Source organism: Coloeus monedula (genome assembly GCF_965178545.1).
Source record: "Coloeus monedula genome assembly, chromosome: 17".
NCBI classification, from domain to species: domain Eukaryota; kingdom Metazoa; phylum Chordata; class Aves; order Passeriformes; family Corvidae; genus Coloeus; species Coloeus monedula.
Window position 1 is genome coordinate 1,614,786 of NC_138797.1, and position 51,215 is coordinate 1,666,000.

General features: G+C 47.5%; 2 protein-coding genes across 2 annotated transcripts; one reads left to right on the plus strand and one right to left on the minus strand.

The window, feature by feature from the left end:
• The first annotated feature begins 7,681 nt into the window (after nt 1-7,681).
• Nucleotides 7,682-32,296, plus strand: AHCY (adenosylhomocysteinase). Its single transcript, XM_082292671.1, has 10 exons — nt 7,682-7,763; nt 9,412-9,602; nt 12,267-12,342; nt 14,112-14,264; nt 18,920-19,032; nt 21,702-21,909; nt 22,723-22,810; nt 23,718-23,835; nt 28,156-28,350; nt 31,307-32,296. The coding sequence occupies exons 1-10, from the start codon at nt 7,736-7,738 to the stop codon at nt 31,436-31,438; spliced, it is 1,302 nt and encodes a 433-aa protein (XP_082148797.1). The 5' UTR covers nt 7,682-7,735; the 3' UTR covers nt 31,439-32,296.
• Nucleotides 32,297-46,004: 13,708 nt separating this feature from the next.
• On the minus strand, nt 46,005-49,940 carry ASIP (agouti signaling protein; the record flags this gene model as incomplete). Its single annotated transcript, XM_082292756.1, has 3 exons — nt 46,005-46,181; nt 47,143-47,204; nt 49,766-49,940. 3 exons carry the CDS (start codon nt 49,938-49,940, stop codon nt 46,005-46,007), a joined length of 414 nt encoding a protein of 137 aa, XP_082148882.1.
• Nucleotides 49,941-51,215: the final 1,275 nt, after the last annotated feature.

Below are 51,215 nucleotides of genomic sequence, written 5' to 3' on the forward strand. Positions count from 1 at the left end.
CCTGTCAGTCTGTGGCAGGATAGACATCATCCCTTGCACGTCAAAGAGCAGTGCTAAAAATGCCCATTTATTTTCAGTGCCCAAACAAAAAACTTGGAGAGTTGATCTGGTAGAAAAAGTCATCGAAGTAAACAGGTTTCCTTCCAGTAGCCATGGAAGAGTGCAGAAGAGTCCAGCATTCATAATTTTTCTAGAATTTATAATTTTTTCCCAAATCCTCTGCCCTATATCTACAAATTCCCAAATTTTCCACACAGTCAGATCTGTGCCTTCAGCACCAGACATCCACAGTGTCCCACACAGGCTGCAAACAACGGCCCACCATGTCTCATTCATCACTTTCTCCAGGCTTTCTCCAAGTGAAGCCAAGGGCAAATGGGAGCACAAAACATGGAGGAGGACAAGAGTTCCCACAAACCATTGCATATCTTTAACTGAGGTATGGGCAGGGCAGGAGGAGTGATCCACTGTGTTCTCATTAGAACCATCCCCATTTTTCTGCTGGGTACTGCCTGAACAAGTAGAAGCTGTTCAGTGGAAAGAGGCTTTTGGGGAGCACCAAAGAAAAACAAGACAGGCAAAGATAACCCACAGTTCTGTGGGAATAAACCAGGAGCCTCTCACTGAAGACACCCCTGGCTGCTTCCCCTGTAGACAGCAATTTGGATTTTATTTTCTCTTTCAGATCCAGAGCTAGAACAAGACAGAGAAAAACCCCAGCAGAAATGGTGCTGAAATCCACAGCCCCAGAGAAGACTCTCTCAGGAAGAGCACAGTGACACCACCCCACCCATCCCCACACAGTAGGGTCAGCTGCATGCAGGATGACCCCATGCCGCATTTATCCAGAGCAGTACTGTATTCATTGGGCACAGCCTGGTTCTTTGGTAGCGGGGAAGTGCCACAGAAGTGGCTTCTGTGAGAAGCTGCTGGAAGCTTCCACCGTGTCTGACAGAGCCAATCCCTGATGGTTCCGAAAATGGACATGCTGCTGGCCCAATTAGCGCCTCTGTGATGACAATTTAAGAAGAAAATCAAAACAGCCCAAGGACAGTTTTTTCCAGGGGTGGCAAAGAGCCACTGCTGCCGTGGCCATCCTGGTGCAGCGCGCGGTGATGCACCGCAGCGGCCACCATGTCGGTGCGGCCCATGGCCAGCCTTGCCTGCCTGGCCACCCCTAGCCAGCTGCTCTGTGGGCAGAAGGACAGGGGTGGCAGTGGCTTCTCCTTCCTGGCGCCCTGCAGGAGGAGAGGCATTAAATAGCGCCAGCGCCGTGGTGGTCACCACTGCCCACAGAGTGGCAGCAAGGCTGCCTGGCTGGCAGCGGAAACAGGGTGAATGATTTCCTGATGCAGAACCTACATGAGATCAACCTCTCAGTGCTGTGGGGTGCTGCAAGAATCTTTGAATTGGTGGAACTTGTTGGCAATGGTACCTATGGGCAGCAGCTTTTCTTCTATATAGAGAAGAGGAGGAAGGGAGGACGTATGAGGGAGAACAACGTGGTGGCACCAAGGGCAGTGGAAAAAGAGGGAAGGAGGTGCTCCAGGTTCCAGAGCTGAGATTCCTCCACAGGCTGTGGTGAGGACCATGGTGAAGCAGGTTGTCCCCCTGCAGTCCATGGGGATCCACGGGGCGTGCAGAGATCCACTCGAAGCCCGTGGGAGAAGTGCTCACAGCAGAGTGAGTGGATACCAGAGAAAGCTGTGATCCAGTGGGAGACCCGAATGGAGAGAGAGGGCCCTGCTTCCAAACTAGAACAGCTTATCCTTAGAGGACTGCACCCCGTGGACAAGTGACCCACGTCGCAGCAGTTTTAGGAAGATTGTTTGCCTGTGGGAGGGACTCACATTGCAGCAGTTTTGGCAGGACTGCTGCTCATGAGAGTGGACCCATACTGGAGAAGTTAATGGAGAATTGTCTCCCATGGGAGGGACCCCACAGCATAGCAGAGGAAAGACTTCTCTCCCTGAGCAGACAGAAGAAGATCTCGAGTGCTAAACTGACCAAACCCCCCACGCCCTGTCTCCCTGTGCTGTTGGTGGGAAGGAGGGAGGGGCTGGGGGGAAAAAGGTGTTTTAAAGGCTTATTTTACTTCTCATTATCCTCCTCTGACTCTGTTAACCATAAATTTACTTTATACCCTTAAATTTGAACCTGTTTTGCCCTTAGAGTGTTTTCTCCCAGTCCTCATCTCAACTCATGAGCCCTTAGTTAATTTTTTTCCCTCTATTCTGCCCAGCTGAGAGCAAGAAAGGGTGAGTGAATGGCTTTTGTGGGTGCCTGGCGTTTGGCCAGTGTCAAATCACGACAAGTATCCAGCCTGCCAAGGCTTTATCCCTTCCCTTCCTTACCTTTGGTGAACAGTGTGGTGGCCCTGAAGAAGCTGTTTTTCACCTGTTTCCAGTGAGCTTCCTGCCTGAAGTGCCAGGCTGAGCAGGGAGGGCAGTGCTCCAGCTGTCTGGGGACTAGGACAGGCTGGGTCATGTCCCTCTGTGTGGTGGGGGAGCACCAGAACAGGCACCCCACCTGTTTTTATATTTGGCTGTTGATTATGGGAGGGCTAGACTCTACCAGAATCCCCAAAAGCTGCTGTAGGTGCTGCTCTGGGACAGGGAGGGCACCCACAGCCTGGCAGGTTCTGTGTCCTCCTAAGCACATCTGTAAGTCCCAACACAGCTGAATTCACAGTTGAAGTATCTGTTTTGTAGGTACAAACTCACGAAATAAAATAGCAGGAGCCCAAGTCTTAGCAAATGCCACAGGAACCTCTCCAAAACAAAAACTTCCCCAAGGGATGGATAAGGCTCTGTGCCACACTTGCCACCTACCTTCCGCTGTGACTTCTTTCAAGCAGTTTCTTATATCTGAAAGGTAAATCTTGGAAGCGATGCATACCCTGACACCTGACACTGGGGCAAGGCGGGGACCAGCCGCAGGCAGCACCCCGAGTCCCAGCCGGCTTCCCAGGCTCTGCCAGCTCCCAGCACGGAGCATCCTGCACCCCAAACACCCTCCGGTCCTGCCCTGCACCTCGGCTCTGCTGTCCAGTCCCACACGGGCGGGGCACCAGCTCCAGCCCCCTGCAAGCTGGGACTGCCTAGAGGACAGGAGCAATTCCTCTGTCACCCTCCCGTGTCTACCAGGACACCAGGCATCCGTCAGGAAGGGGATGCAGCCGGCTGGCTGAGCTGGGACCTTGTGCACTAGGAGGGGACAGCTCGGTGTTTGTCCGTGTGCCCTGTGCTGGGGAGGACACCTTGCCCAAACAGGGGAACCTGAGTACTCTGCTTACATCGTTTTCCTACCGCGTCTTTTGTCAGAACACCAGCGTGAGGGAGTTCATTAAACCGATTCGCTGTGGCAGAAAAAAAATCCCCAGATAATGAGAAAAGCTGGAGCCAACCCAGGCAACCTGCAGTGCTCTCTCCCGAGCTGAGGCAGAGGCAGAGGCAGCTCTGAAAGGTGACAGTTAAGACTGGCCCGTGTCTTCAGGCAAAAAAAGGCACGAGACCCCGGGAACAACCCTATGTCCGGCATCCGTATCCCCGCCCCGGCAACCGCAGCCCTGCCCCGGGCAGCATCGCATCCCGCCGGGACTCTGTGCCAGCCCCCAGCGCTCCCCACACCGACGCTGCAGCCACCTCCAGGCACCGGCACCCACAGGGCCCAAAGCCCCCGCCCCCTGCCCAGCACAGCCTGCGCTGCCCCCTCCCCTCCAGGCGTCACCCGAGCGGGGCACAGGGGCCAGTGGCCGCTGCCAGCAGCAGGAATCCGGGCAGGGCGAAGATCCTCTCGCTTGGCTTTTGTCTCTTGGACAATCCGGGCACAGAACAATGCAAAGCAGGGGGGAAGCAAAGCCCGGAGCCTTTGGAGGCTCCAAGCCTTAAACATCAGCTCCTGCAGCTGTAAAAGCTGTTCCCCAGGTCCGGGCTGCAGCAATTCCCAAGGCTGTCACGGCCTTCAGAGCATACCCGGAGATTTCGCATCCCTGTGGCCTGATGGCGGCTCTCGGCCCAGGAGTCCCGGTGACTCCAGCAGGAAGGGGGGCAGAAGGTTTCCTGCCTGCTTTGGTGGCATTGCTGCAGGGGCCGCTCCTGTCAGAGCCCCCTCTCTGCTGGTGACAGCTTTGCTCTTGGGGACACTGCTCTGCAGCAACCCAGGAGCACGAGCAATGCCCAGTGCCGGGAGTGGTGTCAGTGGGAACCCCCCGTGTATAGGGACCCCCAGCCCCGGGGCGGCCGTGCCAGCACCCCCAGGGACCTCCAGCCCTGGGAACCCGGAGCAAGTGGAAACCACAACTCTGCAAATGCTGCCTGCCCCCAAAGGAATTGCAAAGAGAGCTGGGGTGTGACAAACAAGGACAATTTATTTATAGAAAAGCAGAAAAAACAATGAACTACAGAATGTATTTCCAATACAAGAATCGTTATAACAACAACAATCTATAAAAAGTATTTACATATAAAGGACCTATCTATTTAGTAACCTGTTTTGTTAGGTTACTAAAAACAGTAACCTAACAAACGTATTTACAGAATAAAGCACCTATATAAAAAGACCAAACTTACAAATGTATTTACAATATAGGGGTTCTACAGAACAACTGGAATCTAACACACATATTTACAGAAGAACCCAACAATTTCAAAAACATATATGCAGACAGGTCAGTGTCTGTCTTCCCTATCAGTCCTGGAAGAGAAAGAAACAGCACGGCCACTCCAGCCCTGCCCTGAGAGCTGTTCCCTGTGTCCCCAGGCTGGCACATGCTGGCAGAGTGGGACTCTGCCACCAGCACTGAGCCCAACTGGGGCTGGGAGCCGGGCCCCAGCCGCTGGGATGGGGCTGATGTGGCCCAAAGCAAGCGCAGGGCAGGCTGGGGGTGCTGCTTGTGCCGCCAGAATCCAGGGCCCCCCTGGGGCACCGTGTCCCTGAGCGGGGCACCCAGCCCAGCCCTGGCCTGGCAGCAGGGGACCCACTCTGCCTGTGGGCAGGGCATGGGGAGCACCTGCCTGTCCTGCTGCTGGGGTCGGTCTTCATCCCAAAACCATATCTTCATTTTCCTTTTCCGCTTCCATATCCACCTCTATCTCTTCTCCCTCCAAATCCACCTCCATCTCTTTCACATACTATCCAAAATCCACCTCCATCTTCTGCACATAATCTTCTGAATCAACCTCCATCATCTCCTCTCCATCCATCTCCATATCCGCTTCCATCTCTTCTATGGTCTCTCTGGCAGCCTGCATGAGGGAGCACAACCTCACAGTGGGGTCCCTGTTCCACACCATCCCCACAAGGCTCCAGCCCACCCGGGCAGTCAGGGAGTGCCCACCTCCCTGAAATGGCACTGTACCTTCACTGGGACAGGAGTGTACATCCTGCTGGGATTGGTGCTGAGATCCAGGCAGCAGGAAAAATTCAGGACTAATGCCAATAGCCGGCAGCAGCTGAGGATAGTCTGGTGTGACCAGGGTGAAGGGTGGTCTCCGAGCAGACTGAAGGCTCTGCTGGCTACAGGGGAATGGTTGTGTTGTGCTTGAATAGATGAATCTGGGAGCTGTGATGTGGCAGGAGTTCCAGGGCCACTCTGCATTGGGGGCTGCTATCACAGAATGATCAAATCCTTGAATGATGTGGCTTGGATGAGTTCCTAAAGATCATCTCAATCCAATCTGAGCAACCTTCCTCTTGAGCGAGATGCTCAGGGCCCCATTCAGCCTGGCCTTCAACCAGGTTCCCATGGATGGGGCATTCATAGCATCTCTGCACAGCCTGTGCCAGGGCCTAACCACCCTCATTGGAAAAAACATCTTCCTCAGACCAAAGCCAAACTAAGCTCCTCCAGTTTCCAGCCATGCCCCCTTCTCCTCTCGCCACAGGCCCTGCTGAACACTCTGTCCCCATCTTTCCCCAGGGCGCCTCCCGGTCCTGCTCGGCCGCAGTGAGGCCTCCCCGGGGCCTTCTCTCCTCCCGGCTGAGCAACCCCAGCTGTCTCAGCCTTTCCTCAGAGCAGAGGGGCTCCAGCCCTCGCAGCATCTCCGGGGCCTCCTCTGCACTCCCTGCAGCAGCTCCAGGTGCTTCCTGTGCTCAGGACCCCAGAGCTGGGGACAGGGATGAGCCCTGGAGGGGCTGCAGCTTCATGGGCAACAGCGGGGAATTTTGTGTTATCCCCGGGGAGGAGCTAAACGCGCTCTGGTGCAGAGGGATAAAATCAAAGGAATGAAGCCTGCACTGGACACTTTTTGATTTACAGAACTCCTTGGTATGGTATCAGGTGTGCCAGTGCACCTGCAGCACTCTTGAGTATTATACAGAAATCCTGCCATTTCCACATGTACTGATTGTCTGTGCAGGTGTCTTACTGGGATTTCTGTCTTTCTGTGGTCTGTTCATTGTAGGACAGTCACTGAAGATCTGTTGCTGCTCACCTAACAAATAATTACCCTCTTTTACAGGGTGGACTGAGAACTGGGGTCTCAGGATAAACTCTGCATTGAAAAGTATTTCAAACTTTGCAAAACAATTAAATGAGAATTTCTGTGTAATTATGAGGAAATCCTCACTCTTATGTATTTCATGTATTAAAGGAGATGGATATATCAGTGTGGTTGAAAAGTTCATCCCAGTTCATGACTGAGGCTTATGAAAAACATATTGCAGATGTTAGAACAGAAGAAAATGTGTGTGTGACCTACAGGCAAGGCCGAAGCGGGGCTGTGCCTCCTGCGTGTGTGGCAGGCATTGGCTGTGCCCAGGGGCCAGCAGCCCTGCCCAGCACCTGGCAGAGGACTGCGGCCTGGGGAGGGGAACTTGGCTGCAGCCAAGTCCAAGGTCCAGGCTGATAGAGCTGCTCATGCCTTGGCCCCAGCTCTGCCTTGCAGCTCACCAGTTGTATCCTGCCCAGTACCCTGGGCCCCGCTGCAGTGAGGGGTCTGGGTGCCCCAGGGTAACACTTCACACTGAGCAACTGTTGGATCCTCTTGGGAAAGTGAGACAGGGAGTGCTGCCTGCTCAGTGCCCACATGGCCAGGCTGGGTATCGGGAATCAGGGCTGTTCCTGGCACTGCTCTGGGACCTGCTGCAGCTTCACGTGGCTCTGGGTTACAGAATCCCATAACGGGTGAGGCCGGAAGGGACCACAGTGTGGCTTCTGGTCCCACGTCCTGGGTCAAACAGAGTCATCCCAGAGCACCGATCTGGAGTATCTCCAGTGAAGGAGACTCCACAGCCTCTCTGGGCAATCTGTTCCAGTGAGTGGTCACTTGCAAGATAAAGCTCTTCCTCATGTTCAGGTGGAACTTCCTGTGCATCACTTTCTGCCCGTTGCCTCTTATCCCATTGCTGGGCCCCACGGAGCAGAGCCTGGTCCATGCTCTGAGCCCTCCCTGCAGATAGTTATACACCGGCTCCTGTGCTGGCACCGGTAGCGGTGGATGCAGCGGCCGCCAGAGCCTGCTCGGGCACGGGGCTGAAGCTGCGGCAGAAGCGGTAGTGGGGGGCAGGTTCTGGGGACAGGGCAGGTTCTGGGGACAGCCCAGCCCCGGGGACTCCATGGTCGCTGTCCGCAGAAAAGGCGGGCACGCGGCCGGCCCGGCCCGGAGGAAGCGCCGGCCAGGCCCAGCGCCTGAGCGCAGCCCGGCCCCGCCTCACGCTGGCGGTGCCGCCTCTACTTAAAGCGCGCCCGGCGCCGCTTCCACCTCCTCCTGTCCGCTGGCCCCGCAGCACCACCATGTCGGACCGGCTGCCCTACAAAGTGGGTGAGTGCGAGCTCTGGGCCGGCCCCACGGGGCTCGGCGCCTCCCCCGGGCTGGGGCGAGTGCGGTGCCGGGAGCGCGGCCTCGGCGGCCGCGGCGCCACGCTGGACGCGGCCGCGGGGAAAGGACGGCGGGTCCTGTCCACGGAGGAGCCGGGCCTGAGCCCCCGTGCGCTGGGGAAGCTGCCGCGGGGGACGGGGGCTCGGGGATGTTGCACCGCTGGGTTCCCACTCGCGGTTGTGCCGCTCTCCCGGCCCGGCCCGCCTGCCGCGTCCCTCCCCCGCCGCTCAGAGCCCTTGGCGGGAACAGGCTTCGCTCCGAAGGTGAAAGTATTTCCCATCCTGGGACCTTCGACTCATGTGCCCTGAAGGTTTTGGCGGGTATTTCTGTAGACCTGAAATTTCACAACCCCAGTTTTTATAAAGAGTTGGGTGTTCCTGGGAGGCTCCTTTCAAAGAAGCGAACATTAGTCTTTAAGGCTCAGATTCATAAATAATTTACCCTGGAGGCTCTGAACCTAAAATACTGCAGGATATTTTTAAAGCAGCCCTGGTAAAGGCTACCAGGCCCTTAAGAGGGGTAAGATTAAACCTCCTCCTCTTGATGTATTTGTTTCCATGGTCCTTTCCTTGCCTATTTTCAGGCAGTTTTCAGTCCCGGTGGTGTACAGACTGTGCTCCAGTCGGCTCTAGCATGTGCAATAGCATCAGTGGCCCCAGGCTTCATTCTGCAGCAAAATGCAATTAGCGTGTCTGTATTAAACCTCGCAGTCTAACTCCGAGTCCTGGTGTTCCTTAGTGCTTTAAACAGTCTGTGTTCACGAGGTAGGTGACAAAAAAGCATCCGACTGTGGCCTAAAGGGAATGGTGAACTTCTGAAATCTCTCAAAGAGCAAACCGAGTAAGAGGGACACTGTGTTGGCTGGTGCTGTAGAGTTGATGCACCTGGGCATTACCTGCTTGACCCTAGTGGTTTTAAGGCTGGGGTTGGACATCCATGGTGAGTGCAGTGAGTCTGTCAGAAGCCGCTCTTGCTCATTTTTTGCTGGACTTTTCTGCTATAGATCCTTTTTACAAAGGTAGAAGCAGACTGGTAACTAAGGTGATTATGGTCACTTAAAATAATTTGTGTGTGTCCAAGGACCTGCAGCTTTGCTGTGAGGAGGGGGAGCTGAGCTGGGCACTCAGCTCCTGGCGCACTCTTAGGGAGCATTCTGTGTATGGGGAGCCACTGCCCTACAGCCAACCCCTCCCCACGTGCAGGTCAATACTGTGGAAGTCAGTCCCTGTAGGAAGTGTTGGATGCTCGGGCAGTGTCTGTAAGAAGGGCTTAAGGCTGTGGCTTACTGAATTAATGAGCTTCAGGATATCTGTGCACTAGATCACAGTTGATTTATACCTTCTTGCAGTAGCATGCTTTTTGCTGAGGGGCTTTTAGGTTTGGTCTAAACTCATTTGAAAGCCTGTGAGGGAGGCTATTAAACCAGGGAGTAACTGGTTTAATAGGGTCTGGTTTTCTTGCAGCTCTGACTCCCAGCTGTTGCTGGGTGTTCAGTTCAGCTGTTGCAGCCAGTGCCTACCCACAAGTGTGTGAACAGATACCAAGGTCTCAGCTATTCAAACTCTTGACACCTGTCCTGCTTCTCTTGCAGCTGACATCAGCCTTGCAGACTGGGGTCGCAAGGCCATTGAGATTGCGGAGAATGAGATGCCAGGGCTGATGAAGATGAGGGAGATGTACTCTGCATCCAAGCCCCTGAAAGGTGCCCGCATTGCTGGCTGCCTCCATATGACTGTGCAGACAGCAGTGCTCATAGAGACCCTCATCGTGCTGGGGGCTGAGGTAACGTGGCTCTGAGTTTCTCTCTCAGCTCTTGGGTAACGCTCTGCCAGGTCACTGCTCCTGCTTATGTAACACCGTACGGAATCCTGGCAAATGTCTGTACTCTTTGGAAGAGGCTGCAATCTCCACGTGGATGGATTATGTCTTCTCTCCTTGAGCAAGAAGCTTGTTGCCTGCCCTGAGCAATTCTGGGGTGTGGGGTGTGTGTGTTCCCTGTGGACAAGCTGCAGCTTTGAGTGCCTGTTGTGCCCTGTGTGCAGTGCCCTGGGCAGTGCCCACAGCTGCTCCCACACAGCTGGGCTGTGCTTGGACTTGCAATGCTGTGGCTGCTCGTGCTGCAGCTCTAGGGACTGCCTCCAGCACAGATTAGCCTGTATTAAGAGCCCCACAATGCCCTGGTAAAGTCAGCAAAATCTAATGAAGCTTTCTGAGGGCTGTGCTGGCTTTTGAGCTGTGCAGGAAAACAACAGGGATGCAGTGTGGCTCAGGGAGCAAGGGCTGGCCAGTTACTCTCATCCATATTAAAGTCTGAGATACTTAGAAGCCAGTTACTGCCTTATGTCCCATGCCTGACTGGCTGAATGAAGTTCAAACATCACAGCTGAGTGTTCAGGGCATGAGGAGAGCCAGGTATCTGAGCACAATCTGCATTGCTTGTGTGCAGAGCAGGGAGCTGACTGGAACTTGGCTGGATTGTTAAGTATGTATATGATCTGAAGTTCCTTCTTCCTGCAGTTTAGCTGCCTGAATTCAGGCTGCCCAGAGGTGCCCTATATGGGAGCTCTCTCTGGGAACAGTTAAGAACTGAGCAGTGTCATGCTGATTGAAAGGCACTGGGAGAAGGGGAAGTTTTCCTCTGTAGCAGTGAAGGCATTTCCTCAAAAAGAGGAGGAGGTAGATGTGGACAGTGTGCTAGCTCAGCCTGGGAAGGTACATGCTGCTGTGCAGGTGCTCCCCAGCCTGTTCAGAGCTGTCCTGTGGCTGCAAATGGTGCAGTGCTGAAGGAGAGCTTTGATGTGGAGGTCCAGTCCTGGCTTTGTTCCAGCCACTCTATGTGGAACTCTTGTCCGTCCATAGGATTTAAAGGAAATCAGTAGCCATTGAAATTTGGGAAGCTCCTTGCTGCTCCTGTTGGTTGCTGTATCCCAGTGTGGCTGGCTTAGGAGGCAGCTGTGTGCTTATTTAACATTGCCAAGCTGCTTTAAGCTGAGCACAACCCCAGATCAGTGTTATATGGGACTCATCTGAGTCATTCAGGGAGGTACCTGCAGAGACTTGGTTCCTCTAAGAATGTTGTGGTTGTAGCTTTGAAGGCGTGTGCTGCTGTGTTAACTCCTTGTCTGATGCCTGTGGATTAGTTGAGGCTTTAATTTGAGTTTGGATTCAGCCCTGGTTCATCTGTTCTGTCAGAACTTTGGTGCCAAGGAGGGAAGAATGAAACTGATGAAATCATATCCCATGTAATGAGAATGTAGCTCACTGCAGCACAGTGATGTTAGTGTCCCTTTTTTGGCTGGGATAACAAGGATAGAGTAAATACTCTGTGCTTCAGAGTGTAAGTTCTAAATTTGTAACAAAAACCAATCCTTCCCATAACAAGTGATGTAAATACTAGGGTCTGAGCCCATCAGGTGTGCCAGTTAATCTAGGTTCTATGTCACTATGACAAATCTGTATCAAGTCTGAAGTGTAAACAATATATAGGTATTCTGTGTACTTTGAATGTCATGACACCTTTTGATGTCATCTGTACTGGTATGGGAGAAACGTGAAAAAACCCAGGTGAGGAGGTACAGCTTTAGGTTATGGATTCTGTTTTCCTGTGCTCTTTCCAGGTGTGTTTTCATGACAAGTGTTGGTTGTGTAGGCTGCTTCCAACTGCAGCCCTTACTTCAAAATGTCACTTATTGATCAAGTGGGATGAGTATCTGAAAGCAGGCTGGATGGTTGTGCCTTGTTGCCCTCTCTCCTCAAGCTCTTTAACCAGTGAATATGCAAATAGCTGCCAGTCAGCCCTGTGGGGAGCAGAGGGTGTGTGGCTGTGATGTGGTGCTGTGAGCTGCAGTAGGTGTGCAGATCCTTTTCAGTGCAACTCAGCAACATGCTGTTGCTTTTCTAGGTGCCTGAACCTAGTTATGAAATCTGAGGAAAACACTTAGCTCAGCTGGAAAAGCTTCCATGACTGGAGCACAGAGTGGGAGGTGGGTGAGCATTATCTTAGAGAATGCCTGGATTGAGTGTAATGGTTCAGCTGCATTTCTGACTCTTGTGAGTGCCAGCAGGTGTGTTGCTGCATGTCCATACCTTCAGTAGACACTTGCTATGGGGCTATTCTGAAAATCTGACCTTTATTTGACCAAAACTTCCCAAACCCATGCTGTTAGGCACCCCTGAAGATCTGGAGTATGCTCTGGCTGTCGGGGAGAAGTGCTTGTGACATGGCTGAATATATGGCACAGCTAAAGCTCATTCACCTTCTCTCCATGTGACATTATTTTCCCTTAGTCAGACACCCAGTTTTCAACTTATCTTTGCAGAGCTACTGAAAAATGCAGGAATCTGCACTCATTTCTTTCTGCTCTTGTTCCCTTTTTAACTCCCGTGTTTGGTAGAGAGTGTCTGATATCTCAGAACTTTGTTCAGCAAACAAAACTTGTTTTCCAGGTACAATGGTCAAGCTGCAACATTTTCTCCACGCAGGATCACGCTGCAGCTGCTATTGCAAAAGCTGGTATCCCTGGTAAGTTTTCCATGTTCTGGTTTGGCTCTGAGTTGGGCTGTACTGCCTGTTCCTGCTAAATCAAACTGTGTACACATTAAGCTCTTCTGAACAAGCTTGAGGATAGAAACAGCCCATCAGAAGCAGTGATTGTTACAAACCAGGACATTTGACTCAGACTGTATTGCATCAGCCTGTGCACAGGTCTCCCAGCAAAGGCTGCTGTTGGGCTCTGTGTTACCCAGCTCACCAGCGCTGGGTGATTAAATGGAGTGGTGTATAGGTGTGTGTAGCTGGAGGTGTTTGGTGCTTTCCAGCAAGCTCTGTGCTAAATAGGGGTTGGGAAAGGCAAGGGAACTGCCATGTGCCTGTCACGTGGCAGGATCAATACCCAAGATATTTTTAGGCTAGAACTAGCCCAGCTGTGTTCCTGCCTGATATCCCTTAAGTGCTGTATCAGGATTGCTGCTGTCTTGTTACTGTCACCTTCCAACAAGCAGCAATTCCTCACAGATCAGTAGAAATACCTGAAACTGTCTGCTGTGTAACTCAGCTTAAGGAAATGCAATCCTCAGTGCTGGAAACTGCATTACCTGAGCCCAGCTGCTGGCAGATGCTAAATCTGATTTCTGGCAGCCTGGTTCTTTGCTTTGGGAGGGGTCTCTCATTTCTATTACAGTTAACTATTGCCACAAGTCTTTCCTCAGCTGTGGCACATTCTAAGGCAGCAATGTGATCCCTTCATCAGCTCCTTTGGCACTACCAGCTTCAGGCATTGCCTCTGGTGTGGGATGTCAAAGAGCCATGTGCGATTCTTTAGATGTTGAGTTGTCTTCCTCGCTGCTTTCAACACCCAAAACTCAACTGAAGATCCGTTTACAGGTTGAGTGTTTGTCAAAGTGTTTGACCTTTGTCCTTGGTATCCTCATTTTTAGAACTTGCTCTTTTTGTTAATATTGTACTTCTCATACTAAATTTATGAGATCCCAGAGGAATGTTGGTCCTTTGGCTTCAATATGAGATCCTGACACACTTTCCTTCAGAATAGGTAATTGCATGATTGGCTCTTCATGGCTCAAGGTTAGTTTTCTGTATAAACAGTGAAAACATGACAATTTAGCCAAATGCTGGAGTGTGTAAATAATGTGCCCACTATGTGTTTGAGTGGCTGAGTACCTCTGAGGATTGAGTATATCATGAAGACAGTACAGATGCCTGGAAAGACACAAATCCTGGTGACTGCAACATGCCAGTGGTGGCAGCCTGTTGCTGGGGCTGTACTGACGTAGAAATACATCCTAATTAGAGCAGTTAAGGCACCTCAGCTTGGATTTTAGTGCTGGGCTAGAGATTAGAATTTAAACTCAGAGTTGCTGAAGAGTTTATATTCTGCTGCTTAGCTCATGCTGAAGTCTGGTCCCTCTTTTCTGCTGTGCTAGAAAACGCTGTAGTTGTGTTTTCATTTGTCTGTATGAATATGTCTAGTGGCTGTTTCTAATGAGTGGGGTGTTGCGGATGTGAGTCTGCTTTAGTTTGCTTTGTCTTCTCCTTTTTAACATGGAAGAAGAATGAGAGCAATGAAGTCTCAACATTTTGACCATGTTTGTGTCTTGGAACAGTGATTATTCTGAGGTCTGTTTTTCAGTGCAAATGTCTTTGCTTGCCTGCAGGCACAGATAATCATCTGTCTGTCAGCTGCTACTGGGAGCTGCTGATGAAATCTTCCTTTGGCTGCTTCACTACATGCTGAGTAAGAAACTGGCTAATGGTGTGTGTTTGTTCCCATGCAGTGTTTGCCTGGAAAGGGGAGACAGATGAGGAATACTTGTGGTGCATCGAGCAGACCCTGTACTTCAAGGATGGGCAGCCCCTCAACATGATTCTGGATGATGGTGGAGATCTTACCAACCTAGTTCATACCAAATACCCACAGCTGCTGAAAGGTGACTCATATTTTATTTTCACAGGCACAGTTCTGCTTAGGGGACTATTTGGGGAGATGTTTTCTGCAGGAATTCCCTGCTGGTGTAAAAAACAGTGGGGGATGAGGGACAGGCATGTGCAAACAGGCTGTGAGAATTCTTTACAGTTCAAGACCAGAATCTGTTACCTGGAGGAGCTGTTTCCACCTCTGCTCTGTAGCCCATAAGCTGCAGTGTCCTGTCATGGCCATCCTTTACTGTGCCCATTACCTGAGAATGACCACTGGTTCTGCTGTCATGCCAAAAGCTTCCTGGAAGTGGGCTGTGTTCTAGAACTGCTCAATGTCTGCTTGCAGTTAACGATTTTCCATTAATGCGTTTCTTACCCATCTTCTTAGTGCAGTTCTGAATGAAGTCATGACCACCTGTAGCCTTCCTTGGAAAAGGAACAGTTTTCTACCTTAAATACTCATTCTGTTTGTCAGTGAAGATGCTGATGGAGTGAGGGTTGGCACTCTTGCTTTGATTTGCCTTCAGTGCAAGTTTGTAAAACTGATCGGTGTGGTGTTGCTAGCCTGTGTTTATGTAAAAGATTTATGTGAAGGGAATTTGGCATGACCAGGCTGATCTGTGCCTGGTGAGTATGACAGACTCCTCTTAGCCCTGCCAGTGTCCATCAGCTCTGCTGCAGCAAGATGTGGGTGCCCAGGGTTGTTAAAGGGCACGTTTAGTTTGGGATGTGAAGGAAATTGGAAGGTAATACAGTGGGGTGTGGTGGCGCTTTCATAGAGGTGCGGTAGCTGTAGAAGCCTGCTGGATCAGCTCTCCTCTGACTCGTGCTCTGCTTTAGTAGGAAGATAGGAGGAAAAAATCTGAAGGTGGCAGGTGGTGAGTGGGGCTGTGTGAGGGGAGTCTGGGGCTCTGCTCCTCATCCATGTGTTGCTGCAGGTAGGAGCACCAGGAAGAGGGAAACGCTCTGTGACAGGCTTCACTTTGTCCTTCGTCCTCAGCCTGATGTCACTCATAATCCAACACTCAACATCTTTGTGTTATTTAAACTGTAATGAAAGGTTTTCATTGGTCTTTGCTCAGCCTCTCTTCCATCAAAGGTCTTGTGCTTCCTGGGTTGCTTCTGTGTGATATTCATGACCTCTTGCTTTTCCCATGTTTGATGCCAAGAAATACCTCAATTGGTCATCCCTCTTTGTCTTCCTTGTGTTTTCAGAGGCCAAAGAAAGTATTTTTCATGTTCATTCTCTGTTTTCCAGGGTTGTTTCCCTGCCGTGCACACCTTGGTTAGTGTCCTTGTTCCCAGGGTCTTTGAGCTGAGCCCCTTTCACTTCCAGCCCTCCTGTTGTCTTTATTTCTCCTCTCCAGCCCTTTCCACCCTCTTGCTTGTCTTGTGCTCCTGGTGTGGGAGGGACTGGCATAATACAGTGCAGTAGGACAATGGCTCTTGCACTGTCTCATGTCTTGGCATCCATCTGTAGTCTGCCTCTGAAAAACATCCCTACTGCCTGGATCTGCTTCCTAAATTCATAGGAATGGCTCTTCCTCTGGAGTTTTAAAGAGTCCAGGGAGGATGCAATACCTGTCAACTTTTCCCTTCCCAAAATGTGTGGCTGTCTGCACTGGCTGTAGTTGAAAACCTCCTTGCAGCAGTTCAGTAAATTAAGACCAATCTCTGTAGAGGGGAGCAAACTTGATTTGTTTTACTTTCCAGTCCCTTGCTCCTTGGAAACAGCAAAACTTCCAGAACGGACCCACAGAGTAGAGTCTTGATCTCATTTATCTGAGCTTTGTGCTTAACCCTTTGCTTATATGAAGCAGTGTAGTATCCAGTTTTGGTATCTTATAGCTAACAGAGGCTAATATATCCTAAGGGCTTGTGGGGGTATCTGACCTCTGTGGAGGTGGAACAAGAGTGACATTGGGAGAGCATGCACAGTGTGTGGATTGTGAGCACAGGAGACATTTTGGCATGAGGCAGCTGAAAGTGCCAAATTCAATTTGACAATTAAGGGCTGGAATAAGTTTTCTGGGCTAATTTTAGAGGGAATTGTCTTCCATGCTTCAGCTGCTTCTAAATTAAATAGTTCAGTCCTAGTGTGCAGCTAACAGTTGAAAGTAGGATTCCTTCAACTAGGAGATGGGTTAAATATGTGTATGGAACTGTTCAGTAAGCTTCCCCTCTCCTGAAGTATGCCTGCAGTTAGAGGGCAGAATGGCCTTTGTACTGTTGGCTTATTCCATTAAGCCAAATGCCCTTAATACCAAGATAAAGAAAAGTAGGAAGGGGGAAAATGAGAACTGACCAAAGGGGAAAGATATCTGTGCAAGGGAGCTCTCTGGCATCCATGCCAAAGACCTGTGTGGGGAAGATTGGCTTGTTTGTGATTTCATTCATCAGACTTGCTCATTGCTCAGGTCAGAAATACGGGGGAGCAAAGCAGGTCTGAGAGTTTAGCAGGGCTGTCTCAGTTTAATTCAACCTTGTCCTTGCTGCAGGCCCTTCTCTGCTCCCCCATCACTCAGGCATTGACCATAAGTGGTATAGGCAGCACTTGGGGCAGCTGCAGAGTGGTTTAGACCAGCTGTAGATGGCACCTGGAGCAGTGCTTGGGTGCCTCCAGGAAGGGGAAGTTGTTGGCATACAGGATGTGAGGTCTGCTTAGTGCCGTGGAAGGATAATCTGTTAACCTCAGGACTGTCATCTTTAGAGCCTTTGAAGGATGAGGACTGTCTCCTGCTTGACAGATACACCAGAAGAGAGAGAGGGCAGGTTTGAACTGGAGGTTCCTGCTGCAACCTCCAAAAGCTTTCCTTCACGAGGGGATGACTATCCTTGATCCAGGCAGTTGCTCTGGAAACTGATGCTTTTTGGAGACTGTCTACAGATCCTCCGTTTCGCTGTGCATGAGGCTGCACGGTGAACTTTAAACTGTCCTCTCCCCTCCTAGCAAGCCCTAAATATGCCAAAGCCTGAATGCATTCCCTCAGCAGGTGACCATCAGGGGAGTGGGGCTACGGAGGACTCTGTGGTGAGACACAAGTGATGGGGATCAGTCAGCCTAATCATAGAATCACAGAATGGTTTGCTTTGGGAGGGACCTTTTAAAGGCCATCTAGTCCAACCTGCCTGCAGTGGGCAGGACACCTTCAACTCGGGTTGCTCAGAGCCCCTTGAATGTTCCCAGCAATGGGACATGCAGCACTTGTCAGGGCAGCCTATGCCACCCTCATTGTAAAAAAAAAAAACAAACCTGCCTTACAGCTAGTCTGAGTCACCCTCTTTCAGTTTAAAACCATCCCCCCTTGTCCTGTTGGAACAGGCCATGCTAAAAACAATGTGTCCCCATCTTATAAGCCCCCTTCAAGTACAGAAAGGCTGCAGTGAACTCTCTCTGGAGCCCTCTGTTCTCCAGGTTAATCAAGTTCTTCTAATGCTGTTGGTCCAATTTCCTTTATGTGCCACAGAGTGGTCTGGGGAGCAACAGAAGGGTCTCATGGCTCATTCTCAGGCTTTACCTGGGCTTGGACTAGCTCACACTGGGTTTTTTGAGCAGTGAGGACAGGTTTGGACTGGACTTGGCATCTGTGGGTGAGCAGTGCCCTGAGAGCCAGGAGGGCCCACTGTGTCCTGGGGGCATTGGGAGCAGTGTTGCTGGCCAGGCCAGGGAGTGGATTGTTCTGCTCTGCTCTGGGCTGGGGCAGCTTCACCTTGCATATTGTGTGTGCTTTTGGTCACTGCAATATAAGAACGATATTAAACTGTTAGAGAGTGTCCAAAGGAGATCATGAGGATCATGAAGGGCCTTGAGGGGACGCCATATGAGGAGTGGCTTGAGGGCACTTGGTCTGTTCAGCTGGAGGAGACTGAGGGAAGAGCTCATTGAGTTACAATTTCCTCGTGAGGGGAAGAGAAGGGGAAGACACTGATCTCTGCTCTGTGACCAGTGACAGGACTCAGGGAACAGCTGGAGCTGTGCCAGGGGAGGGTCAGGCTGGATATCAGGGAAAGAAAGGTTCTTCCTCCACAGGGTGCTGGGCACTGCCCAGGCTCCCCAGGGAATGGGCACGGCCCCGAGGCTGCCAGAGCTCCAGGAGCGTTTGGACAGCGCTGCCAGGGATGCCCAGGGTGGGGTTGTTGGGGTGTCTGTGCAGGGCCCGGAGCTGGGCTGGGTGATCCTGTGGGTCCCTCCCGGCTCAGGACGTTCTGTGGGTCTGTGGGGGCCGGGCTGAGGGGCTGCCCCGGGGTGTCAGCAGAGGGCGCTGCGGCGCCGCGGAGCGCGGCCGGGGGCGGTGCCGCCGCTTGTGCCGGAGCTGCTCCGGCCCCGGGCACCGATCCTGGCACCGATCCTGGCACCGATCCTGTCCCGCCGGGCAAACCAACCCCGAGGGGCTGCGGCAAAGCACCTGCCTACCTTCCCCCAGGAGCTGGGCTGCTACAGCCTGCTAAGGAGTCCGGGTGTACAGCACCAGAGGGTGCAGAGGTGTGTGGCTCTGAAGCGCATCCTCTGGTGTTTCTGCAGTTGTTTGAGGGTTTTTATCTCTTCCTTGCTCTCTGCCAAGGGTTTGCTTGTCTTAAGCCTCTAGGAGTTGCTCCCAGCACCTGGACATCCTGGTTTGCACAGCATTGACTCCAGCTAAGGTGAATCCTTTTACTCTCCCCACAGGAATTAGAGGTATTTCAGAAGAGACAACCACTGGGGTTCACAACCTGTACAAGATGAAGGCCAACGGGACCCTGAAAGTTCCAGCTATCAATGTGAATGACTCTGTCACCAAGGTAATACAGAACGAGCCCTTCTGCATTTTTCTGCTCTCTGACCAGCTTGGTGTTGGGATGTTGTCATTCCCGTGAAAGTATTCCTTCTCTTGCTGAGCTTCTCCTGATCTGGGTTGGAACAGAGATTTCCACCATAGCCTTAAAGTGAGCCCTTGATGTCTCTAATGGGACGTGCCATTGTAAATACCCCGTTGTCAGGACCTCGAGAGCTTTTTGTATGTAAGAATGTACATTCTTCTGCTATTTAATAATAAAGGTGAAAACACCTTTGGAGGTCATGGCTCCAGGGGCACAGTCAGTACCTGTGGCAAGGAGCCTGTCCTCATTCTGAGCAGCTTAAAGCTCCCCAGTACGTGTCAGGTAGCAGCTGGAAAAGCGAGTGTGACTTGCATGAGCTTGTGCTGGTTAGGGTTGGTTGGTCAGCCTGTGGTTGATCTCTGTGAGCAGCAGTTGCAAAGGAGAGGGCAGGAGGGAGATATTTATCCCTTGCTTAGCTTTGGTACTGCTGCCGAGATACACCCTGGTGAATTGAGGATGAAGTGAAATGATGTTTAAAGGGTGCTTGTGCTTTTTGGCTGCAGATGAATTATAGTGGGAATTAAAGGTGTACTAAAGGTTTATGTATCTTGATGTTTTTAAAATCGAATTACTGAATCTATTTCAAGTTCCTATGCAAACATAATCCTGGTGGGTTGGCAGTTCTCCTGTTTGGCCTGCCTGTTCTGCAGTTTGCTGTCTCCTTTTTGCTCACTGAGATGGACCTGACACTTACTTCATAGGTAGTGGGCTGGAATCCAGTTCATGTTGGAAGAAGTTTATTCCGTTACATCCTTTTCACCCAGATTTGTGCCTCTTGCATAATAATTATTAATACTGTTTAGTAGATTTGGAAGTTCAGATGTTTCTAACAAAGCCTCTTGAAGGGATTTGGGATCCTAGTGCCAAACAAGTGCTTGTTTTCAAGTACTGTTTGGTATTTATACAGTACAAGATTTGCACTAACCACAGTTAGATATCTCTGGGAAAATGTGCAACTGAGCTGACAAATTCTGCTCTCCTAGTCTGATATTTCCACTTGGTGCCAGGTTCCTGTGCTGACATTTGGAGAGAGGAGGCAGGTACAGCAGCCAGTTCTGTTCTTCCCTTCTGCCACTTGAGTGTATTTTGGGTGGGACAGATGTCTGCATCCAGCACTCTGCTCTCTTGCCTGCATGGGAATACACAGACACCTGGAAGGCTTTGATTGCAGTTGGGGGATTTGGTGATGGGGAATCAAATCTGATGATGCTGCTTTCCTCCATGCTGCAAGGGAAATCTGCAGGACTAGGAAAGAAGGATACCAACTGGCACTAGCTTTAGAATTTGAAGGATTGGTAACACAATTTTCTGAAATATTAATGGCAGATATGCCTCTGATAATGTTTATAGGCACTGAGTCAGAATTTCTGGATCTGAGGTATAATTTGTTACACTTTGGCCAATTTCTGCCATGGGCAATTTATCCCATTTCTATTCATACTTAAAAGAACTGCAGGTGTTGTGGGTGCACCTTCCACTAGACCAGGTTGCTGCTTCTGGGAATTTAATCTTAAGATTACCAGTAGCAGACAGCGCTGTGTTAAGTGAAAGCAAGAAGAATTGCTGCCCTAAGGCTGTAGAAAGCCAGCACAGGCTTTGAGACCAGAATTTTGCTGTGAACGGTGAATTCTTCTCCTTGGAGAGCACAGCAGAACATTAGTAGCCAGACTTTAAAAAAATTCTTGGGCTCTGTAACTCCCCAAATAATCAAATCTGTTTGTCCCTCTTCCTGGTCAAAACAAAAGGTCCAAGGAGAAGAAGGCATATTAGAAAAACCAGTACAGCAAGGTGTGTTTCTGAGTTTAGGAAGGTATTCAAGGACTGAAGTAATATTTAATGTCTGACTTAGCTGGGCAGTTTTGATTTGAGAATCTGGCTGTTAATGTCATGTGATAATGTTACAGTAGGAGGATGTTGTGTGATGGGGCATTAGGAGATAAAAGCCAGGGGTTCCTGGTTGCAGTGACCACTATTGTGAGTGGCTGCTTGCTGGATTTTTCCAAATCTGAGCAATAATGAGGTCTTGACAGTGTTAGGGTAGCTCTTCATGGAGGAAGAAATTCCCATGGGGAAATTTTGATCTTCTGGGTCTGCTGGAACCAGTTTCTCGTGATTGATGTGGGCAGCTTGCTACTCTGCAGGCTGGACATGTCTTGCAAAGATAAGATGATGTGCTGCTGGTGTGTTTTGCCTTCCTGTGGCACTTGGTTCAGTTATTATCTGATAACCAGCAGCAGGGAACTCATGAACATCTAGTTTAGAAACTCAGACCTGCATTGGTGTGAAAGGCACTTGATAAATTTACGTTACTGCTAACAAGTTTTTAACAAGTCCAACCCCTGGTCAGTAGACACAATGAAATTTATGAAATGCTTCTCACCACGTTGAAGCCTGTGTCTGATATAACTCCCTAGACTAAAACTGGATAAATAAAAACCTCAAACCAAGTTCTCTAATTCCTGTCCCTCATGGTGACTATAGTATTTAGGTGACTCTCGTAGTACTTGCACATAAGTCCATTTTCTTTCTCTAAGGAAATTTCACTTGAGTGGCTTTCCTCTATTCTGAAACTGCTCCCTTTCCTTCCTCAGAGCAAGTTTGATAACCTTTATGGCTGCAGAGAGTCCCTCATCGATGGCATCAAGCGTGCCACAGATGTCATGATTGCTGGGAAGGTGGCAGTGGTGGCAGGATATGGGGACGTGGGCAAGGGCTGCGCCCAGGCCCTGCGGAGCTTTGGAGCCAGAGTCATCATCACCGAAATCGACCCCATCAACGCGCTCCAGGCAGCCATGGAAGGTGGGAGCTGAAGCAGAGCAGGAGTTCAGGCATCTGACAGGGTCTCTGCACATGCAGTGTAGAGCAATAAATGAGATCTGGCCAAGAAAGGTTCAGTGGGTTTCAGCCCTGTGCCTGCTGAGGTACAATTGAATCCAGTTTAACTGTAGGAATCCCTTCCTTGCAGTAAGGGAAGGAGTTGGTTACTAGAGGCTTTGAAGATGTATTTGGAGTCAAGGATTCAGAGACCAACCATAGTGTGGGGTAAAGGCTGAGGGAGTGTCCTCAAGTTGTGCGGTTCTAACCTCCAGCATGGGATAAGACTTTACTGGAATTAAAACAGTAAAAAATGCCAGGCCTTATGTTTAGTAGGTTTTTTTTTGGAGAGCCAATGCCATGCTCTCTTTTTCCAGCTGAGCTCAGGGCATGCTCTGGAGCTGTGCTCCTTCTCTTCTGTGGGTGCCTCATGTAACTGTGCTTCTTGGTACCAGTTTATTCCATTTCTGTTCATACCTGACAAGAATTGCAGGTGTGGTGGGGGCACTTTTGGCAAATTCAACCCCCTGAATCCAGTCTGAGTCCTGTGCCAGACTATACCTCTGGACATTGAATGCATAGATCTGCAGATTTGGAAAGGATGAGGGATGAATGGGTTTTGTGCCTTGTTGGTGTTCAGCAAGACCAGTATCCCACTACCTTGCATCATCCCTAGGCCAGGTGTCAGCAAAAATATTTGACTCATTCTTTCTCGGTACTTTTCTACTTCTAGTATTGTGTCCCACTTGTTAATAAATGTTGGTGGTTGTGTAGAAAAGTAACCTTTTCTCTTTTTAGGTTATGAAGTTACAACCATGGAGGAGGCCTGCAAAGAGGGCAACATCTTTGTCACCACCACTGGCTGCACTGACATTGTGCAGGGCAGGTATGGCTTTAGTGAAAAAGCAGCCAGTTGTTTTAGTGAAAGCATACCTGTACAACCAGGTTTCTTTTTTAAAATACAACCATAACCTGTCAGCAGTATGGTGAAGGTTAGCACACAGTGATCTCTGGACGTCAGAATTTAGCATGAATTTAGTGAGAAATTAAGCCTTTGGTCTTTCAGTTTTGTTGGATGTTGCCAGATTGCAGTTGTTCCTGGCTTATGGAATGTAATGATGGAGAAACAAAAGCTGCAGAGGGATAAATTGACTTTTGGAGAATGAGGGCTTCAGGGCTGAATTCTGTGTTAGGCCAAACAAATGTGAACAGAAGAGGCAGGTAAAGGTTGAAAGTGATTGCATCTGTGGATGCATATAGCAGCTGAAACCAGCCTGTTCTCAATGAGCTGCCCTGCAGTGTTTGGTTACTGCTGCTTAGATCTCAGTTTATAGCCCCAGCTGCACACAAATTCCTTCCTTTCTTTGCCATTGACTGTACATGTTGTAATAGAAGATCAGATTAGGTGGGAGGAGATCAGGCCATTAATGTCTAGAGATGTAAATCTGCTGGGAACTTCAAAGTCATGAAGAAAATGATTTCTTCTGTGTAAGAAGGAGAATAACTGCAGGTATTTGTTTTGACCAACTGAACAAAATTTTATTACTTTTTATATTGGGGAAAATACTTTCTCTCCAGTAAGCTCTTATATCCTTGGGGAAATGTCCTTCCCTGGAAGCTTGGAAGTCTTTTCCAGTAGACTTCTCATGCCTGGAGGGGTTACCAGCCCCTCACACCTTGTGAGAGTCAGTGCAGTTACTGAGCTGGGCACTTGTCAGGGCTGTGGATTGGAGCATCTGCTGAGGGAGAAAACTCTGGATTAACTTTTGGTACAACTTTTTTTTCTTTTGCAGGCACTTTGAGCAGATGAAGGATGATGCCATAGTGTGTAATATTGGCCATTTTGATGTGGAAGTTGATGCCAAGTGGCTGAATGACAATGCAGTGGAGGCAGTGAATGTCAAACCTCAGGTGAGGCAGCCTTTGCACAGGCTCTCCTGCTGGAAAAAAGCAGTAGCTACTCAGTGTCCATTTCTAGAAAGGAGATTTTCTCTTCAGGTTCTTTGGCGTTTCTAGCTTTGTTGGAAGCCACTGTTGCTCTGGTCAGAATGCAGATTCTGCTTACCTGGAACAAGTTGCACATGATATTCTTGGGTTGGCATCAAAGCAGTTGTTTCCAGCCAGTGCCCAAGTCCCTCAGGGTGACCTCTGGGGAGCGGTGCCTGGTATGGATACATTTTTCTCCATGTGTTCCCTCTTCCTTGAGAGATAGGAGCCTACCCTTAGTGCTGGTTGTGTAGACAATTAATTGCATCAAGTCCATTCCTTATGGCAAGTCAGCTTTGATGTTTGGGGCATGGGCAAGAGGGTATGCTAGTGTGCTTGCTTTGATAGCCCTGAGCTGAAAACAATGCCAGATTTCAGCTGCAGAAAGCAAGTTAGATGAGGAATACAGAGCAGACCATTAGAGACCCCGTAAAACTTAAGAGCAGAGCCCATAGATTGCCTGGTGCCTGGTCTGAATTTCCTCTTGTGAAGCTGTTTGCTCATGTACTGCTCAGCAGCAGAACAGTTGTGGTCCTGAGGGAATGTCAATGGAAAGTCTTTTGGGATTCTGCCAGGGTTTGAAAAAATTCATACCTCTTTGTTTTCAAAGTGTGGTGTGTTGTTTTAGTCTACTCTGAGATTGAAACCTCAGGAAAGCCTATCTGGAGCTCTGCCAAACTTGGGTTTCTCTTCCATACTTGGTGGCTTCATTTTAGAAACCTGTGTGGGCAGACCAGGCAGGGTGTTTTATCCTTGCTCAGATTGCATGTCCACCATGCATTTGCTTTAAGCTGTGCCTGTAGCTACACAAGGAAAATCAGAATCTGAAAACTGCAGCTTTTCAACTGTGTCTTAAAACAGAGGAACAAAACTGAACTAGATCAAAACCGTTTTGTGGCACCAGCATTGAAGGAGAACATCACATAAATCAAACCAGACTTTACCTGACTTGGTGTGGCACTTCTGGCTATCTTTGAAGAGGGAGTGTTCTTGCTGATAGCAGGATTCTGGGACAGGTTTTGTTTTAATAACACCACACCCAAACATAACTCTCAGAGCTCCATCTGTCCTTCCAGTTTTCATAACTCCCCTGTGGCTTATTGGTCACCCACATCAAAGTCTTACTAAGCAGTTGTGAGGGGTAAGTTGGGACACTTTGCATGGCCTTAACCAGGTCTGAAGTTATACCCTCAAGTTCTCACTATGTTCAGGTTCATTCTTGCCCATGGTCGTAGTGGAGCTGCCTGTGCTCAGCAGCTCTTGTCCTAGAGGAGCCCACAGGTACCTGCCTGCTTTCTGGTAGCTCAGGTTGTTTTAAAACTAAACCTTGAACTGCTTGAAGAGTAAACACTGTTGAATGTTCAATTGGGTGTTAATATGGCACCACACAAACTACCTGCACAGAGGCAGTAAATCCCTTTTTGTATGCTTTGCTTTGAGGAGCCAGTCTGGCATTGATGAGAGTGCAGTAAGGTGCAGTGTAGTCCCAGGTGTGAAAACTGTAACAAGTTCCTGGTATAAAAAAACCCATTAAATTACCTTTTGAAAAGAATGGAATTGGGGTCAGGGTTGTCCATATGGATTAATGCTGAAGAAATCTAATGTTCTGGATATTCCAATTTTTACTAAAACCTGGCAGCTGCTTTTCTGTGTACTGAACCAGAGAGGGGAATATAATATCAAGAGCAAAAATCCCTGACTTTCTATGAAGACATCTTTCTCTTGATGAGAGGATTAATGTCAGAGCTGAGGGTTGTTACCTTCAGCTGGAGGTACACAGTAATTGAGACCATGTCCAGCATGGAAGTTTCAGTACCAGTGCTGGGCAGATGTAAGAGATATTTAATACTTCAGTAAGAAAAACATCTTAGTGTGCCATTCTGGCTCATGTGATGCATTCAGAGGACAGTTAAGGAGGAAATAGCCTTATTACTGAAAAGCTGGCAGGTTGGTTTTGCTCTGGGTTTGCACCACAGCCCTGCTCAGCTGTGTTTGGGTATCAGAGACTGACCTGCAGCACAAACTCAACTCGAGAGGGGAAGGGAAGGTCAAGGTCAATGAACTTCAGCTCATAAATAAATTATTCCCATATAGTGTGCAGGGAAGTGCAAAGCAGGCAGAAAGTCCAGAGCCAGGTAAATTCCAATGGGAAAAAGGAGGAGGCATTTGTCTGTGTGTGGAAAGGAGCTTATTGCTTGGGTAACTTGAATTCTACTTCTGGAGCAATTTCCTGAGCTTATGAATGAGCCTGTTTATCTGTCTGTATATGAGATGTGTTTCCACAGTACTGACTTAAGCCTCTGCTGGTACCACTACTACTTTGTATTTATTTTTGTGCATTAATTTTACATTTTCTATGTTCCCTTGTGCATTGAATGACCCTGTTAGCACAGGTTGCTGAAGGTGTGGGGTTCTGTGCACAAGCCAGGAGCTGTCCAGGGGCAAGTTGTGTGGCTATTATATAAAGATATAAGATTTTGACACCTAAACTGCCCAATTCAGACTTCAAAACTGAAATGCTACTTTAACTGCTCAGCTATCTTTTAGTAGTTCAATCTGTAAATGTAATGTTTGTTGTAAGTAATATTGTAGCTGTTCTTGGGATTTTTCATGTTCTGCTTCCCATCTGGTTCCTTCTTTGTTTTGTTGCTTCCTCCCATAATCATGGTGTTTTTTGGGTGGATGGAGCATGTCACTGGTGGTCCACAATGGAAAATTTGCATCCAAAATGATAGCTGCAGCTGCTCAGTGGGGATTGTTCTCACCCCACCTGAGTGCTGAGTGCTTTTGGGCAGGAGAAAGCAAGACTGCTTTAGGGCTGCCCTTTGAGGTGGTTACTGCCTGCATGTGTTGTGCTGAAATCACAATCTGTCATGTGATCTCAAGAAGCAGAAAATGGTGCTGTGATTGAAGCATAGCTGAGGCAGGCAGGTGGAGGCACAGACCTGCTCTGAAGGCAAAATACCTGTTAAAGAAAAAATGGTTTGGATGGGTTTGCTCTTGACATCTCTGCTAAAGTCCTGCACAAGGATGTTTTTTCAGAAGATGGTATTGTTACACTTAAAGCCTCATCCCATGTGGCTTTTAACTTACAGGCCAAAACTTTAAGAACAAAATTGAAAATGATGCATTTTACGTAATATTAAGTAACTTCTGGCTTCTAAAGTTTAAATACAGCTGTGGAGAGGGACCCTTTTAGGTCTGTCACAGTTGCTGTTCTGTGCTAGCAGAAGATAAATGCTCTGAAGCATTAGGTTTTGTTAAAGTGTGTTGCTGATTATGTTTTAAGTATTTCCAAACTGCTCTGCTCCCAAATGCCTGGTATGACATGAGCAATAAATACCAGTTAATACTGAATATTCTTGTGACTTGTGGGCCATATTGGTGTTTCATTAATTGGTTTAATATTGTAACCTCCTCCAGGGTAAAGGCAGGGCAGAGAGGAGCTAGTGAGAGGTGGAAAGGAGAAGCAGGGTTGAGTTTTACATTGCAGGAGTCCAGTTTGGCCCAGGTAGTTGGGGCACATGCTAAGTGACATCATCTCCTGAGCTATGTGGGACAGTGACATTATCTATCTCCTGAGCTGTGTGGGACTCTCAGAGCTGAGGACCTGTCTCCTTAACCCATTTGAGCCTGGATTCTGTGTGCAAAGTCCTGCTCTCCCTGGGGTAGCTCAGGGAGGATCTTACGTGTGGTCCCCCAAGAGCAAAGGAGGGTACACCAGGAGCCAGGACAGCTTTTTATTGAATGTATTGGCCTGCAGAGGTGGGACCAATTCCAGGGGACCTTCAGCAGGCTGAGGGCTCTGGCTGTTATGCTGTGTTAGATGCCAAGGCTCTGGACTGCTGCATGCAGAGCTGTTCCCTCTTCCCTGTCTCCCCACACCAGTTGTGACCACTGGGCACAGATGAACTGGGGTTTACTGCAAGCAGCATGTTCCCACCACAGCTGGCTGGGACTGCACGCACGTGGAAAAGCCAGGAGAATTGGGGGGGCTGGTTAAATAAATTGGGGGGCTGGTTAAATAAATTGGGGGGCTGGTTAAATACGAAGCAGATGCCAAGATGGGTGTGCTGTGAAGCGCAGGGTTGCTGCAAGCTTTGCAAACACTGGCTGGGATTGAGGGAGGGGTCTCTGGTACAATTCAAGTGCTGCAGTGCTGGATTGCTGAGAGGGAGGGAGGCCCCCCAAGCCCCCCAGGTTCGCCCTGTGCCTGACGTGGCTGTGGCACCGCTGCTCCCACAGGTGGATCGCTACACCCTGCGCAATGGCCGCCACATCATCCTGCTGGCCGAGGGCCGCCTGGTCAACCTGGGCTGTGCCATGGGCCACCCCAGCTTCGTCATGAGCAACTCCTTCACCAACCAGGTGCTGGCACAGATCGAGCTCTGGACCCACAGTGACAAATACGCCGTGGGGGTCCACTTCCTGCCGAAGAAGGTGAGTGACAGGCACGCAAAGGTGCTGCTAAGGAGGCCAACTTCAGGTGTGGCTTTGTTTGGGCTTGAACTCATTTCCTGATGAAGGTTTTTGTTGCAAAGTGGTTCTGTCCTTCAGAGGATGTTTGGGTTTGGATGTGCTGGGTATGAATGAGCTGTTCTTTTGTGTGCAAAACTGGGACTTGCCTGTCCTGTGATAGAACATCCAGGCACTTTTTGACTTCTCTAAGGTGCTGGGAAGCCCTGTGCTGCCTCAGGGTAGTTGGAAAGCTTCTCCCCATCAGCTTGTTCCTTCCACAAGCTTGTCCAGCAGCAAAATGTAGTGGGCAGAGTTGAAGCTGGAGTGAAACTGAATCCCTTTTATTGTGGGTGGTAAGAGTCCTGATCCCATTTGCACCTGAGAGAGGGTTATCACAATCTGGTTCTAGTAACTTCACAAAGGATAAATGACAGATTTCCTTGGATTTCCCTTTAAATTTATCTCTGCATTCTTTGTTCTTGGAAAAGTCTGGATCGTGTCACAGCTTGCAAATTCCTTTTAGAAAACTAACCTGGTTTTAATTTTCCAAAACAAGACTGAGAATTTGAGATGGCTCATGGAAAAAGATGCTGGAGTTAAATCACACTGCCTTTGGAACACAACCAGGTGTGAGAGCAAATGTGAAAATACTTTCCATTTAGGAAGCAGAATGTGTATGTAATGCGGTGTTTTCTGAAGGACTTAAGTTTCCAAACTCATCAGTTAAGGATCAAGCAAAGCATACCAGAAATGCAGTGTAGGAGTTGATCAGGAAACTGCCACATAATTGTCTTCAAAGGAACAGTCTTGTTGACAGTTCTTGTGAAAATGATAGCCCAGTGTTGTTGATTAAATGTGGTTTCATCCTCTCACTGAATAACAATTTTTAGTAAGCATACTTGAACTGGAAATGAAAAGTAATGCCCAGAGCAGTTAAATGTGAAGTTGCCTGTTAGGGGAGCATATGGCAGTGATCTCAGGTTCATCCACTGTGACAAAACACTCTTGACTCTGTGCCTCCCAGCAGGCTTGATTCAAAGAATAAAGCAGTCTCCTTCTCAGAAAAACAAAGAACTTTCTCTGATAATGTTCTGGGCTAGTGCCTTTCCTTGTTCTGTGCAATTGCTTTGAGGTCCAAATGTAAAACTTAACAATTACCAAGTACCTTACACAGAACTTTCTTTGCAGGAATATTGCTTTGCTCAACCATTACAAACGAGCACACATTTCTGCAATGTGTATTCCTGGAAATCTAGGAAAACTCTTATCTCTGTGTTCTTGACACCAAATCTGTCCTGCCTGCTCAGCTTTGATTTTAAGATGAGAATGTCTGCTTACCTTCATCTAAATTTGTGTGTCTCTTATATCTAAGTCTTGAAGTTCCCAAGCTGTCCCAATCAGCTTTGAAACAACTGATCCCTGCTGCAGTCTGTAAACCTTGTCAGGGACTCAGTTCCTTTTTAAGTGGGTGAAATCTTGTCTTAAATTCACTGGTAATTACACATATGAGAGCTTTGTCTGTCAGTCTAATCAACAAGATATGAATCCAATTTCTGACCCTCTTTTGTTTCATGGCATCCAGACAGGATGTACTAGGCTTAAATACTTGTTTCCCTTCTAAACACAGGCGTTCCCGTAGGTTTTCTTTCTTTCATGGTTTACCTGACTCTTTGGTGGATTTCATTGTTCACTTCCACATTATTCAACCATTTCCTCTTAGGTTTCTAATTTTCTCTTGTCACCTTTGGGTCTGCTGGTTCCCAAGAGATGCTGGCAGTTCTGCAGTGGTTACTGTGAGCAGGCTGAGCTGCAGTGAGTTACACTCTGTGCACATGGAGCTTTTTAGCTGGTTCATGGGATTACTTCAGAGTAGTGGCTTTGTTACCACAGTCCCTTGGAGGGGGAGATCCAGGACTAGTTTTTGAATCATTTAGGCCCTGCTGGTTCCCACAAGCTGCAGGTTTGGCCCTTGATTGTTTAGTTGATTTACTGCCCTTCAGTTATATTGCAGCCTTTCATGTCTACTTAACTAATGTGAGGGAAATATTGCCAGTCTTTGCTATGTTGCTGGGATTTAGACTTACTTTGTATCTGTTTCTGTAGCAATGATTGCCTGTTTTTTGCAGGAATTACAAATGGTCAAACTTGTCCTTGATCCCTGCTTGTGGTGTCCTTTCTACCTCTGAATATCCCCTGTGCCTGTACATCCCCCTCTGACACAGCAGCTCATTCACCATCCTCCTGTTTCTTCTGTACCAAGCTCCTGGAGCTCCTTAACTGCCTTCTAACTTTATACATTCTCCAGTGTCTTGAGTTTATACACCTGCCTGACACCTCTGGGATAGAGACATTATATCAACCTTTCTGAGCTTGTGTCCTACAGCCCACCTAGGTTTTATTCTTCATAAAGACAGTGCCAGCAGATATAAGTAGTCTTGCTGAATTGGAGATTCTGGAATAAATTTCATTATTCATGTGCCCCTAACACGGGATATCTGGAAAGGACAGGAATTTTTTTGCAGTGTTAGGACTTGTAGGATGACAGTGCAATATGTCCAGGTGTCTTTGTAGTGGAAACTGGGGCTTAATCATCCTAGCAAACTGGATATTCTTATCTCTGAAGAGTTTGATCTCTGTTCTTTGCTTGCTGGATGGATGTGAATGTGTAAATGAGATGGAAATGGGTTTGATTGTATAAAATTTTGTCTCGCTTAAACTTAAACTTGTCTTCCTCAAAAGCACAAGGCTCTTCCATCTGAGTGCAGGTCTGTGCTCAGACAGGTGAGGGATGTTGGCAGGAGCAAAGCTGTGTCAGTGTAAGTCCCCTTTGGGGCTGCTGTTGGTTTCCACATACTCATTTCTCCCTCTGGACTGTGATGTCCTGAACTAATAGGGCTCTGTTCTCTTAATATTCTTGTCTCAATGTTTTGTTTTCTAGCTGGATGAAGCTGTGGCTGCTGCTCATCTGGACAAGCTGAGTGTGAAGCTGACGAAACTGAGTGACAAACAGGCCAAATACCTGGGTTTGTCCAGAGATGGGCCCTTCAAGCCAGACCACTACAGATACTGAGCAGGTGGCACTACCCAAAGACCAAAGTGCAGGGAAGCAACCTTCCAAAGCTCTTGTGTGTGCTGGGCTTCTGAGGACAAGCCTTTTGCCATTTTCCTCTCAGTGCTGCACAGCCCCTCCTCTTACCAGGGAACCTTCAGGGCCCTGTCAGTGGAAGAGGATCACTGACTCCTGGAATTAGAATTGGTTACTTAGCTATTGTCACAGTGAAAAGGATCCCATGCACCTTTTGTTGGTTTCTAATGCTCCAATAAGGGGAGCAGGACAGAAGGTGGCTAAATGAGAATGTGTAGTCTTGCCATACAAGTGGCTGACAGCTTTGAACAGGCTCACCAGTGAGGTGGGGAACGGTTTCTGCAGGGAGATGCTTTTGCCATGTCCTGCTCCAATCAGGTGAATCCCATTAGGAGACTGGCAGTGCCAGGCCCCTTTCCACAACAGTGCCCTGGTAAAAGTGCATATTGTGAAACTGGAGGAAATAGGGGGGATGTGGGTTGCTTGGTCTCTGTGCTGTAAAATCAACTTAGCCTCCTACTCAGAGATAAGAGCTGGAGTTTTTTCCTGGGTTAATTTACTCCATTGGTTTTGGTCAGAACAAAGACAGTTTTGTGCTTGTGCCATACCAGCTTGAGGAGGGGTGAGGCAAGAGAGACTTTTAGCAGCCTTACCAAGTGTGTTGTGAACAGCTGAGGAGCCACTGAGGGGATGGTTGGGTTTAGGGTCCTTGTTCAATCCTTTGCAGACACCAGCAGCACACTGCTACCCCCAACTTGATTTCTCCGAGTTGTCATGTCTGCTGTATCATGTTTGTCACTGATGACTTCAAGTGCTTTTATTAAAGATCTGACTGTGGCCTGATTTGTTTTGTGCAGTGAGATGTTTTGGGGTTTACCATGGGTTTGTTTACCTTTGTGTGATCCTTAAGCTACTGAAAATACTTAATGTACCCATGTGGGGTGTCCTCCAGGCAAAAGCCAGTGCTGGGGCAACTCTGCATCATGTGCTGGGGCTGGGAAAAGCTGCTCCTCAGGAAATACTTGAAGGGGCTGCATCTTACAAGAAAGTCACTCTGCCCATACAGAATTACCTCCATGTGTCATGGAAGGTCTCTCTTGCCACTGTCCTCTTCAGCCAGCATTGTACTGGAGACCACCTTTGTTTCTGGATGTAAGAAGATGAAAGGTTTGGAATGATGTTACAAAGTGCTTGAAGTTCTCAGATTTGTGCCCAAATCTCTGTGAGCGGTTGGAACAGATGGTGTGGAGTGTGAACTGTTGGAGGAGGAAACACAAGAGATGAGTAAAGAAGGTGTTGCTGAGTGTAACTTTTTTCATGGTTTTGTTTTGCATTGGCCTCTAAAAAGCACCAATTTGAATGGAATTTGGGTCCCACAGAGGCACCATAAATGATTCCATAATCAGTAATGGTGATTATCCTTTAAAGAGACATGCAGCAGCTGCAGTACACATCTAAATGTAGAGGATGGGCACCTTGTGCTTGTGGCATGGAGTAACCATGGTGGAAAATGGCACTGTGGTAGAACAAATGCAGTAGAAAAATAAGGACTACTTACTATTAAGTGTCCTTATTCCTTAGTTTCCACTACTTGGGCTTTGGCTTCTCAACCCATTTCACAGCTGAAATCTGCGGTGCTGAAGTGCAGGGCTGTAATTCTGCTCTTGGATCATGGGTGCCTGGAATTCAGTTAGGAGGGGCCACCTGGAGGTCTCTGGTTCATCCCTGTCCTCATACCAGGGCCCTGCTGAGATGACCTTGCCCAGGAGAGTTTCAGTTGTCTTGGGATAGATCACATCACCTTCTTAGGCTTCTCTCCCAGCATGTGACCACCCTTTGGTGAAAGTATTTTTCTGTACATTTAACTGGAATTTCCTGTGCTGGCTGCTTCCTTTTATATCTCTGCACCTCTGGAAGGGGCTAGTTCCATCTTCACTACATTCATGATTCCATAGACAAATCAGGGAAGTGTCCAGATGCCAGCAGCATGACCAGGTCTGAAACATCTCATCTGCTTTGCAAGGCCCTGGGCCAGGGCACTGAAGTACCAGTGTGAGAACAAGAACTGTCCAGTGACTTCCTAGCACAGCATTTGCATTAACTAAACTAATGAAAATCTGATTTGCTGCTGAAAATCCCCTAGTGTGAACAAGTGAGCAATGTGGGATTTTGATGGTTTGATTTGATAAAATGCAGAATTTATATCTGGAATATATTTATTAGGTCTTTATTTGCTGTTGTTGAAGAGGACTAGATCAAACTCAGGCCCTAATAAAACCACTGGAAGAATTTCTGTGCCTCCTTCCCAGTCCCTCCAGTGCAGTTGTGGTTTGGTCTGCAGCGGTGCTGTACCCAGTATCTGTCAGCAGAGTGGTTTGGGAACTGGAACTGCAACAGGAGCATGCTGAATCTTTTTGTTCAGCCTTTTTTTGTGCACTTCACATTCTCTAGGTACAGCTGTTCAGCCGCAGTGGGGTCATCTTAGACTCACTGTGTTCTCACTGTAGTATGAGCTCTTTCAACTCTTTCTCAAAGGCAATTTTGAATAGTCTTTACAGTAAAATACACAGACTTCCATTTCAGAAGCTTTCCAGGATGAATAGAAGACTTTGAAACCTGACCTTTGCTGTAGCAGCTGTTTTCCTTTAAAAAACACATGGTGCTGTTTCACGTTGTTACTCCCTGCCGCTTTCTTAACATGTATACAATCCACATCACAGCACAAGTGTGCCCAGGTGGGCAAGGAGGCCAAGGGCACCTGGGCTTGTCCCAGCACTGGTGTGTCCAGCAGGACCAGGGCAGTGACTGCCCCCTGTGCTGGGCACTGCTGAGGCCCCACCTCGAATCCTGGGGGCAGTGTTGGGCCCCTCACAAGAAAGACATTGAGGGGCTGGAGTGTGTCCAGGGAAGGGAATGGAGCTGGGAAGGGCCTGGAGCCCCAGGAGCAGCTGAGGGAGCTGGGAAAGGGGCTCAGCCTGGAGCAAAGGAGGCTCAGGGGGGACCTTGTGGCTCTGCCCAAGTCCCTGACAGGAGGGGGCAGCTGGGGGGGTCGGGCTCTGCTGCCAGGGAACAGGGACAGGAGGAGAGGGAACGGCCTCAAGTTGTACCAGGGGAGGGTCATGTTGGATATTGGGGAAAATTTCTTCATGGAAAGGGTGGCCAAGCATTGGCACAGCCTGACCAGGGCAATGGTGGAGTCCCCATCCCTGGAGGGATTCGAAAGCTGTGTGGATGTGGCTCCTGGGGACAGGGGTTAGTGTTAAATTTGGAGGTTCTGGGGAAATGGTGGGATTCTATGGTCTTAAAGGTCTTTTCCAACCTCAGTAAGACTGAAGTCACTCAGCCTTATTGCTTGCTTGCTCTTTATTGGCAAGAGCACTTCTGCTGTCACTCTGTTTCACTAAATCAGTCACAACTAATTTTTTGCTCTTTTCTCTTTGTTTTTAATCCATATGCAATTAATTCAGAGTTCACTCTAGCCTGAGGCTGAGCATGTAGATTGCCTAAACACAGATTGCCAGCCCCATTGTGGCTGCTTTACAATCACTTTAGCAGGAGCTAATTGTTGGAGTGAAAGATTCTCTGGACTCAGGCCCAGAGGAAAGCCAAAGCACAGGGGTTGAATTAAAGCTTTTGGATAAGCTGAAGTACATGAAGTCACACCAAAGTGAAATAGAAAGATAGATTTTTAAACTTTTAGTGGAAATATATGCTAAGTGCCTTAAACATTGAAAAGCTGCAGCAGAGACCTTAAACACAGTTCTTGCTGCAGCAGTGTTACCTTTTCACAGAATTCTTTACTTTAGACAAAATATAGATAGAATTATACTGTTCACTTTTTTTAGATGGAGTGTTCACATAAACAATAAGAGCTGATAGAAACTGTATATGCAGATCTGTGTAATACAGATGTAACACTTGTGTGAGGCTTACGACTGTTAGAATTAGACTAGGATGGGTTAAGGAAAGGAAAACTAGAATCATGTGTTAATCTTATTGGTCAATTAACAAGCATAATCCACACTAATGTAAGAAAAATATAGAGAAACTAGAACTAGAAGAAGAAGCTGTTTTCTGCCTGCTGTTTGCTGTTGCTGCTTGGCCTTATCATGTAACCCCCTTGAATTCTGCCTTCAAGAAAGCTATGAGACTATGAAATAAAGAACTTAGCAGAAAAGCAGCCTCCTCTGCTCTTCTCCCCTGGTCCGAGAAGGAAGGGTGTCCCATCAAAAGCCCAACAGCTAATGAATGAAGAATAGCACGGAGGAGAGCCTGGTGTCTGTAGGTACCCAGGCTGGGGAGTGTCCCCTCCCCAGCACCAAACCCCCCCAAATGGGCTCCTCTGCCATCCCACATCTGGCTGGTGAGTCAGAGGACAGTGACAGGCTTTTCCAGCTTTTCTCCCTTCTGGGCCTCTGCACAGAAGATGTCCCAGCACTGGGGCAAGATGTGAGCCACGGGCCCCCTGGATCTGGCACAAGGGATCCTGGAGAGGGGGAGGCTAGGTCACTGCGAGCACAGAGTGCACAGTGAGGGCTGGCAGGGGGAAGAAAGGTGAGATTTAGTCTCAGATTTGTGCTGCTCAGCAGGTCTGGTGTCCGGGAGAGCATGGGATGGATGCTCAGAACAATGCGTTTGTTCCCTGTGGAAGGTGAGGTCAGAGGCTCTCCCGGAGCAGCCTCAGGGCCCCGTCCCAACCAGGCTGAGCAAATGGACAAAGTCCTAAAGCAGCCTTGCCTCTCAGCAGCCTCTTCCCCCAGCCTTGTTTGCAGGCTCATTCTGAGGGGCAAAAATGCAAGAAGTGAGATGTCCATGTGTGCCCAAAGGAGGTGCAGTTTGGGAAAGCAAGAACAGTGTGTGAGGGATGAGGAGAGCTGGCGTGTGCTCTCTTTCATACAACAGGAACTGGCTCAGGTTTGCAGCTTCCTCCCATCCCTTATCTTCTCCATACCAGCAACAACTGTCTGAGAACTGGGAAATAGTAAGCCCACTGTAATTAATAGCTGTTCCTTAAATTAAGCTGTTCCTGGCTATTAATTTAGCAGGTCTTTTCCTACTATTTCTTTCTACTTGATCAGGAAAAAACTCTTGGTAGTAAAGTAGTGCTAAACCAGGCCTGGTTCCACCCAGGGAAAGTTTTTAATTTAATGCTTTGTCCAGCTTCAGGTTGTCATCCTGGGAAATCTGTCCCTGGAAATTGGTGATCAAATGAAATTAATGATGAAGGATTATACTCCTCGTCTTCAGACAGCTCTGATTTGGCCAAAAGTAATAAAATATTTCCTCAAATGTCTTTCAGATTAATGTTCTGTTAATGGTTTTCTTACTGTTACCAGTGAAAATACTCTTCTCTTCTAAATAAGGCACCTCCTGCCCCCCATTTTCCCTCCACTGTTGAGTCAGAAGAAATAAGAGAGCACAGGCTGTACATTTTTTCTCCATTTATCTCAACCAGAAATGCCAGACTCTGGGATTTTTAAGCTTGCAATACAGTCTTCCTAGGCCCTGCTCTTTATTTTTTTGCAAGGCTGCAGTTGTGTGAAATGGAGGTTGATGGAGGTTGCACAGGTTGCCGTGGGAAATACGCATCAGTGCAGAGGAGAACAAGGGATGGTGGAATGGATGCTGCACTGATGACTCTCTGATTCTTGACTGAGCTTGTCTTCATAGCAGCGGTTCTTCCTGCAGATGATATGAAGCTTCTCAGAAGCTAAATGTGGGTTTTTCAGCCCATGGGGCTTTTTGCTAAGACAAATCAGATGTAGTAAATGTGCCTGTGAAGGCTCAGCAGGGTTTGCAGTAGCATTGTTTGCCGCTGGAGCTTTGCACCACTGTAACAAGCAACAATTACAATTATTTTTCTTCTTTTAGTATCTCTAACCCTTCATGCCTGTGGTTTGCACGCCAGCTTAGGGAAAGCAAAACCAAACAAAAGACTGGAAGAATAATAAGAAAAAAGAACCCAACCCTGTGGAAAAATACTTCTGGAAGTGAGTGGGATAAAAAAAATGGGTTTAAGGTTCTGCAGCATCCTTTTTATGGGATGAGCACATCCCAACTTCTTGTCTAATTCCCTGAAACTGCACAGCAGAAAGATTAAATTCTTTAGGATATTTAGAAAGTTTGTAGTAAAGTTTTCACTACTTGTTGCATCTGTAGAGTCCAGAGACACTTTTCAGCAAACCTGGTACTTTTCTGTAGCACCCTGGTTTTTGTTTCATTAACTGGAAAATCATTTCTGTGAGGGTATATTTAAAGGGCCACAGTCACAGGTATGTGCTCCTTCTCCCTGATGCAGCAGTTTGGATGTAAACTGAACAAATTGCAGAGGTTCAGGCACCTTAAATGCTTAATAACTGAATACAAGTTGTTGGGTTGAGCCAGGGCTTACAGTCAGTATCTGCTTTTTTATTGACTTGTTTCCGCGAAGAACAAACATTTGGTGGTCCTGTTCTTCCTCCTCTCCAAAACTCATTTCCTATGTGTATTTTATTAACAACTGGCTGTAGACTCCTTTTGACCCTTTTGGGGGTCTGACCTGCCACTGAGATGCCATTTTGGAGATAAATGTCAGCGTCTCTGACCACACTCCAGACTTAGAAGAAAGGAGCAGTGATGGAAGATGTTGAAGGGAATACAGGGCAGAAAACCATCTGCTCTGCTCATTTAGTGCTCTAAATATTGCTTCCCAAATTGAGAAATTAGTATGAATTGAATCCCAGCTTTATAGCAACTACATCTCTGAAATACTAAAACCTTTGTGTTTAAAATGGTCTGGCTCTGTCAGATATTTCTGAGGTCTTTTCAGAGTGGGAGGGATCCCTGGCCATAGAATTACTTTGAATGCTCCTATTTCCATTTTAGAAGACTCTAAGATTTGATGTCCTTCACCAACAAGTGAAAGACCATTTTTTAATGAATCTATGCATATATATATTTTTTTTTTTTAAGTGCTACTCTTATTTGTTATGGAACACAAGGAAGAGTGAGGCTGTGTATTCTTGTGATTGATTTCTGGCTGTTACTGTTGTAATCACATAATACTGTTGTTCATCTATTGGAGAGAGCTGTGCAGAGTGAAGGGGAGCCCATATGAGATCCCAAATGACATTTCAGCTGAGGAAACTGCCCAAAATAGTGAGGGTACCACACGAACACTGTTAGGTAAATCTAATAGATCAGCTAAAATGTAGAGAGTGAGTGATGAAGGTGTTATTAAAGCATATTAGAGTATATTAAAGTCAATGGATGGTGTCCACAGATTCAGAGGGATCTGCAGTGGATCACTAGGGACTCTGCAATTTAGTCTTTTCCTGCCTTTATCTGTATTAAACGAAAGCCACATGTGAATTGTGTTATGACACTAATATTAGAGTCATTTTAGGGCTCCCATATTTCAGGCAGGGTTTAATCTCAAAGGGTTTCCTGGATGGAAAGATGTGTGCATATGCCATGCAGCAATTGAAATAGTTTCTCATTTCACTGAAAAAACCCTTTTTTTCACAAATGACTAAAGCCTCCTTCTTCTTCTGGGAGAGGGACTTGACCATATGTTTGCCATCTGCATATCATATGAGAAGTTTGACAATAAAATCTTTGTATTACCTCAGAAAGTAATCTGCAGGCCCCACGGATTTCGGAGGGGCACTTTGAGAGTGGGTGATTGTGCTTTCAGGCAGCCCCACGTGTCCCTGGCCTGGTGCTGCTCCTCCAGGTGGGAATGGTGTCCTACAGGTCCCATGTCACATCTGCCAGCCTTGCATGGGTGCTCCTGGTGTGGCGAGACAGCACTGGGCACTGGGACTCTTGTGGAAGTTGGGAAAGGGGCAGGATTTCATTTCCCTCTTCCAGCCCTCCTTGAGGTGACTGTGCAAGAGGCAGGAAATACTCTCATTCCGAAGGACAAGAAAAACTTAAACTAGCCCATCATGCCAGACTGACATGGGGTGTCTTTGTCCCCAGATCAGGGGTAATTTGCTGGTGAAGGGGAAGAACATCCCACCAAACCCCTTTCTAGCTGTGAAACTCCATCTTACAGGTCTAAGAGCTAACATTGTGAGTGGCCACATGCACTGGGCAGCCCAGAAATCCCCTGTGTGCCAGGCTCAGCCCACAGCATGGGCAGCGGGGAGGTGAGGGGACGCTGCCTCTCTCCTCCCCTCTCAGCACACCCCACCTGCAGGGCTGCCTCCAGCTCTGGGGGCCACAACGGGACAAGGACATGGAACTGTTGGAGAGAGTCCAGAGGAGGCCACAAAGATGCTCCAAGGGCAGGAGCCTCTCTGCTCTGGAGGCAGGCTGGGAGAGCTGGGGGTGTTCAGCCTGGAGAAGAGAAAGCTCCAGGGGGACCTGATTGTGGCCTTTTAATACTTGAAGGAGGCCTATACGAAAGATGGGGTCTGACTTTTTAGCAGGGCCTGTTGTGGCAGGAGAAGGGGTGGTGGTTGTAAACTCAAAGAATGTAGATTTAAATTAGATAGAAGATTTTTGATTTTATGCTGAGGGTGGGGAGGCCCTGGCACAGGGTGCCCAGAGAAGCTGTGGCTGCCCCTGGATCCCTGGCAGTGTCCAAGGCCAGGTTGGACAGGGCTCGGAGCAGCCTGGGACAGTGGAAGGTGTCCCTGCCATGGCAGGGGGTGGGACAAGGTGGGCTTTAAGGTCCCTTCCAACCCAAATCATTCTGTGATTTTAAGAGCAGGAAAATGCACTGTGGGACTGTTGTGTGTGTTCCTGTTCTTTGTGCTATCCCAGGAGCTGCTGATGTCTTTGAAAAATACCTGTTGGAATCTGGACACCAGCAAAATGAAAGCTGAAACAGGGGAGGTTGTACAGATAGAGGAAAGAATTGTTCAGAGAGTGCCAAGATTCAGCACTGCCTGTGTTGTGTGCCCACCTGTGATGTCCCCAGTTGTGGTTTTATGACTGCATTGTGACCTGCCAAATGTCGCCTTTATAAGGCTGGGGGGCTTCACTCATTGCCTTTGGCCGGAGTTTGTCAAAAGTGACTGGTGGCTTTCTCATCCCCACAGTTAGAAAAGCACGTGGTGCTTCAAGTTGTTTGCATCTGGCCCAGGAAGCAATTATTTCTTTCCAACTATTAAATGTACTACAAAAATGTAAGATTGTATTTCAGATTGGCAATGAGCAGCTGCTTGCTGTGAATTCTTGTGTGGTGGCCAGTCGGCCTGTGGGACAAGGGACAGAGCGAGTGCTCGGTAGGACAGTCCCTCGTACCAGAGGCTTCTGTCGGGTCAGGGTGAGAAGAGAAGCCTCTCCCAGAGCGCTTTGTTCTGTCCTGGTAATCTACCCCAGCTCTGCGTTCCGGGCTGGCTGTTGGCCGCTCCACCCCTCGCTACCTTACCCGTTTCATGTCCTGGGAAGTTCTCCGCTCCAGGTTCCCCCCTTGGCCTCTGCCCTCGCCGCTCCCCCAGAGCTCCCCCTGGGTCCCCATTCCCGGTCCCGCCCGCGCCGCCCCCGGGCCCTCACAGCCCCCGGGCCCTCACAGCGCTGGCTCCCGGCGCCCGCCCGCCCCCGCACTTCAACCTGGGCTCTCCGTTGTTGCCGGTTTCTGCCCCTGGAATCCTTCACGGTGTGGAAGCAACGAGCTGCTCCTGTGGCAATCTGTGCCCAGCTCCTTCCTGCCTCTTTGCCCATGTGCTGAAGCTGCCCGCGTTTGTGCGCGCCCGCGTGTGGGGGTGCGCGGCTGATCCCGCCGAGCGGCTTCGCTCTGGAGACGCTTTGGAGAGATGGCAGCAGCTGCAGAGCCCGGGAGAGCGATACTCTTGGTTTTGGAAATGAGGTGCCTGTAGCAAATCTGTTGCAGGTATTACAGGGGTAACTGGGATAGCGATACTCTTGGTTTTGGAAATGAGGTGCCTGTAGCAAATCTGTTGCAGGTATTACAGGGGTAACTGGGATAGCGATACTCTTGGTTTTGGAAATGAGGTGCCTGTAGCAAATCTGTTGCAGGTATTACAGGGGTAACTGGGATTTTGGAGTGCAGTAACCACAGCAGGCCATCCCATGTGTTTCCTGCTGGGTTCTGGAGATCACTGTGTGGGGAGCACTGTCCAGGAAGGCAGCAGGTTAGAGCTTGGGAATAGACAGAAAAAAATTGTTCCTGCCTTCATTAGGGGAGTCCATTGTTAATTATTTTCTTTTCCGGGCCTGAGTGTGCAACTCAGAGCCGTGTCTTGGAATTAAATAGGTCACTGGATGTGGACAAGTGCTGAATTGGTCTGTTTAGCATGTTTATAGAGCCACTTCTGGCCACAGAATGGTCTAATTCATCTTAAAACGCTCTGTTGAAATATGTTTTGATTTAATGTGGTTTTTTTTTTTTTTTTTTTTGCATTGGCCTTGAGTGCCATTTCATGTCTACACCCACCCAGGGAGTGAGCTGGAGGCTGCAGTGCCTCATGAGGAGTGTGTCCCACAATGCTCTGAGAGGCCCCTTTGCTGTAGCACTGGGATGGATGTAATTTGTACTCTGTAAAATAAAGCTCCCACAGAGTCACAGCTGGACACATCATGCACAAGTTCTTCCTGGGCCCCTCGGTTTGGTTATACAAATCTCCTGCTGCTGCTCCAATAAGTCATTTCATCACATGTTTAACACTGTCCTCGTCTCAAAGGGCCTCGTTGAGTCTTTCACCACCCTCAGCCAAAAGAGCATCACAGATACTGCTGACTCTTCTAGGGAACTTGGAAAAAGTCATTTTACTTTCCATCAAATCTTTCCTTCTCTCAGAAATTCCTAAAGGGTTTGTTTGGTTTCCTTTTGGGGTCCTCCAGAGAATTTGAGTGATTAGCTTGGAAAACTCTAACATGTTTGGAGGTAGTTTGGTATAGTCGTCTAGGTGTTAATTCTACCATTTGTTTTATCCGTCAGGATAAACTTGGATTTTATAGGCTTTGGGTGTGACAATAAGCAATCAAGTCAGGAAAATACAGTATCTGTTTTAAATTTACACAAGACAGGCGATATTTGGAAAAGCTAACAGTGATTTATTTGTGTTTCATCCTACTGACCTGTAATTGGGGTAAAATTTCCGTTAGTCTCCTCGGGCACAATGACTCTGTCACAGAGCATTCCTGGGGCTGTCTCTACACTTGAATTCCAATAAGTTTTCAGTGGAGACATTTTGGTGTGTGACAGATAAAAATTAAATACTCTGTCTTTGTCATGTGCATATTTTATCGTCTGTGTGCTGATAACATTTCAAATGGGACCCCGGGGGGACTCCTATGCTTACAAACGTCCCCTCAGTATAAATAACTGCTCAAATTAAATACATTGAAGCAAATATTTGGTATACATATTTTACTGATTTCTGTATCCTGTGTCAATACCTCATGCAATGTGATCTTTACCCAGCAAAGTCAAGTCACTAAGGCTAATAACAATTTCAGTACTTGATTATATATATTCTTTGGTGTGATAGATGAACAGCAAGGAAAGCAAAGCCTCTTTCTAATCAATTCCAGTTACAAATAAGACTTACTAATAAATCAAATTTAAAAATACGCTACAGATAGACACTATATTATAAAGTCCCCTTACTGTCATTAGCAGCTTTTTTCCTTTTCCTTTGTTGCCTACAGGTGCCATCCTGTCCTTGACTGGGTCAGCTGCCATGTGTTTAGGTCCTTGGGTGGGTCTTGGCACTTTGATATCCTTGTCTGAGAGCCCCACGTTGTGCTACATCTCCATTAATGATGTGGATGATGGGGCAGAGTGAGCCCTCAGAGGTGTCCGGACACACAGGCCTGGGAGCAGTGGCTGATGTGCCAGAGGGATGAGCTGCTGTCCAGAGGGACCGAGCCAGGCTGGACAGCTCAACAAGGAGGAGCACAAAGCCCTGTCCCTGGGGAGGAACAACCCCAGGATACTCTGGGGAACACCCAGCTGGGAGACAGAAAAGGCCCTGAAGCATTTGGTGAGCACCAAGATGACCAAGGGTCACCAGAAGGTGAACTGTGCCCTGGGCCGTGATGGGACCATTGTCACCAGCAGGTCGAGGAGGGGATCCCTCCTTGCTCAGCACTGGGGAGCTCATCCCTGGACTGCTGGGCCCAGCTTGGGGCTCCCCAGTGCGAGAGAGACAGGGACATACTGGAGAGAGTCAAACATTAGGAAACTTCTCTTTTCTGGTTTTTAATGGTGAGTGAGGGTGACTGAGCACCAGGACAGGTTGCCCAGGGAGGTGGTAGAGTTTCCCCCCTTGGAGATGTTCAAAAGCTGCCCAGACGTGGTCCTGGGCAAGCAGGTCCAGATGGATGGCTTCCAGAGGTCCCTGCTGACCTCAGCCATTCCGAGGTTCTGCAAAGCTGGAGTGGGAGCTGCAGTCGAGAGCAGCTGTTTGTTGGATTTCTGACTCTCCTTCCTTCCCTTCCCTCTGCTCCCACTCCCCTTGGCCCTGGTAAAATATGATTTTTCTGACCAGTTGGACTTCCTGGTATGAAAATGATCTTGTTTCCACATAAGAAGTACTGTGATTATTGGTATGTTTTTAGTATCAATCAACAACAGTTTGTTATAGTTATGAGAATTTTGAAACAATTTGATGGAACCTGAATCTTTACCTAGTAAAAGAAGGGGCCACATTCTGAAATCCATTGTGATGTATTGTTCTTCCTTCTCATCTCCTTTTTCATAATGACTGAGTGGCTTACAGATTCCTGAGCCAAGATATCTGGTTAAAAGACACACTTACATGTATTTACAAGAATTCAAACTTATATCAGACATCTCAATTGATGTACCATATAAAAGGAACACAATGACATTCTGTTGTCATTAGGGCTCTTCATTAGATTAATCTGACATCTATCTATCTATATATCTAGTATGAACAAAAATTATTGTCAATATACGACCTTAGTTTTGAATTCTGGGCTTTAGACTGATTTTTAGAATTAAAAACATCCCTTCATGTGGCTTGAGCCCCTTTGGAGTCATCTGTATTGTCTTTTCCTGCCTGGAAGATTTTTGTAGCCCTCAGCTGTGTTTAGAAATAAATCAGGAAACAACTGTCTTCTCAATGAGAGCTGCACAGGGGATTAGAAAATTCCTGGTTGGGATTAGAAATTCATGGTTAGGAAAAAATCTGATTGTGAAAGCTGAAGAGCACTGGAAGAGACCCTGGTGCAGGCAGGTGGAGAGAACATGGGAGATGTGGGTTAGCCCTGGAGTGTTCCTGTGGTGACTGGGAATAGCAGTTGGATAAAGGAAAAATGCTAAAACCAAGGAAGTAGCACAGAAGTAAAAAGAGTGTATGGGAGCAGGGGAGAGACACTGTAGGTACAGAACAGAGGAGGTAAACAGCAAGAGCTGGAGTCTGGCAGATAAAAAGTCTTCAATGTCAGGGATGCTTCCTGGGTCTGCTCCCTCCTTGCTCTCCTGGGAGTTTAACCAAGAAAGGTTTTCCTCCTGTGCCCTCTTGGATACCTCAAATTTAAGGCAAAGAACTTCAAGAACAAGAGAAAAAAAATCTTCTGTTGCCTTGAGCTTCACCCATCTCTTTCTGAGCCTTAAAGGCTTGATACAGCATGTGATGTATTTTTTTCCCCTGGTTGCTGCAGCACATGGACATTCCTGCCTGAATTCACCCTTGGAGTTGGTTCTGGGAGAAGAACAAGAAAGGGCAAAGAAAGGGGTTGATTGTTTGGAATGGTTTGCTTCAAGATGCACATGTGGGATATAAATTCATCTTTTGCTGATCTTTGCTTTCTTCCTCAAAGTCTCAGATATGTCTTCCTGCTTTTGGGCTCTATACACGCAGTGTCCTTGGCAGCAGGAAAAGAAGGGCTGAGGAGCTGATTCCTATGGACATGGCTGGGGAAAAAAAATCTGATTTTTATATTACAAGGCACAGATACATTTAGGGTTCAAGTATATATGTATATCAGAGCCCTGGGAGTTACTGTCTGGTAATGACTGAAACCCCTGAAGGTGGATGCACAGCTGAGAATGACTGAAAAATGGCCTTATAGCATTGGGTCCATCTTTTCAGGTGGAATAACCTATATAAATTCTTGTCCTGATTTTTGTTGAATATGTGAAAATGGAGTTAACCCCAAACTCTGCATTTCCAGCCTGATACTTTGGCTGTGCTGGAGGCTGATGATGTCCCTGTGGGCAAAGCCAAGCTCTAGTCCCTCACTGGCCTAACTAGCCCTGTTTCAGTGGCCATTTCGGTGCCATTGGGGCAGGTTTTGTGGTGCTGGTTAGACAATTCTGCAGGCTAGCATTAATATGACCCTTCAAATAAACCCCCAAACCCGCAGAAATCCAGAATTCATCATAAAACACAGCTCTTTTGCTAAAAATACCTAATCAGTGCCAATCTCCCTGGTTGTTTGCTCCCTGAAATAACATCCTGCTTGTGATAACATTAACCCCATAATAAAGACTGTCCATTAAATTTCAAAAGGGGCAAATCCAAGCTTCAGAGCTCTCTATTTTGATTGCTATACACATGGGGCAATTTGGAATGTCCACTTGAGAAGCAAATGAGAGACAGAATCCTTTTCGTGTTTCCGACTTGGCTTAGCACTTGGGGTTTAACATCAGGCACCTGCAGATCGTCTGGAAGATGCGGCACTTGCACAAAGCACAGTAGTGGCAGCAGGAATTCAAGTGTGGCTTGCAGGTTTTGAAGGTTGGCACACAGTTAGCAGCAGGCGGGGGCCTTGGCTTCAGAGATACCTTGTGTTCAGCCTTTTTCTGGAAGACAAATCCAGGAGAATTCATAGACAGGTGAAATGAGGGTGGCTCGAGGAGTGAACAGAGGGAGGTTCTGGGGGGATGAGGAGGTGGCAGTGGGAGCTGCGTTAGCAGTGCAGAGGTGTGGGGGGGCTGGGAAATGGGGAAGGGTGGCTTGAGACCAAGCTTCTGAGCAAAATGACAAACTTCATTTTGACCATGACTGGATGGAGCGCTGGAAAAGGGTCTGTAGGGGGGAGCGTGGCAGCAGCGAAGAAAGGGGTGCAAAAATGTGCACAGATGGTGAAGTTATCAGTAAAACCAATTAAGGTGTTCTGTTTGGATCTCCCAGCTTTTCAGATGAGGGAAAACTCCCTGTCAGGCTCTTGTTTGCTGAGCTCTGACACAGAAAGCAGGGGAGTGACTTGGCAATGCTCCACCTTGTGAGCTCGGTGGTCCTCCATCCGTGGGAATCCTTAACTGCACACACAGCTGAGTGAGTGGAGAAAGACCTCTTATCCCCCCAAGGAGTGCAGCTTCTCTGCTGGGGACTTGGAAAGGTGGAAAATTTTGGGTTGCTCAGCATGTGCCTGGGAGCCAGGAGGGATCTCTGGAGCCCAGGCACCTTGTGCACTTCTGAAACTCAGAGTTATGGAATTGTTTGGATGGGAAGGGATTTTAAAGCCCACCTCATCCTACCCCTTGCCATGGTCAGGGACACCTTCTACTATCCCAGGTTGATCCAAGGCCCATCCAACGTGGCCTTGAACACTGCCAGGGATGGGGCAGCCACAACTTCTAATTTTCTTTCCACCATTATTGTTTTGCATCTATTTTTGCAATATTTAGAGCTTTAAACTGTACGTAAATGATTTAAATCAGGGAATGGCAGTAAAATCCTTGCAAATGAATGCACTGAGGGAAGTAGCAAAGAAGTAGCAAACTGTTCTAATCCAACAAAGTTTTCTGAACAACCACCTACCTGGGAAGATTTCCTGTTCTCTGCCTCTTTCCTGCTGACTTTCTGGGATCTTCTAGTTAAATCTTCAATGAGAATAGCACAGCAAAATATGAAATCAATTTTACAGAATGTTATTTCACCGAGATAGTCCTATTTTTGTGTGAGAGGAGGCAGATAACCTGTATTGCCATCTCATTTCTGCATGTTTTGCAGTGATGTTCATCTCAATTCAGAGTGTCTGAACTCTGTCACTGCTGCTTGTACAAAGCAGAAGAGCAACTGGTATTTGTATTTTAGAAGGGATTTTTTACACATTGTTTGGTAGATGCAAACAAGGAATTATTTCAGAGAAATAAAATTAAAGGTCTCTGAAAAAGACTGGGGTGCTCATGCACAGTAGTCACATGGACAAAAGTAGGAAAAATCTTTAGAATGCCGTAATTTTTTCTGTTAAAATGTGGTGCTACATGCATAATTTTGGAAGGAATTAACAAGTGTAGGCTGCTTTCCACGAGCAAAAACTGCTGATTTATGCTGAGCATAAACTCTGCATCTGTGATTCTGCACCTTTCATTCTGCAGTGCTTTGCTCCCTCTCCACCCACAGGCTCGTTTTACATAATGTTACTTGCAAAGGTGTTTCATTCATGTGCTTGTAACTTTGCTTTCTAAATATATTTGTCACCATATCTATTTTTAGATATTTATAACTAAAATGTAAATTCCATGACTGGGGCTTGTCTTGGGCTCTAACACAGCAAGACTGTTAAAGTGTGAGACACTTCCCAGCTCCCCAACCTGTTGTGGTATTTTTGGTACCTTTATTCTGTGTGTGTGAGTTTTGTAATTAGCACTAACCTGTATGTAATGGATGATTGGGATAGAAAACATCCATATCCCCACTGCTGAATGGTGGCTCCTTATCTATTCCAGGATCCTCTATCAATTTATTTTTGAATATTTACTAATTGTTAAGATTTGTAGAGTTGTGGAATGAAGAATAAATATTTTGAGCTGGTTTGGGGGGTTTCATTTATTTATCTTGTATTGTTATAAGTTAGGGTTATGCATCTCTAAGAAGCAGTGGGGAGAAATGTGTCACAGCTCAGCCCATCTGCCATGGGCTCACTTCTGTGAGAAGATGGAGAAATCAGTTGAAGGCATTGTATTTTATATCTCTGATTTTAATTGGGGTAAAAATGTTTTTGGAATCGTGAGAGTGAAGGCATCAAGGATGTTAAGGACCATGAAATGGTACAGCTTGGGAGGCTGCAGAACAGCACAAGCTTTGCTAAACTCCCAGATAAACAACACTGAGTTAAGTCAGGATTCAGAAGTTCAGATTTCTTTGAAAATGCACGTGTGGGGAACTGTTTCTCCTTAAAGATATTTCTCCTGGGCAAGAGCATGGAGAAAATACAGGAAACAAGGTAAGAACCAGAGTGCTTTAAACTAAAGTTGTAAAAGCCTGCAGAAAGGAGCTAAACAAGAGAAGCTTTATTTTTTTAATTATTAGCATTTTGACACAGTTATGGATGTTCTGTAGCTGATTATCTCCAAACACCTGTGAGTTTCTTGAAAGGAGAAGTTGCTGTAAATTACACTAAAAGAGTTAAGGCAGACATGAGGAAAGAATTTTGTGAAGAAAAGAGTTAAGCATCACCCTAAAGAGGTTCTTCCCAAACAGGACAGGTGGTCATCTGCCAGTAACCATAGGGACAAAGCTGGTCCTGTCTTGGATAGATAAATAAATGACCCCTGGCTCTCCCTTGCAGTGCTCTTTTCTTCCCCTGTTTAAAGACCAGGTAAACTGAGGTTATATTAATTCCTGTTAATACTGTTGATTTCTCTACCACGAGAGCAGACCCTTAAAACCCTCACATTGCGTCCTTTTTTTCTCATGTGCATAAGATTTTCAAAGGAAGATTATTGCCCGTTGAGGAGGCTGGTGGGCCTGCTGGACAAGGAATGAAAGGAGTCCTACAGTGGGATAAGTCCTCGGTCCCTTTCCAGCTTATGGTGACTGAAAGGCTTCCCCCAGAATGCTCTGTTCTGTTCTGTTCATGTACCCCAGTTCTGCCCCCCTGCTTGGCTCCGTTGATACCCCCTCAGAGTTTCTCAATCAGTTCCCTTACCCTGGGCCCCCCATTGCTCTGCCCCGGGACTTCTCTGAGACCTTACACGAGTGTGGATGCATTAAAGCTCTCCTGTAAAACCCTTATGTGAAAACTCTCTGGCTCCTTCTTCGTCGGACTGTTTCACTGGCGATCCCTGGGTGTGTGCAATGTGCCAGCTGCACCGAGAGGCCTCCTTAGAGACGCTTTTGGGAAGGTTGTGACATGATACCAAACAACAGAAACACGACAGCCCATATTAGCAGAAAAACACTTCTCTTCAATATAAAGTCTAATAGTGTGATAGGAGCGGAAGCAAAACCTGTAAAACTAAAATAAATTGTCTGATTTTTTTTTTTCTTTCCTCTAAATTGAGGTTTATCACATTGTCATTCTTGGGTGCTGCAGCCGTGACAGTTCTGCACCCTATGAAGGACGTTAAGCAAAGTTATCCAAATAATCCAGAATAATCAACAGCAGTGTTTCCTGCAAATCTTGTTAATTTGGCACCGAAGGGCAAGTTTTACTCACCTACTATGGAGATGGGTGGAAGATCTGAGAGGTCCATTTTGCTGGACAGGTCACATTCTGTCTTCTCCTCAATGACCAAGTGGGAATCAGCAGCTCTGAACAGGCTGTAGCAGAGCAGGAGGCTGAGGAAGAGGTTCTTTCTTTCCATCGTGGGGAGGAAAAATTCCATTGTCATGAAAACCAAAGTTAGTGAAAACCTGTAGAAGTGATGCAGGGGTATGAATCTCAGCAATGGTTTTCTGTCAGGTTGTGCAGCTTTAGCAACAAATCTCTGACAATTATTTCATTTCCAGCACTTTGCTTCTCGTACTGCAATACCTAAGATTGTAGTTGTAGGAATGGAAAAATGCTAAGTCAAACAGAACTCCCTGAGATGGTCTTTTTCCTGATTCTTTACTCAGAAGGTTTATTTCCCCCTAAGACGTGAGGGTCCTCCCGTCTGAGCTTTACAATGGTTATTGTGTGGCCAAGGGCAGAAACTCAATCACATAATCAAATTTCTCTCAGAAAGTCTTGTTTACAAACTTCTGCTAGAAAACATAGAAAAATAATGACAATTTAAAGCTGCCCGCAAATTCTGTTTCCTGTTAATTTTCTTCTCTTAAAAATAAATCATGAAGTAATACCTTATTACACCTCCAAGTGGCTGCTGTAATCCCATATAAATCGCAGACGTGACTCGTGAGTTATAAAAGGCCCAATGCTGTAACGTGTTTATGTGCCTTGGGATTATGCACTGAATAACTTCCAAGATGTGGTGAAGCCTGGGATTTAGGATACTTATGGAGGCATCTGAGCTGTGGAGCGTGGCCATTCACCTGAGATGACAGTCCCTGCAGGGTACACAGTGTGTGTCACCAGCCTGGACTCCTTTTCTTGTTCTTTCTTGTATTTCAAAGCTGATTTATATTTCCATGTGCATCAGTTATCTTCAGTGTCAGAGTTATGGGAGCTGCCAGCCTCCAGATTTGTGGGTGGCTTTGTGTCAGTGAAAAGCTACTCATAGCAGTAAACAGAGTGAGTGAAACCAAATGTTTTGGGCCATTCATCTGGTTGCAATGACTTCATTACTAGGGAGTTAAAAGATGAAAAGTTTCTGCATTGGGAGGGTTTCAATCTGGTCACTGCTGCTACACTGAGTCTGTTCTGCACTTGCTTTTATAACCCCACTGACCCACTCTTCCCTGGGAGATGATCAGTATTAATGCTTCTAATTCCAAGTGCTTGGGATCAATGCTAAACTTGTCTGTTCTGCAGGCCATGCTCATGTAACAAATCAGTGCTGGGGGCATCGAGGCTGCTTCCACTGGTGGCTGTAGCTGTGCCATGAGGATGTTCACCTCTGCTCTGGAGCTGGGCTGGGAGCTTGGAGGGTTCAGTCTGGAGAAGAGAAGGCTCCAGGGAGACATGAGAACCCCTTCAGCCGTTATCAAAAAGAGGGAGAGCAAAT

Excerpts from the sequence above, each read along its gene's own strand:
- AHCY (XM_082292671.1), top strand. The coding sequence starts at position 7,736 with ATGTCGGACCGGCTGCCCTACAAAGTGG. Across the intron at positions 12,343-14,111 it reads TGCAAAAGCTGGTATCCCTG|TGTTTGCCTGGAAAGGGGAG; the intron begins GTAAGTTTTCCA and ends GTTCCCATGCAG. Across the intron at positions 23,836-28,155 it reads CAGTGAATGTCAAACCTCAG|GTGGATCGCTACACCCTGCG; the intron begins GTGAGGCAGCCT and ends CTGCTCCCACAG.